At 35.3% G+C, this 59,280-nt stretch overlaps 5 protein-coding genes across 5 annotated transcripts; 2 read left to right on the forward strand and 3 right to left on the reverse strand.

Moving 5' to 3' along the window:
- Nucleotides 1-1,375: 1,375 nt before the first annotated feature.
- Nucleotides 1,376-5,964, reverse strand: LOC149383699 (Glycosyl hydrolase family 47 protein). The gene is made up of 15 exons (XM_089629489.1): nucleotides 5,816-5,964; nucleotides 5,218-5,260; nucleotides 5,067-5,132; nucleotides 4,919-4,980; nucleotides 4,677-4,776; nucleotides 4,307-4,489; nucleotides 4,043-4,091; nucleotides 3,779-3,958; nucleotides 3,525-3,645; nucleotides 3,343-3,424; nucleotides 3,171-3,256; nucleotides 2,954-3,054; nucleotides 2,623-2,764; nucleotides 2,387-2,537; nucleotides 1,376-2,241 (listed from the first exon to the last, which is right to left on the reverse strand). Exons 1-15 carry the CDS (start codon nucleotides 5,935-5,937, stop codon nucleotides 2,011-2,013), a joined length of 1,719 nt encoding a protein of 572 aa, XP_089485615.1. The 5' UTR covers nucleotides 5,938-5,964; the 3' UTR covers nucleotides 1,376-2,010.
- A 4,538-nt stretch (nucleotides 5,965-10,502) lies between these two features.
- Nucleotides 10,503-12,969, forward strand: LOC149383700 (peroxidase 41-like). Its single transcript, XM_089627883.1, has 2 exons — nucleotides 10,503-10,937; nucleotides 12,409-12,969. The coding sequence occupies exons 1-2, from the start codon at nucleotides 10,503-10,505 to the stop codon at nucleotides 12,967-12,969; spliced, it is 996 nt and encodes a 331-aa protein (XP_089484009.1).
- Nucleotides 12,970-13,915: 946 nt separating this feature from the next.
- LOC149383701 (DNA glycosylase superfamily protein) lies at nucleotides 13,916-15,395 on the reverse strand. The gene is made up of 4 exons (XM_089629221.1): nucleotides 14,935-15,395; nucleotides 14,507-14,707; nucleotides 14,358-14,414; nucleotides 13,916-14,260 (listed from the first exon to the last, which is right to left on the reverse strand). Exons 1-4 carry the CDS (start codon nucleotides 15,337-15,339, stop codon nucleotides 14,027-14,029), a joined length of 897 nt encoding a protein of 298 aa, XP_089485347.1. The 5' UTR covers nucleotides 15,340-15,395; the 3' UTR covers nucleotides 13,916-14,026.
- A 15,491-nt stretch (nucleotides 15,396-30,886) lies between these two features.
- Nucleotides 30,887-31,294, forward strand: LOC149383702 (uncharacterized). Its single transcript, XM_089627884.1, has 2 exons — nucleotides 30,887-31,171; nucleotides 31,241-31,294. Exons 1-2 carry the CDS (start codon nucleotides 30,887-30,889, stop codon nucleotides 31,292-31,294), a joined length of 339 nt encoding a protein of 112 aa, XP_089484010.1.
- A 2,346-nt stretch (nucleotides 31,295-33,640) lies between these two features.
- Nucleotides 33,641-36,186, reverse strand: LOC149383703 (U-box domain-containing protein 38-like). Its single transcript, XM_089629167.1, has one exon. It carries the CDS (start codon nucleotides 35,960-35,962, stop codon nucleotides 34,247-34,249), a length of 1,716 nt encoding a protein of 571 aa, XP_089485293.1. The 5' UTR covers nucleotides 35,963-36,186; the 3' UTR covers nucleotides 33,641-34,246.
- Nucleotides 36,187-59,280: the final 23,094 nt, after the last annotated feature.

Genomic DNA, 59,280 nt, shown 5'->3' on the forward strand with positions numbered 1-59,280 from the left:
AGATGCCAATTATTTAGGTGTGATGTTGTTGAAGAATATGATGTCTAGGTATTTTACATGTTATTGTTTCTTTGTAAAAACGTGTATTTTTTACTACATAAAATGTCAATAAAAAAGTTGTTAATACGATATTTTCATGTGTTTCCTGCAAAATATATCAAGTCATGGATTTGTTCTATCTAGTGGACGATATACATTTCAATTTATAACATACAGACGCTCTCATCGTCCAACAACATCCAACATTCATTCAAACAATACTATATCGAGTTTTGCTAGATCTTTGAACCCTAAATTCAAAATTACCGCGAAGTGCAATCATGCTCATAGCCGACACAAGAACATCCTTTCGCATAAAAACATTGTTGACATTAACATCAAAATTCATGAGAAAGTTTTTCAAATCAAGATCGTCGAAAATAACAGTTTGTAAATCATTTTGATTACATTCTGTATTTACACAATTAAACATTTAAATATTTCATTCTAGTATCATATAATAACACAATTAAACATTTAATTGAATTACAAACTGTTATTTCCAGCCATTGGCATTCAAAAAGCTTAACTGCAACATAACAGCGACAATAAATGTACATAAATACAATAGTAATTTTATGTAAACCTGTGCGAAAACAGCTTAAACTTTCAAAAAAAAAAATACACCACCTGATTCATTCAGAGAAAACCCAGACATCTTATGGATCGGTGATATTTTCAGACATTTGAATAACATATGAGCGCTTGGAAAAATAACGACTATTAAGGAAGATAAAACTAAAAAGTAGAGAAATAATCGGAACAGTAAATAAGGAATAAAAATCAAATATATAAGGAAACAAAATAACAATGCACAGTCACGTAAATTCTATTGCTACATATAAGGAAATAATTAAACACCAAAATTATGTTCACACTTAAATTAGAAAATTCAAATTTAAATTTCTGGGTAGCACAAATAATTCAAACTTCAAATAATTTCAAAATTCAAAACTCTAAAAGAACAAATTTCGGAAATGAAAAAAAAAAATCTAATTGGACCACGTCATCCGAGTGGTTATTTACTTAATATTTACAAAACCTTGACTATTTAGCAAATCCCAACGTTTGAGTCGACTATTTTGCTAATTTATTTTTAAATATTTCATTCTAGTATCATATAATAACACAATTAAACATTTAATTGAATTACAATGGACAAATAAACACAAATTACAAAGAATAATATCCCCATCCCTTTCAAAGGAGGTCATCTCACAACTCACCAAGGAAGGATGTAGCCATATTACCAGGCTTGAACGCAATATGTTCTCACAGTGACGAGTAAAAGAAATAAGACTATGTTTTTTTACTTTTTATAAAAAAAAAAAAAAAAAAAAAAAAAAAAAAAAAAAAAAAAAACTCATTTATTTAGTGCACAAGTTGAGTTGGTGCTTCAATAAATTTCAGCACTATCGACTATCCAACCCAATCCATAATTCTGCACTTATAAATCTGAATTGTCGCGATTCATATAGCCTATACAGATGAACATGCTGATATTTATTTAAAATGTCTATTTGGCCCCTAAACTAAACGTAGAAAAATGAAAAAAAAAAAAAAAATGTAAATGATGGTAAACACAATGATAACTAAGTTAGGAGTTTTCTTTTTGGCTAGGAAAGCTCAAGTGCATAGCTAAACGTTATTGTAAAAAAAAAAAAAAAAAAAAAATCATAAAGCATTAGGAGTCACAACAGTTGATACAAAATTTGATGCAACCTGTTTTAATTATATTTATTATTATAAGAAACTGCTTTTTTATTTTTCAAGAAGACTAGCAAAAGAAAAATCTTTGTAATGTAACCCTGATGAGTTTCTGATACAAAAGTATATTCCTATGTATCCTCTATGCAGCAAAGTCATTAAATTAAACAAGATGTGAAGGTGTTTTATATTTGATCCCAAAAGATAATATATATATATATATATATATATATATATATATAAGTATATATTCTCTTGATTGTGTTATATAAGTAACCATAGTCCACAATACCCGGCCATGCTACACGATCTCCGGCGACAAGTGGTCGAGTCAACCCCACAGTCTTCGTCGTCGATACATCTGTGGTCATTTTGGGAGTCGGTGATGTGGCAAGCGCTTTGAGCTTGTCGGACTCCGTGGTCCCCGCTGTTCAGCGACGTGGCGGGACACACTTGCAAAGACATTGCACTGGCCCGCCGTACCTGCTCTTCCTCCTGCAAATAAATAATAAGAAAAAAATAAACGTGGGTCATTATTGAAAATTTCGCAAAAGCTTACAACTTTTAAATCAATTTTTATTATATATATATATATATATATATATATATATATATATATATATATATAAAGCAATGATACATTTCCGAAGGTCCAGTTGGTGGGGATGTAGACATCGGGAAGCCTCTCGTGCCACGCACTTAGCACCGGCAGAGGGTGACCCTCAGTTGTGAAAACGTAATTCTGATCATCGAGAAATGAATCGTCGAACAAAAGAAAAAGGTATTTGCACCTACAGAGAAAAGAAAAAAATTATTCTCCGTAGATACTGGTAACAGTGATTTTTATTTATTTATAAAATTTATGAGCATGCTTACGTTTCAGCGAGGAAGAAACTATGTTGATGATCTTCCAGCTCCATGGTTGTCACGTCTCTAATGCTAGCAAAACCTCCTTTGACTTTGGTGTATAAATTTAGAGAGTTCACGATTGATTCGCCCACCTCAAAGTACCATGGATCTGATATGTGAAACAGAGCATGAGTTTTCTGAGCACAATGTATGATATTTAAACCACAAAAGTGATATATAAAAAACTTGGGATTCTGATAAATTGATTGTAAAATAAAAAAAATCGATGTTTAGCTATAGCACACCGCTTATATGTTCATAATTCCAAGAATAAAATTTTGAGATTAAGAAATCAGACCTTTGGTTGCTTGGTACAAGTAGAATGTTGACTCCGCAAATTCAGGCCGCAAGGGATAATATTTTTCTGTAGGGTGCAAAATTTGATAGTCTAGCAAATACCTGTATGGTAATACAGTTTCTCTCATGTCCTTAAAAAAGAGATCTCTATTTTATCTCACTGAAGAAGAAGAAAAAAAATACAAAAGGCAATCAAGGAGCTTTGAACGCAAAACTACCTCTCTGGTAGTACTCCGAATTTCTTCCAGACATGGAAAAACTCACGATGAGATGAATTTGCTGCTGCAATATCTCCAACAAGAACCTGATGACAATATACTAGATTTAGCGTTCATTCTGAGTCTCTTATAATCACATTTTTTTCTTCTTCTACGTATAGCAGTTCATTGCCTGCAGGCCAGGCCAAAAGGCTTGGAGGCTTGTAAGCTGCCAATAAGTTGCTTTTCCTGTTCTCATATCCGCTTCATGGTACCTAATTGATTGCCATAATCTTTGTATTAATTTTTTATTTATTTATTTGTCTACCTTGGATCTAAGGAATAAGTTTGCAAAAAGCCACAGAAGTACAGTACCATGAATCATGCCTAAAGTATCTCTGTACAGCAACGTAAGCAGAATGAAACATTCCCCAAAGTTCTTCCTTTCCAAAGACAATGTGGGCCTTGAATAGATACTCATAAAATGAGTCAACCCCTATAAGAAAAATCATTTCAAAATCAGGAATTTCACCTTAAATTACCTCCAGCAATATTTCACAATTAAACATATCGAATGTGATACAGATTTAATAATAATAAAAAAAAAAAAAACAAAAAAAAAAACATACCAGCACCGATACCAGAAGAGTGTTCTATCCATTCACCAGTTACCACATCAAGTGTCGTTCCAAATAAATTCAGGGCACTCCTCATACTCCATAACTTACGAAGAGCACGCAGAGCAGCAGATTCGTATCTGGGGTCGCCGGTCAGCCGCGACAATGCTCCCATTTCAAGAATCAGAGAACCTAAACCGAGACGAAAACCAGAACATCTCAGGAAAACTTATCTAGCGATGGCCTCGTCTTAATATCGAAAGATATGCTTCTCACCACACCCTGAAGTACTTGTCTCGGTAGTCTCACCCTCCATCACTCCATTCTGTCCACAGAATTTCGCATTGATGCAGAGAGTCATATATCCTTCTTACAAACAAAAACCACAAAAAGACTTCATACGTTGGGAAATCGAAAAGACGATTTGTTTGATACGAGGCACATGGGATACAAATAGCATATAAATACTCATCATTTGATCTGCAAAATTCAACAGTTGTGGCATCCATACTGGAAATGCATGGATTATTATGGCTGTACCTTTAAGTTGACCCACGCATAAGGCAATCCCGTTGGAGTGTTGAAAGCTGGTAAGAAGCGTTTCCCTAGATCTTCAGCCAAGTTAAGCAGCTGATTCTTATAAGATCCTTGAACCAACCTGTTTTTTGAATCAGTTGCAAGTATGTGAGCAGATACAAGGCCTCCGAGAACTCTTATGTTGCACTACAGATAGAAATCAAGTGGACAAGAGCTCCATCAAACACTTTCTAATTGATCCTTGTAAAGCGGTGTGAAATTTAAGGCCATGTTGAGGATTATTAAAAAAAAAAAAAAAAAAAAAAAAAAAAAAAACCAAGGTTTTGGATCAACAAGATCCTAGCGCCTTTCACGGAGCCCTTTTATTGGATACCTCGAAAAGATTTATCCTTGCATCCACGTCGAAGCTCAGATTATTCGACAGCCAAAGCACCGCCCTTTCAAATTCTGTGTTATTTCCCATAACAACAAGGCTGTCACAGAAAATGAAATTGATGATTCAAAATGAAGCTAAGTCGCCTCGAGTACCGACGAACAATGTAGCATCAATTTGTAATATCTTAAGAAAAAGCAAATCTGGAACTCAATCAACACGTTCAGAATTCGATCTCGTACCTGGAGAGAGATTCAATAAGTGAAAGTGCAGATCCGTTATAGTCACGAGGTAGATGTTCAAGCTGGAATTAAGAGAAAGTAATATCATTATCTCCAAATACATAATCACTTGTCAAGACAAAAGATCACCTGGCAAATAATGAATTACCTTCAGATTTCCAAGCTCGCCAAGAGAATCGGTGAAACTTTTAGTAAGCGGTTTTAGCTCATCGTGCTGGAATTTTTTTTACAAAATCAGCAATATCAGCTCAAACAACAGAATAGCGATCGATACAGAAAAAAGATGAACGATAACTTACTGGAAAGGCATGGATCATGTAGTTGTCATACGCGTGGTAAAACCTGAAAAGCAAAGCGAAATACGATTCAGTCATAACGATATCATAAGATGATGGGTTTGATTGAGCTCCAACATGTTCGTTTTGCTGGTTTTGATTTGTTTCTTTCTTAGAATCAATAGCTCAATGCCAGTAGCTAAACAAACTCTAGATTTGCAAAAAAAATGACCGAATTTTCTTAATAGGATCTAAGGGGTCAAATTCATAAAAATTCTCAATCTTTTCTCTCACAATACCAAACTTCCAATCAATTATTACAAATTGTTCGTCTAAATAGTCATCGTGGCTCTCAAACACCAACACGAGCAAAAGAAACGGACAAGTTTTCCCACATAATCTAAAGCAGATAATATTATGAAAACAATTGTGAAATCCTTCTTGAAGAACCAAAATCGAATCATTAGTTACCATTTCCAAGATTTTGCGTTCAAGTCGGAAAAATTATATAGCATTGAAGAAATAAGCATACGAAATTTCCAGAATTCAAGCTAAAAAACTAGGACGATCAGCGAATTACAGTTATCAAATAACACGGTGTTTGGAATGAATTAAGATTTACATTCTCCGAACTTTCTCTCTCATGCGAATCTTCTTCTCCGCCAAGAGAGTATTGGCTTCGACTGAGATTGAGACCATCACCAGAATAAGTAGAAGCCATTTCAGAGGCTCGAGAGAGGACATGTTTCAGAGTCAAATTTCTTGAGAGAGAGAGATTTTGGGCGTCGTTAAAATACGAGCTTCAACGTCAACTACCAAAAGTGGGCTTGGCCCAGTTAAATCTATCCTATTAGAACAGGAAAAATTCCAAACATAGTGTTTTTCTTTTTCTTCTTGATATTAGAGTGCAACATTTTCTTTTAAATCTTTCATATATGTCAATTTTTTTTTCAAATGATGAATCGTTGTTTTCTTTGTAAATAAAATTATAAACAATAAATAAAATTAAAAAAGAAAAAAAGTAAAAAAAAAAAAAAGTTATGAACAAAAATTGGGTCAGAAAAATGAATGTTTATAATTTAAAGAACATTATTTTTACAGTAAAAAATTTAAGTACGCTGTTTTTATAATAAAATAAAAAAAACGACTACCAAAATCACTTATCAATAGCATTTTAAAATCAATAATCAGACGGACTAGTCAAATTCAAACGTTGAGATTGCATATTAGCTAACGTTTACATTTATTTTGAGAAATAGCCAATTACGGTGACGTGACGTTTCAGCCAATTTTTTATTTTCCAGTTTTGCCCTTTTTTAATATTTATTTTTTAAATAAAAATATAATTAAAGAAAATCAAAATTAATTGCCAAGATATTCTAATTTAATTGCCCAATAGAAGTAGAACCGATGAAAATATTAATTTCAAAATATTTGCTCACTCTCTCTCTCTCTCTCCAGAAGATTGCAGATCTCCTCGAGGGCGACGAAGGTGTGAGGGGAGTGCGGTTATGGAGGCATAGACGAGCTTCTCGCGGCGATTGGCTACAAAGTAAGGTCGTCGGACATGTGGATGTTGCTTAGAGGCTTGAGCAGCTCGAGGAAGCCATATCTGGCGCCGCCAACGTGAGGCTCTACTTCTGTCCGCCCCTCGGCGTTGTCTCCATCATCCATGGCTTCACCGGAGAATTCTCCTGGCTGATCTAGCTCACCGTCGTCTTCCTCGCCGAGTCAGGCTTCACCATCTGTGCCATTGACCAACAGGGACACGGCTTCTCCGACGACCTCGTCACGCACATCCCCGACGTCAAACCCGCGTCGACAATTGTATAGCCTTCTTCACCGAATTCCGGTCCCGATTCTCCTCACTCCCGACCTTCCTCTACGCCGAAACTCGTAAAGAAATTAGTCTGTTAATTTCTGTTGTTAGTTGTTAGTGGTGATTGTTGTTGTTTGAAATTAGTCGTAATTTGGGTTGAAATTAGTATTTATTTCCGTTGATTTGAAAATTAGTGTTGACTTGTGAAATTAATGTTGGTTTGTGTTAATTTGTGTTATTTTGAAATTAGTGTTGAATGTCTTTGGAATCTGTTAATTTGTGTTGATACGTGTTGATTTGTTGTTAAATCATGTTGACTTGTGTTGATTTCTATTGATTTGAAAATTAGTGTTGTGTTAATTTGTGTTGATTTGTGAGTTAGTGTTGAAATATTGTTGGAATCTGATAATTTGTGTTACTATGTGTTTATTCGTATTTATTTCGATTTTTATTTGTAGGAGAATTGGCGACTCTGTGCCTCCGGTCAGAGAATTGACAGTTCGAGACGGATCGACTGTGAAGATCGGCTGAAAATTGCGCAAGTTGACTTGACGTTGAAGATCGACGGTGAAGATCTTGTAATATCTTTAAAGAATTTTATGTATTAATGAAACAATTATTTATTGTAATATTTTTTCATTAATTTATTTATTTTTATTCATTCATTTATATTTGGTAACCCTTCATTTCAAATGAAAATGAAGGGTATTATTGTCTCTTCAACTTGGTTTATATGGATTATTGGTTATTGTACAAAATAAACTTAATGTAGATTATTTTGACAATTTTATGTTTTAAATTGACTATTATACTCAAACTCCCTTTTAAAATAAAGAAGCATTTTCTCTTCAAAATATTAAGGAGACATTCCACCGCTCTTTTTTTTTTGAAAATGGGTAGACATTCCACCGCTGCTTCATCTTAAATATGGAGATTCTCTGAATAACTTACATTTGAAACCTTTCATAAATACCTATTTTTTGTTCTTGTTCTTTTGAAACCGTAGACAAAAAATGAAAAGTGAAATAAAACTGTAAAAAAGAAATAAATAAATAAATAAAAAGTGTAATAAAAATGTAAAGAACAAAAAAAAATGTAAAAAATGCTATATTTTCATAATAAAATAAGATATTCTAGGAGAAGCCAAGTGTTATCGATTTGTTTTTCTTAAAAGGCGGCTTAAGGAAATTTCACAAATATTAACAATAGTTATATGGGGGATAACTATTGTTTAAGAAATTGTTACATGGAGGATAACTATTGTTACCAAATGTTTCTGAAGCCACATTGAATAAGTATTGTTATCCTCCACATAAATGAAAAAAATACGAGTAGATTTGTGAGCGATATTGAATAAATAAATTGAAGAATTTTTATGAATGAATGTAGTGATAAATTACAATTTCAGTGATATTAATATCAACCGATCTCATAAAAGTCATACGTGACACATGAACTGCTTAATTTGGCGGAAGTAAAAAATATCTATCATCACAACACATAAATAACAATACGCGAGAGTGTATGAGAAACATTGGTAACAATTTGAAGTTTACTGTTTGCAAAATCTAAAAAATACAAAATTTAATCACAAGTTTGTCATTAATTCTGTAGGGTTTAGTTATGAGTGTGTCACTAATTTGACATGTTTTAGATTAAGTGACAAGTTTGTCACTAAATATTTCGAACATAATCTGAGCTAGGAGGAGAGAGAAAACATATTGAAAATGAGTGAGGAAGAGAGAGTAAAGTGTTAGAAGGAGAGAGAAAAATATTCTTTTTAAAGTGTTTTGATTGGTGAAAAGTAATGTGATTTGATTGAAATTGTGGAAAAATTAAATGAAAAGTTGTTGGGATAATAAATGATAAATAATTATTTATATTGAGTGAAGTTAAAATATGAAGAAAAAAAAATTATCCCTCTTTTGACTCGGGTTCCACTAACTTTGACCATGGTAAATTTTTTATTTTTATAGATTTGTGTAAGCTCTTTTTGAATCACTCATAAGTCCATCCCCTATAGATATTTTATCACGAAAAAATTCTTCTTAGTTATTTTTATTTATATTTATAGAATTTTTTTAAATTTGTTTGTTGCTTTAGGCTTTATTTAGAAACACTATTCATATATAAAAAAAATATTAAAAGACTCACTATTTGAACTTATTGTGACGCTGGAAATATTCGCGGTAAATTTGTTTGGATTTTTCAGCATTTGACAATATTCAGCTCTATTGTAGACACAAGCATTAAGATAGAAATATACATTTGTCATTCTCTTAGCAGAATTCATCAAAGATATGATTTAAAAAAAATGGTATGAAATAGCCAATTTAAACTATGACTTTTGCAAAATAGTCATAGATTAAGTATAGCAAAATAGCCAATTGAGAGTACTACGTCTTTTAATCCTGCCTCGATTAATTTTAATCCAGCATTCATAAAACTTACATTCTGTCTTAATAGTTCGTGGGATTAAATTTAATCCAACCTAGATTAATCTTATTTTGGCTAATTTGCTTATAGTTGACAAACTATGACTATTTTGTAAAAGCTTAAGTTTTATTTGGGTATATAGCCGCTCGTTTAAAAAACGGAAATCCTTTTTGACACGTTTAACGACTTTTGACGATCCACTCGGAGATTGACACGTGGCATTAAACTGCCACGTGTCAACCTCTGAGTGGATCGTCGGAGGTCGTTAATCGTGCCAAATAGCATCTCTCTTTAAAAAATCATCTATCAGCTTAACAAAATATTGCTTCTAAAAATAGATTCACAATAATGTTATCATTTCATTTATTACGAACAATCATTTCTCGTGCACAGTCACTCATGTCAATTAGGCAAATATGACTATCAAGTATATCAACACGTACGTTAGTTATCCTTCGAAAAATAAAAGCAATACGTTCTTATATAAACAACAAAGATTTTTTCTTTTTTTAACGCTCAACAATTTAATTTAATTTAATTTTTCCCTTTTTCCTTCTGTTACAGCAAAACACAGACCCAAAAATAGTCAGGTCTTGGACAAAAATAAGTAAAAAAAAATACACGCGCGTTGACCCTAAAAGACACACGAACACAAGACAACCATGCAAAAATATAGCAAATTAACCTCATTTTTTTTATCACAAAATATGTCATCACGAGACCTTTTTTTTGCTCTTTTTCTTTAAAGACAACCAATTAATTACCACAATACATGTTAATTTACTTGTAATAATTTCATTTTATCTCCGCCCTATAATCTCTCACATCCACATACAAAACTCCCCCCAAATTTCCCTCCCCACCACTCTTCCTTTCTCTCCTCCTTTCCCTTGATCACAATCCCACATTCTCTCTCCATTCCCCGAGAGAGATCAATTAACCAAAGAAAAAAAAAAAAAAAAAAAAGAAGGGAAAAACCCTTTCCATAACTCTATATCATACGCAGTCTCTGTCTCTCTCCGCTTCAATTAATTAACTAAGCTTTAAATAAACGATGAATAACAACCTTTGCTTCCTCGCGACGGTCCTCGTCATCATCTTCGCAGCAGCGTCGTCGTCGGAGGCTAAGCTGACGGAGGGGTATTATCGTAAATCGTGCCCGGCGTTCGAGAAGATCATTCGGGACACGGTGCTCCAGAAGCAGCTGACGAGCCCGACGACGGCGGCGGGGACTCTTCGGCTGTTCTTCCACGACTGCATGGTCTCGGGCTGCGACGCCTCGGTTCTGGTCACGTCGAACCATGCGAACCCGGGCGGCTCCGAGAGAGACGCGGACGAGAATCTCTCGCTGCCCGGGGACGCCTTCGACGTCGTGGTCCGGGCCAAGACCGAGCTCGAGCTCACATGCCCGGCCATTGTCTCATGCGCCGATATTCTCTCTCAGGCCACTAGGGACCTCATCACCATGGTCGGTGGACCCTTTTACAAGGTACGTTATGTGTGTGCCCTAATTTGTTAAATAGTAAATTAGTAATGATAGAGGTGTAAGAGTGAATTGATCATATGTTATTTCTCATGAAAAGAAGGAAGGAAAAAAAAAGAAGAAGAGAATTTTAGGTTTATTATACCCATTTTCTTTAGAATGATTTCAAAAAATTTACCCATTTTCTTATTATATTAAATAAAATTGAATTGATTGATATATAAGAGTGAATTTATATGTTATTTCTCATGAAAAGAACGAAGGAAAAAAAAAAAGAGAGAATTTTAGATTTATTATACCCATTTTCTTTAGAATGATTTCAAAAAATTTACCCATTTTCTTATTATATTAAAAAATCCTCTTAAGTAAAATAATAATATTTATAATTAAAATGTTTTCGTCGACTACATTGACGATAAAATCTACGTGATTTATATTGAAGTTGCAGGAGTTTATTAAGAAAAATTAGCCGTACCTTAAAACACTAAGACTATGGGTGAAAGATCAAATAAAAGTCTTAAAAATGATAATACAGATTCACAAAAAAAGGCATACGTTAGAATCTACGTTGAATGCTATCGGTCATGAATTTTATCCATTAATGCATACAGTATTTGGGAAAAAAAAAAAATATTTGCCAAAAATTTACAATGTAATGTAAAGATAATTAAAAAAAAACAAGAAGAAAAAAAACCCAACTGTGTATAGGAAGTTTAGACTTATTCTAGTAAGGTTAAAATCTTATCAATTTTTTTGCTTAATTAAAAAAAAATGCACCTCTCTATAAGAAAATGACAATATTTTATATTATATAGTGCGCATAAAAGTAAAAGGCGTGCATGTAGAACTTTAGACGACCTACTTATAAAAATTAGAGATGTTTTAACTGAAATAATCAAAACTAACACCAAGTACTTAAGACTATTTCATTATATATGTATAATCAAGAACATGATATCGAATCAAACTAAAAGTATATAACATACGAATATGAATTCTGTTAATGTAACCAAATGTATATAAACCTATATACGTAAGAATATTTTATACATAAAGTCAAATTTTATATTTTGTACCCAAAAAGGAAAACCCTTAATTTTATTTAGTATTTTCTTAAAAATCTAAAATATTAGACTTTTTATTTACTAATCAACTATAGTTCAGTTTGAAAGGACTATGATATCTTAATTTTTCACTATTTAATTTATCAATTAATTGAGTAATTAAATCACTAAAATTTGAAAATTTGTTAAATAGACATTTTTTTTGTTGTTGTAAATTTTAAGTAAATAATGCGTCATTGTTTGGACTTTTTTATCATTGTATTTATGCCCTTAAAATCTGATGATTATTTATAATTATTAAAAAATATTTACAACTATTAATATTTTTTTGATTTTGTTGGTAAAATTTCGTGTTTATTTTAAGAGCTTAGTTACTTAATATTTTGTTAATTTATACATATATATATGTAAAGGTACGGCTGGGACGAAAGGACAGCTTCACATCCCACGCGAAAACCGTGAAAGGAAACCTCCCACTAACGAACCACAGCATGGACAGCATGATCGGAATCTTCTCCCGGAAGGGCTTCACCGTGAAAGAAATGGTGGCTCTCTCCGGCGGCCACACCATCGGATTCTCCCACTGCAAGGAGTTCGCGGACCGCCTCTTCCGCTTCAGCCCCACCGTCCCCACCGACCCCGACATCCACCCGAAATTCGCCGCAGCCTTGAAACGCACGTGCGCCAACTACTCGAGAGACCCGTCCATGTCGGCCTTCAACGACGTCATGACTCCCGGGAAGTTCGACAACGTGTACTATCAGAATCTCCGGCGAGGCTTAGGGCTTCTGCGATCGGATAGCGCGATGGCCAAGGATCCGAGGACGAGGCCCGCGGTGGAGTTTTACGCAGAGAATCAGAAGGAGTTTTTCGCCGACTTCGCGCACGCCATGGAGAAGCTCAGCGTGCTCGGGGTCAAGACGGGGAAGAAAGGAGAGGTTCGGCGCCGATGTGATTCTTTCAATTCTATTTAGAGAGAGTGTTTTTTTTTTTTTGTTATTGTTATTGTTGTGGTGATGATCGTTCTTGCTGTTGGTTCTGTTGTTGTTGTTGCTGGTTAGTTTTGAGGTGTTTCATGAGAGTGATTTGTTTGGTTGGAAATGTTTGTCGTGGATGATGAAATATGCTGGTTTATTGCATGAGGGAGAAATATATATATAGTTACGTGACAAATACTAGTTTTTTTTTTCTTCTTCTTGAGCAATGGAGGATAAATGAGTATAGACAGAGAGACTTGAATGCTGAATCGTCTTTGATTGTCTAGTTTAGCAAAGATAATCACTATACACGAAGATCAATAACTAGGTCGGAGTCCCCCTGGGATATGACCGTACACAGAGAAAATGGTTGTTAGGCTCTGTTCGGAGCACGAAAAATGTGAGGGAAAGTGAAAATATGATGGAAAAAAGAAAACGGACATGAAAATTTGATGGGGAATCTATGTAGTGTTTAGAAGTCAGTAGAAAATATTAGGGAAAGAGAGAACGGGATAGTGAGAAAAGAGACAAACTTGGGCTCTATATATATTTGGATGGATTTTATTTTGCACCCAATTTATCACTTTAGTTATACACTTTTCCGCAATCCAAACAATACGGGACATTACATTTTTCTTTCCCTCCTATTTTCCAGGTCCTAAATACGCCCTTAAGGTTAGATTTCAGTCCCTAATCTGACCTAACCGAAATGATTAATAAAGCAAAGAAGTTTGTTAGGTCAATCTGTGTGAAGTCTCGTGTATTAGGTCTCCAGAGCGAGCAGAGGCCGTGCGCGAGGATTGAGCATCGAGTGTGCCGGTAAGAGACATATAAGCATGGGAATCATTTTCGAGCTGGGTATCGTCATCGGTTGAATTCACGGGAATTGGGTCAATGAAATTTTTTTGTTGGGTATAGAAAGAAATGGAATAGAACAAAATGGTAACACTAACAATACTCCTCTATTAATAGAAAGACAGGTCTAGAACAGAACATAATAGAGAGAAAGAAAGAAATTTTTTTTAACAAATCGCCAAGAGCATTTTAGTAGATTTCAAGAGCTTTTACAGTGATGTTGCAAAGGACACAGTTCCTGATCCGAGGCCTTCTGAGTCCGATTCTTCTCTACTTTCTTTATGCATTTTCGGCAGATTTTTCCATGAGTGTAAATCAGACAGTTGAGATCAAATTTGAGCTCGTCCGGTATTCGCTTATTGAGATGAAGATACGCCTTGTTCCGGTCAGCCACACTTGGAAGCCAACCTAGAGATTTCGAAATCTCGAACACCTGAACGAACGACCAAAAAAAAAAAAACAGCTTTCTTGAGTACCAAGGAACAGAACAAAAAGGAAAAATCGGGTCAATGTAGAGAGTACTGCATTACATGTGTGTCCACCGGAAAATCGTCTCGCTGGAGTTGAAACATCAAAACACAAGCCACCTATAAACTCATTCGGAAAACATAGATTTTAGTGATTTTTTTCTTTCCATCAAAGGCGGATTTAAAAAATGGAAATCTGTAAGAAAAATTACAGTTTTGGGGCCGATTCCTTTGAAGTGGGAGAGTTCGGCCTTGACTTGATCGATCGAAAAACCTCGCAAGTATTCCAAACATAGCTTTCCTTTCCTCTCAAGCAAACAGGCTAACGTGTTCTTGATACATCTGGCTTTTGTTGGGGCTAAACCTCCACATCTAATGGCATCCTCTAAACACTTTGAATCACAATCCAAAACCTTCTCACCAAAATAAACAACCGAGTTAGAAGAGAAGCCATTGAGGATCAATATCAAAGCAAAACAAGACTAGAATTTCCAAATGGAGTCATCTTCAGTCAGAATTCCGAACACAATTAAAAAAAAAAAAAAAAACCCCCATCTCAATAATCCATCTTAAAGCTACACCCATGAACCCAATATAATAAATACATAAATAAATAAATAAAAGAAGCAGAAGTACATACATTTTGCCAAGAGGGAAAAGCGGACTTGAGAGAATCAAAAGCCCTAAGGGAATTAACCTCCGTTGTGTTCTGAGACAGAACAGTCCTGACCAAACCGTCCAAAACACTCTCCTTTTGGTTCGGCTCATCGAAAGACTCGGACTTTACATCGTCGCTGGTATTGGGTCTAGTTCGGCGATACTTTGCGAATTCTTCGGGAAAGCCGTGGTGAGCTAGGAGGTCGTCTCGTACGGCTCGGCATTGTTCAAGGCTCGGCCATGGGTGGTCTGGGTATGGATCGTCGGAGGAGAGACCCGAGGTAAGTTTGGGTTTAGGTTTTGATTTTTGAGCTGTGGGTTTCTTGTCGTCGGATTGTTGTTGATGGTCGAATTGGTTTTTCCTTTTACGAGGTTTTTGCATTGACATTGTCACTATTTGTGAAATTGCTGTTCGTGATTCCTTTTTCCTATTTGGGACTTCGATAGTTCGATTCTAATTGTTGACGACGACGAGGGGAAAAATATTTGGACGCGCACAAACGACATGTCGTAATACGCAGAAATGAAAAATGGAAATTGTTGTTAATTTTTTATTTTTTATTTTTGCTAAGCTTTTATACCCATTTTAAGTTTTGTTCCGCATCATACCCTAAAATTATTATTTAAGTACTATCATTAAATCTCGTTCAATAATTTTTTAACCTCATTCTCATCGGCATGTTCGTCGCAGACTTTGGTGTATTACCGTGTGATCAACTTTGTCATCAAACTCGACAAATCTTTTTCTTCACGACGAATGTCTTGTTGCACTTCCATTACTTTATCTCTTGTCATCACTATTGCTATTGAACTCGGGTTGGAATCAGTATCGCAACGTCATCTTTATGTTGGATTTTTGTGTATGGTGTCGCTTGATTTGGTATGACGTCTAATTTGGTGGATCTTAGTATCTTTCTTTCTTCGATGTTCATGCCCTTTTACTTCCAAGTTCATGCCCTTTTTCAGCCTCGTGGAGTATATTTTTTAACAGCAAGTTTTTGTTATGTTTTTGTTTAGTGTGCTCTAGCAAACTAGTTATTTTGAAACATTATAATTTTAATATGGTTAAGTTTTAAAAGTTTTAATTAGCTAGTTATGACATGTTAGTCTTTTACCCAAATACCCTTAATTATTTATTTTAAAAAAATTAATTAGAATCCCACAAACTAAATAACTGCTTTCCTAGTTAATTATTTTTCAAAATTCAAGAATTTTTTTTTTGTTGCACTTCATTTCTCTTTCGTCGAAAAAAGTTAAATTTGTTATTGTCCCAAAATTTGAAAAACGCATAATTTATTGACAAAAATTAACGAAAATTTACTGATGATTAAGAAATAAGAAACATGAACCCATACAGAAAATCAGCGCCTATTAACATTAATTAACGAAAATTTACTAACGATTCAAAAGTAAAAAACCTGAAATCATACAAAACCACTACATTTTAATGATAATTAACGAAAAATTATTGACGATTTATAAATAATTAAAAATTATCGGAACTAAGCTAATAGTCAGTCAGATTTTATACGAATTCGTGAATTTAAAAAAATAACAAGTTTCAATGATGAAATTTATAAACTCTTTTTTGACATCCAAATTCCAGAAGAATAAAGTCGTTTGTATACAATCAGACTTGAGTGCATAAAACTTAAAATACCCAATGATCCATGATATATAATCATACTCTATGAAAGTGCATAAAACTTAAAATATGCAATTGTCACTTACACTGTTACAACCATAAGAAATGAAGTTAGCTATGCACATTTCAAAATAGCTATCGATTCTTGAGAGAGAGAGAGAGAGAGAGAGAGAGAGAGAGAGAGAGAGAGAGAGAATATTGGCGTGAAAAAAAAGAGAGAGGGAGAAGAGATAATATGAGATCCTAATAATTAGGAAAATTGAATAATACATTAAATTATTTTATTAAAAATTAAATTATAATTGTTAATTTATAAGGATAGCTGCATAAATTATTTGCCACATCAGCCTGTTGGTTATTTATTTAATGTTTTTTAAACATTGGCTATATTAAAATCTCAACGTTTAAAGTGGGTTAATTGGTGATAGAATTCATGATATATTCGTCAAAAAAAGTATTCTCTAAATTTAAATACACTACGTAATCTAATCTATGAAATTTCTCACATAAAATTGTAGTCAAAGTTGAGTATTAAAATTGTATTCTTTAGTTTTCTAAATTGTGGAAGATTATATGTCTTGTTAAATGGAACAAAAGATAGGATTACTTTTTTCTTAATGGAAATTATATGATAGTGATTTTTGAAACTACTAAAAAAAACAGCGTTTTAAAGTTTTTATCGCGAAAATAGCGTTGTTAAAGTTGACAGCAATCAACTTTTATTTTTATTTTTATTTTATGTTTACAGATTTTTTAAAAAAAATTGTTTACTATTTACGATTTACAGATTCATTATATACTATAACTAAAAGGAGGTGCAAATTTACTGTAGCAACTCCTCTCCAATCCATCTGTGCCACGTGTGTGAAGTGTTTTTCCTTTTTGCTCTTTTAATGTTGTATGTATTTGTGCTTCGTATGAAATATCTTCCTTGAAAAAAATAAAGGTAAAAACTAATGTGTCTAAATTTTATGCCAACTTATTACAATGTGTGTGCATATAACTGGTCTTTCTAGACTTTACACATGTTTACATCACATGGACTTAGGCAGCCACACAAAATTTGGTCTGGTCTGGCCATGTATCACTTCATAATTGAGCACGCAATATTTTAGATATATCTGATGGTTATATATACAAGGCTGAGTGAATACTTTGGTGCCTTTCACATATCACTTTTCCAGAAAATACACCAACTTTCGAACGTCTCACCATCGTCGTTACCTACTTTGACTTATCCTAACCAAGACTTTGTGTTGTTCTGTCTTCTTCTTCTTCAATATTTATTTCGTGTGTTTACGTGTATGTGTATGTCCACACACTTAAATAATAATTTTTCAGGTAGCTTACATGAAATATATTATACTGTTTTGGAAGTTTTTCAAATTGAAAACGATATGTATACTAAAATATTTTTGTTTAATTTTGCAGATAAGAAAAAGTCCCACAAAAATTAAAAATTATGTGAAATCCCAAATTTTAAGCTTAATTAAAAAGCTAAAATTTTAGTGTTCGAGTGACTGTTAGTTTTTTTTTAATAAAGTAGTAGTGAATGATTTTTTTTTACGTGGTAGTTTTTGAAGTTTTATGTGTGTTTTGGTTTAATTTTAAAAAGTTTTTGAAGTTTTTTAATTTTATGTGTGTTTTGGTGTGTTTTTTTTATTTTAATATATTCTTTAAAATACAAATTATAGATATATATATATATATATATATATATATTATATAAGTTATATATTATAACTAAGTTATATATATTATATGATTATATATATATATATATATATATATATATTTAAGATTAATTTGTTAAGACATGCATTATGTACGTATATATAATTATGTTATATATTATATTATATAATATAATATAATATTATACGATACATAGTAATCACGTACTACTAAGGGATATATATATATATATATATAATTATATATAATAAAAATAATTCTTAATAATTTATGATTAGAAGTAGGATTAGGGTTTAATTAAGCCATATATAAATATCTAATCCTTTTTTTTCACGCTTCTTCTCTGCTCTCACTCCCCCACTCCTCTCTTTGTTTGGAAATTCGTAACTCTAAATAGTTATGCTTTCTTTTCTATCTGGTTCGGATTTCTTGAAAATGGTTTCTTAAAATGCTTGCCCTGATTTCAAAAAGTATGGTTCTGCATTGATTCTTTATGGAAAAGTCAGGTTTAAGTGTCTTCTATCTAAATCTTTAATCGAAAAATATTTTTGTGAAATACAGAATATTTTCCGATTATTTCCAAATCAGTGCGCAGACCTGAGACCTATTTCCGATTTTCATACTTTAAACGGTTTACTCTGGATTCAAAAATTTTGGTTTTGCGTTGATTCTTTATGGAAAAGTTAGGTTTAAATGTCTTCTATCTAAAACTTTAATCGCAAAATATTTTTATGAAATACAGAATATTTTATGATTATTTTAAAAACGGTGCGCAGACAGTTTTTGGCAAAAATTTTAAAGTTAGATTTTAGCACTTCTTTTATTTTTAATAAATAGTTAAAAAATTATTTTGGCTGTGGTGCATTTACAAAAAGTGAACTTATGTTTTATACGTACTTAAATGTTTACAGAAGTTTTCTCAGAGTTTTAGTTTTTCACCGAAACCCTAATAGCCAAGGGTATTTTAGTAATTTCACATTGAATGTCGTTTCTGAAAACTTTCAGAATCTAAAGTATGTCTTGAATCCTTTCCTTAGCTGACCCCCGATAGTCTTTCACCCCGATTAGGTTTCGAGTCAAGTAGAGGTTCCAATCTGTCTTCGACCCAAAGGGCTTTATTCCTGTTTTGTCAAGGTGAGAATAATCTCACTGCAACACAGATTAGTTCAAAATAAAATACGATAAGTATATGATCTGAATGAGTTAATGATATATTTTTTTAAATTGTTATAGTGTGATTGTTTGACATATGTGTTATGGTATGATATGGTATGGTATGATAAATTATGTGTGATATGTTATGATATGCTAAGTTTATGATATGGTATGGTATGTTATGTTATGTGATGATATGATATGATGTGGTATGTTATATGATGATATCTTATAATTAGAATACTTATATCATGTTCTTATTTCTAGTCATGTTATCATGTATATTTTATGTCATACGTCATTCATGCATGTCACGAAAATAAAAAAGTGAAAAGATAAAGATAAGCAAGGGAGTCGTACCACCTCGAGCTACGGAGGTCTTAAGGAGAATTTCTCGAGCCGACTTACGGTGCCAAATGGGAAAATTTCTCGGGCCGAGGCCCTAATATGTTTATTATATAGAGCGAAGTGTGGGACTTTGCAACCCCATATTTTCGTCTCTTAAGTGTGCACTGAAATAGGTACGACTACCCTAGGGGCACCCCGAACTAAAAGTTGATAGAATCAAGAAAAGAAAGATCAAGTCATCAATTAGTTTTAAAATACTAATAACCGGTTCATGCATTGCATTACTCTTTTTATTTTGTGAGCTTTATATTATTCTCGCTGAGCGTAAGCTCATTTCTTCAAAAAAAAATATACGTCGGTGTTGTAGGTAAACAACTTGCAAGGAACTGAGCAGGGCGGACTAGCGGCGTCGATAGCGAGATGGTTGAGTTATGATTTTCATTTACAGAATAAGTCTTCCGCTACAAGTCTTTAAGAAATAAATTTTAAAGTTTTTATTTTCAATTATTTCAAAGTTATGAAGTTTCAAAGAGCTTCTAATTTGGTTGAGATTTAGATTATGGAATATATTTTAGTATTTTTGCCGCTATGTTTAATTTTAAATTCGTATTTTCAATTTTGGTTAAGTACTTTTCATGAAATGTTCGATATGCAATCTTCATATTTTTCTTAAATGCTTTTGTTTCTTTTTAAGATCTTAAAATTTTGGTTCGCCTTAATTCGATGTGTTTTAAAAAAAATAAAAATCCTTCCAAGTTTTCTAAAGAATTTTATAAAGTTTAAAAAGTAAGATAAGTAAGACGGTCCGAAAAGTCGAGTCGTCACAAATTAATACCTACCTTTAGGGTTCTTCACAAATATGAGAATGCCCAAAAAAAAAATATGATGTCTCTTTTTTAAACAGCGTATGTGTGACCTGGCCATATATTCTTATTATCATCTTCGTATTTGTGTTGTTATTATTAAAATTTAAACCGGCTATATTTTCATGTAATAACATGTTTTCATCTTTTTTTATTTTTTTCAAGGTCAAACATCTCTATAGTGTAATCGTCGACCGTATATTGTTATTTGCTCCAGTGTATGATTTAGCTACTGCATATATATAAAGTAAGTCTTCTCAATTATTCGAGTCAATAATTTATTATATCGCTTTCACTTCGCGTTGAAATAACATGTGTTCCTTTTTGTTATTTTTTTCAAGGTCAAATAGTTGTATAGTTTGGTGTTTAATATATTATTGTTGCTCGCTCCACCATACCGCCTACTGTATAAAGTAAGTACACGTTAACTATATTGCTAAGTACTCTCAATTATTCGACAGTCAACAGTTTATTATATTGCTTTCACTTCGCATTGAAATAACATGTGTTCATGTTTCTGATTTTTTCCAAGGTAAAATAGTTGTATAGTTTGGTGTTTAATATATTGCTGCTCGCTCCATTGTATCGCCTACTGTATAAAGTAAGTATACGTTAACTATATTTTTTTTATTTTAGATTGAAATACCATTTGCGTGACCACGTATTCTTATTATCGTTGTTATATATATGATGCGATTATTAATATCAAAACTTGCTATCCTTTCATGTATTAATATGTGCTCATGTTTCTTTATTCCTTTTCAGCTAAAATAGTTTGTCTGGTCGTTTATCTTATCACCTACCATCTATTGTATAAAGTAAGTCCTTTCAATTCTAAATAGTCAACACTTGATTGCACGCAAAATATAACTTCTTTTAATGGACTAGATGTTGTATTGCTCCGATTTTAAATTGTGTATCCAAATTGGTCATTCTTTTTTGTTACTACTAAAAATTTAAATTTTTTTAATATATTTTCTTGATGTACCTGAGAGTAGTTTCGGTAATTTGAATTACGTATTGGAAAGAAAATACACCAGAAGAAGAAGCTAACCATATTTATACTATTATTAATTTGCACTTTTCTCTCTAATTTCATACAACTTACATAAGCTATGTACGAACTTATATCGGTATTACGAGTTTTAGACTTGAGTTATTCTTAGAAATATCAGGAATCCTGATCTTTTCAAGTAATCACATATGTTTGTATCGCTGATTTGTATTTAGGTCAAATAGCTGTGATTTGGTTGTCCATCGATCGTATATTGCTACTTGCTTCAGACCTTCTACAAGTAAGTTGCTACAATTTCTTTTGTCAACGGCTTTAAAAAAGTTTCTACTTTACCCTAATGTCTCCTAATATGTCATCTTTCATTATGACTACTAGCATTACAAAAAAGAGTACTCACATTATACAAAATTACCTAAATTACCTAGACAGTTACTTCATACTACAACTTAGGTTTCTACAAGTATTGTTGTACGACTTATTCATTCAATTGCACATATATTCATAGCTATTTTCTGTGACAGGCTTTACAAATTTCAGTAGAATCCAACTACTTAGTTTCCATATAAAGTTTCCATTTTTATTATATTTAATTACTGTTTTTTTTTCCTTTACCTCTTCTTAGTCTTCATTATTCATGAGTAGAAAGCGTAGTAATCTATCTATAAATCCACGTCGTTGCCCAAAGAATAAACATAGAAGACGTAATAATATTAATAGTAACATGGCAACAAATACCAACTACTTGGATGATGAAATCATTGATCCTGCTCCCGAAACATCAACTGTATCCCGTAAAACTCAAAAAAGATTATCGTTAATTTCCAATATGCAAATAAAATCTCCCAAAGTAGTAGCGACACAGTATACCTGATATCTAGATTTGGGTGACTGTAAATATTGTTGCGAGTATTGTGGGGCATTATTCTGGTTTGATGAACGTTCAAATGAAAGTGGTCCACCTACATATAATTTATGTTGTCAAAAGAATAAAGTGAAACTACCCTTACTAAAGGAGAGTCCGCCGATATTATATCATATCTTAAGCTGTAATAGTGAACCAGAGACCATTTACTACAAAATATATATATATATATATATATATATATATATATATATATATATATATATTCGTACACTAAATTCGATGTTAGCTCTAACATCTTTTGGAGCTAATATAGATACAAATATTAATAATTATTAAGGTCCATATATATTTAAAATAAGTGGACAAGTACATCATTTATTAGGTTCTCTATTACCAACTAATAATAAACCTCCCAGATTTGCCCAATTATATATATATATATATATATATATATAATTATATATCACACTAATAATGAAATACAAAATAGAATGTCTACATTAGAATTTAAAGATGACTCAAAATTTATTACTGAACCAATTCTTAAAAAATTAATTGATATGTTAGATGAAACAAATATATTAGTAAAAACTTTTAGAACTATAAGAGATAGATATGAACAGACAAATATTCCAAATATCAGACTAAGACTTTTAGGTAGAAGAAATAGAGATTCTGATCAATATGATCTACCAACATCGAATGACATCGGTGGATTAATTGTTGGTGACATTGGAGAATATGAACAAGGAAAACACATTATTGTAGAAAACAAACCTAATAATCTACAACGAATCACAAAATTACATCCTTCCTACATGTCGCTACAATATCCACTACTCTTTCCGTACGGAGAAGATGGGTATAGACCAGACTTAAAATTGAATACTGATCATTTGGATAAGCAACATTCACGTAAAAGAATTCCAATGAGAGCGGTTTATTGCTATCAATTACAACAACGCTCTAATTCAAAGAGCACTCTACTGCGAAGTGGTAGATTATTGCAACAATATTTAGTTGATGCATATTCTTCTGTAGAAGAAGATCGATTAGATTTTGTTAGAAAAAACCAAAAAACTCTAAGATCCAAAATCTATCAAGGTATTCAAGATGTCGTTAAAAGAGGAGATACCGACGCCAATACAATAGGGAAAAAATAATTCTTCCATCGAGTCATACATGAAGTCCGAGATATATGTTACAAAATTATCAAGACGCGATGGCAATTTGTAGAGAATATGGAAATCCTGATTTGTTTGTAACTTTCACATGTAATCCAAAATGGCCTGAAGTTACAAGAGCACTATCATTAATCTCCGGCCAAAAATCAGAAGATCGACCTGATATAGTAACAAGAGTATTCAAAATGAAATTGAATCAAATACTTCTAACTATAAAATCAGGAACTATTTTTAGACCAGTAATTGCTGATTTATTCGTTGTCGAATTCCAAAAAAGAGGATTACCACACTGTCATCTCTTATTTTGGTTACATTCTGAACATAAAATAAACGACCCATCACAAATTGACAAAATAATTTCAACAGAGATACCAAACCCTAGCACCGACTTGATAGGATATAATATATTTACTGAATTCATGATGCATGGGCCGTGTGGTCTTGCAAAGACAAATGCCCCTTGCATGATTCATTGTACCTTACAATAGAGAATTGTGTCTCAAATTTAATGCTCATATAAATAGTGATATTTGTTCTCAATCAATGCTTATCAAATATTTATTTAAATACTTGACAAAAGGACCGGACCGTATAAGAGCAGTTTTTGAAGATAATATATGCTCTGAAAATTCAGTACAAACAAATACGAATATTGATGAAATAAAAAATTATATCAATTGTCGCTATATTACACCATATGAAGCTACATGGAGATTATTTGAATATCCTATGCATCATAGAAGACCACCTATTCAACGATTATCAATTCACTTACCATATACACAAAATATTACATATCATTCGAATAAAAAACTTGAAAACATTTTGAGACAACCAGAAATTCAGAAAACAACTTTAACGGAGTGGATGACTATAAACAAATCCAACGAGGAAGCTAGAAAATTAACCTATATACAATTCCCCAAAAAATGGGTTTGGAACAATCGAGATAAAATTTGGACTCCAAGAAAATTTGGTTACACAATCGGACGTACATATTATGTTCACCCGAATTCGGGAGAGCTATATTATTTAAGATTACTCCTCAATTATAAAAACAAAAATTAAGCGATATAAGCCATGTACACATAAGTGTTTGTGTTTTAGCCAACGTTTTGTAAATTTTTTGTAAATAGCCAAAAACTATTGTAAATATTTTATAAATAGTCGTATTTATTAGAAATTTACTCTACGGTTTTTATTATTTTGATAGCGTAAATAGATTTACGTGGCTATTTACAAAAAAATAACGAAACGTTGGTTATTTCGAAATTTCTAACGTTTCATATGGCTAGATAGCCACTGAACCCTTATAAAAAAGGAGCTACTAGCTTTGAATCTTTACGAACAATCGATGATGTAAAATACCCAACATTCCAATCAACATGTAATGCTTTAGGATTATTAGGAGATGATAAAGAATGGAACGATTCAATTTTGGAAGCCACGTTTATTTCAACAACAACACAACTAAGACAACTATTTGTTCTACTTTTTTTATTTTGTAATATAAATGATCCAATTCAGTTATTTGACAAACATTGGAAACACATGACTGACGACATTGTATATAGAATTCATAAATTATTTAATAGTGATCAGTTTAAGAAACCTGAATATGAACTACATGATTACGTCCTTTACGAATTAGAGAAAATATTAAATATGAATTCATCAAGTTTGAAAAATTACCACCTCCCTTTACCAAAAGAATCACTACTCGATGATTTAAATAATAAACTTTTAAGAGACGAATTAAATTATGATACAAATCAATTGAAAGAAGAAAATTTGAATTTAGTTTCACATTTAATATATACAACAAAATTACGATCCGTAAACTATATACAACAAAATTATAAACTCAGCTCAAAATCACGATCCGTAAACTATACTTTATTTACGGATACGGAGGAACGGGAAGACATATTTATGGAACACTATTATTAGTAAATTAAGATCAAATAATGAAATTGTTCTAGCTGTTGCATCATCAGGAATTGCCTCTTTATTACTACCCAAAGGCAGAACTGCACATTCTAGATTTAAAATACCATTATTGGTAGATAAATTCTCAACATGTCACATTAAAAAACAAACACAATTAGCAAAATTGATCGACAAGACGTCCCTCATATTATGGGATGAAGCACCAATGAATAATAGATATTGTTTTGAAGCCTTAGATAAATCACTACAAGATCTGAAAAATAATTGCGATCTACCATTTGGAGGAATGTCTATGGTCTTGGGGGGTGATTTTCGACAAATCTTACCGATTATCACATCTGGATGTAAAGCACAAATAATTGACGCCACTCTAACTAATTCTTACTTGTGGCCACATTTTAATATCCTACATCTAACACATAATATGCGACTTGCTCGACAAAATATATCAGCTGACGAAAAAGAAAATATTACAAAATTTTCTACATGGATTTCGAGCATTGGTGAAGGTATTGCAGAAGGAATCAAAGATGTAGAAAATGAAGATGCTACATGTATTAAAATACCTGAAATTTTTTTATTACATTATGATTCTAACCCAATACAAAAAATTACACATTCAATATATAATGAATTCATTTCTAATTTTAATAATATTGAATATTTAACCATAGTAGCCCTTAAAAATAAAACCGTTGATGAAATAAACAAGTATATCTTATCATTAGTTCCGGCTGAATCTAAAATATATTACAGCTATGATACAATTTTACCGTCTTATGGAAATATTGACGAATTAAATCTATTATATCCACAAGAATATTTAAACACATTGAATTTTAATGGATTACCACCACATGAATTAAATTTGAAAATCGGCGCCCCCATCATGTTATTACGAAATTTGAATCAATCTTTAGGACTATGTAATGGAACAAGATTAATAATAACACAACTAACAAATAGAATAATTGAAGGTCAAATAATCAATTCAGAAAATACAAATGATATAGTGTATATCCCTAGAATAGAAATGACTTTTCATGAATCAAAATGGTCGTTCATTTTGCAAAGAAAACAATTTCCTGTAAAACTTTCATATGCCATGACAATAAATAAAAGCCCAGGACAGTCTTTAGATAAAATCGGTTTATACATAGAAAATGGAATTTTTACTCATGGTCAATTGTATGTAGCTTTGTCAAGAGTCAAATCACCGGCTGGGTTTATATTAATACATAAATCGATGGATAAATATCCAAATTACATAATATATATATATATATATATATATATATATATATATATATATATATATATAGTCTACAAAGAAATTCTTCATAGCGTTACATAAGGAAAGGACCAACATATGTCATATTAAATTCTATATTATCATCACATGTATTATTGTTGTGAATTAACAGATAATGACCACACCAATCAAATCCATACGACCGAACCAGCAATATAATGTGATAGTCGGTAGGTTTGAGGACTATATTTTGGTTGATGAAGAGGTACGTATTTACATGTATTTAAATTATATATATGCTCAAAAAAAATTGTTAAATATGTTTAAACATTGTGTTCATTACGTTGTGCTAATGACTTCCATATTCTTTCTCAATTAATAACAGCATGAAACAATACATGCAACAATCAGGGCTCGGGACATCGATATTGTCTCACCAAAAATCCAGACAGGCAATATATATGAAATCATAAACTTCTTCGTTGACCATAACAAGGCCAAATACAGAGTCGTCCCTCATAGCGCAATAATACAATTAACAAAGTGTCAAGCTTCACACTGGTTTCTACAGAAGCTCCAAAGATATCCCCGCACAAGTTTTACTTTGTTGAGTACAACCACCTTTCAGAGAGAATCAACAACAACAATATTCTTATCGGTAATATGCTTATTCAATTTAATTATCTTTGTACGAATACAATTCTCAAATATAATTTAATTCTCAATATCAATATTGATACGCAGATGTAATAGGAGTTCTAAAAGGCATCCAACCAATACAAGAATCCGGCGTCAACAACAGAGTTACGTTAAGGAAAACGATCAATATTCAAAACATCACGTAATTAATTTCTATAATTTATAGTCACCGTAGAAAAGTATTTTATCTTCTGAATTTTAAGTATTTTCTTCTTTTTGCAGAAGTGACAATTTACACGTTACATTGTGGGGAGAACTAGCACAAAAGTTTGATGAAGAACTTGGTAAATTAACCAAAGAAACGAGGGTCACAGTCTTCGCAGCAATGCTGGTCAAACAATACTCAGGTATTATATAAATTCATTTTAGTTTTTAAAATATATAAAAATTAGTAACATGTTATCTAATAATTATTATTCATGAAAACCATATGTTGCAAGCACATCTTCGTCAATGTAGTTTTTTGATCCACCTTTGGCAGACACCGAAACTTTAAAAACAAGGTAAACTCAAAAAGTGTTATTGAAAAAAAAAATGGACTGCATACTGCTTAAGATATAACTAATAGCTATTTAGATACTCAATAACAACTGTATTTTTTCCTATTCATCTACAGATTCCTCAACCAAGCAACAAAAATTGAGGTACTTCCACCAGCAAAATCAGTTAAGCCCATAGAAGAGCAAAAAATAAAAAACATGAAGAAAATTAGTGAGCTTAAAATATCTGATCCGGTATGTCATTTCATATTATTCAATTAGGTTCGCTTATTTTTATGTTGATGTTTCAAACCTAAATCTTCTACGTATTTTGATGCTTTATTATAGAATGCTAAATACACAATCAATGCAACAATCACAAACTTCGATACAACACAAGGCTGGTATTACAACTCTTGTCCCACTTGCAATAAAATGATCAAACCCTCGGGGACATCATGGTGGTGAGGTGATTACGAGTTTATACAAGGCCTTCCAGTACCATGGTACTATTTAGTCATAATAAAATTGTTTTTAATAACATAAATAACATAACATACTCAGCTTCTATGTATTCACTATGATACAGGTACAGGTTAAACACACAATTAGAAGATGACAGTGGAAAAACGATTGTAACTCTATTAGGGAAAACTACGCAAATTCTTATACAAAAATCATGTCATGTACTGACTTTTGTTGAAGGTTACACTGATCAAGCACTAATTCCCCCAGAAATCGAACGGCTCAAAGGTTTGCACAAAATTTTCCAAGTTTACTTAAAACCACATAGAGCATCCACAGGTATCATTGTTTCTAAAATATTTGAAGATCAGCTTCAAGAAAAAAAAAAAACCCAATTTCAACTACTCCAAGCTTAGATCAGCTTCAAGGAAAAAATGAAATCCCAGTTTCAAGTGCTCCAAGCTTGATCCCAAAAACTCCAAATCCAAAACCATTAAGTTTCAGGTAATAAAATATATAGAATTTCTTTATAGGATTAACATTCTCATTTACCTAAGTACTCCACTCTTTACTGTAGTGTTGAAGAAGAAACGCCATCAACATCTCTCAAACGAAAGCTTTTCAGGTAAATATCTATCATTTTAGGATAGTAACTAATCTCTCATATATTAAGTTCAGTAAATGTTTTCTTTGACCTATAGTGAAAACAAGGAAGACACAAATCTTGTGCCATCATCCCCTACCATTTCAACATTTGCTGGTGGTGTTTCTCTCGCAACTCCTATTGGAGCACTAAGATCTTGTTTATCTTCAATTATCATGTTATGCATAATTATGCATGCAGTCATTATATCTTGTAAGACGTCTTTTCTCCAAAATCGTGTCGGTCCCGCAACAATTTCAAATCGTTGTTGGAGAACCCCGAATGCATGTTCTACGTCTTTTCTGCACGCTTCTTGCTTCATTGCAGAATACTTTTTTTTTGCCACGCAGCTCTTGGATAGTTTGCATGCCAAATAGTAACCCATATTATACTCTATTCCTTGTATGACATAATAGGCAGGAGGAGCGATACCTTGAGTGAGATTGGAAAATAAATGGGAGGAATCTAGCACATTGATATCATTGTTGCTCCCTGGCATACCAAAATAAGCATGCCATATCCAAATATCATAATCTGCTACAGCTTCAAGTATAATAGTAGGCTTTCCACTGCGACCCGTGTATTGGCCGGCGCATCCAGTGGGACAATTTTTCCACTTCTAATGCATACAATCTAAACTTCCTAACATTGCTGGAAAACCACGTTGTTGACCAACATGCAGAAGTCTAGCAATATCATTAGTTGTTGGTGATCTTAAATATTGCTCATAAAATACCTCAACGATTGCCCGACAAAACTTCTTCATGCTTTCAATTGCCATTGACGTACTCGTCTGTGGCATCTGTCGGAACACCGTATGCCAGCATCCGAAATGCAGCTGTTATCTTTTGAAGGGGTGACAAACTAAGTTTGCCAGCGCGATCCACCTGTTGCTCGAAGTAGTTGTCATGACCTTGAACAACATCCTTTATGCGGAGGAATAGTGAGCGAGACATCCGATATCTCCGACGAAACATGGCTTCATCATACATCAGGGTTTCTGAAAAGTAATCATTGAATAGTCGACGGTCTGCACTCACTCGATCACGGTTGATGAAAGCACGTCCTGGCACTGAGCCTCCCGCTCTCATGTCTACTTGGTTGGAATGTTGACGGATAAGCTCTGTAATCAGGATATTGTTATTGATGATAGCACGAGTTATGGCCTCCTCCTCTTCATCCAAACTAGTAATGAAATCGTCATCCGAGCTTGAAAACGACGAGGATGAATTAGTATTCATTTTGGGAGATAAAATGAGAGGATGTGTATTATATTCAGAATAGAATGAGTGTGTGTATTAAAACTCATGATAGAATTGGTATTTTATAGAGAAAAAGTTAATGATAGAGGGAATCTTGTAAGTGAGTAGTCAAATCGCATCAAAACGAGTTGAGAAACGTGAGAATCTTGTAAGTGAGTAATCAAATCGCGTCAGAACGAGTTGAGAAACGTGAGAATCTGGTAAGTGACTAGTCAAATTGCGTCAGAACGAGTTGAGAAACGTGAGAATCTTGTAAGTGACTAGTCAAATCGCGTCAGAACGAGTTGAGAAACGTGAAAATCTTGTAAGTGAGTAGTCAAATCGCGTCAGAACGAGTTGAGAAACGATAGAATCTTGCTATAAATATTGCCTTCATAAGTTGTAATTTCACCACATCACTCACCTTACTAAAAAAATGTCTAGAGCTTCTAATTACTCTCGAGATGAAGACAAACTCCTTTCTAGGGTTTACATGGAGATTTCGCAATACCCAATCATCGGTATATACCAATCATCCGATCAGTTTTGGACTCGTGTTGCGGAAGCTTACAACAACGAAAAAAGTCCGGATTCAGAGATGCGTTCGACGCGATCAATCCAGTGTCGTATTCAAGTGATTGAGAAAGCTACAAGGAAGATGCATGCATGCATTCGACAAATTGAGAATAGACACCCAAGTGGTGCTTCAACTGAAGATATTGTGAGTATTATAGTTTATTGTTTTCTCACGATTAGATTTTTACTTAACCATTGTTTTATCAACTTTCAGATGGATCAAGCTAAAGTATTGCTTTCACAAGATGAAAAATTCAAGAAAGGTTGAAAGTTTGATCATGTGTGGAACATTATTAAGAATTTTGAAAAATTCTAAGATGGAGCCTCAAGTGCAAGACAAACATCTCGAGGTTCATCTTGCCCACAAGAGTCAGAAAATCCAACTCCTAAATCTGCTAGACATCCATCGCGGCCGATTGGGGTGAAGAAAGCCAAATTAAAAAAATATTGGATGATGGAATAATGTCTAGAATTAGTGGTATTGAGGAAGGAAATAAAGAACTTCTTGAGCAATTGAAGAAGACAAGTGTTATCAAGCAACGCCACTTGGAATTGAAAGAAATCAAGGAAGAAAATAAAATATTGTTCCGGGATTTAAGTTCAATACCAGATCCACAGTTTCGTGCATATGTTCAAGCCGAACAAGCGAAAATTATGCAAAAGAGGCTTGAACAACAACAATCCCATGCACCACCTCCGACTTCTGATTCATATTCTCAATATTTTACCGGTCTCGGGGGATCCGGCACCAATCTTCCAGAATATTAGTTTATCTATTGTAATTTTATTTTGTTTTGTGTTTTTTTAATGTCTTTTGAGTTTTCTTGTTGATTTTCTTCCAAATTGCTAATGTAATTGTGTTTGGTATTAGTTTATTATGACCGTTTTAATATTATAATTTTCTTGCAATGTGCAAATATCATTGTTGTATTTTGAAATATTGTTGTCTTTCAAATTATGCAGAATAATAAATTTTATATAAATTAAATAATTTTAGGGATAAATATTAAATAATTATATGAAATTTGGGTATTTGTGCAAATTTTAAAACTTAAAAAAAAAAGCACTTAACAGTGTAATGCTACAAATAACGCTGCATTGTTGTCAAAATACATCCCACGCTATTATAGTGTGGGGAATGCAGGTCAAGTGGAGCGCTAGCGCCAAAATAGGCAGCGCATATAGTGAAAATGAGGAAGAACCGGAAAGGAAGGAGTGGTAACCTTTTGTCATGTATATTACTCTTTTTTTGGAAAACAAAGGGTATATGTATATATTTTTGCTGTCATAGAAGAAGTCAACCCCTTGCACCTGTAGGAAGCATGAGATAGCAAACACTTTGTACCATACTTTTTCATATAATTCATTTTCTTACCTCAGTATTACATAGTTATTATATAATAAATCCATAGAAATTCATGTCACATAATAGCATCTTAGTTTTTAAACTAGGATAAAAGGTAGTTGACACCACCACGTTCTTATGCTGCATATCGATCTTCCAAGAAAAAATTCCAAAACTAAAATATAACCCGCAACAACGCGCGGGTCATCTACCTCGTTTATAACTAAAATAATTTCAAATAACTGTTCTTAATTTGAAGAAAAAAAATACTATTATTGAAAAGATTTAAAATAGCCACTATTCTAAAAATATTAAACTTTAAAAATGTTATTCATTTAATGATATATTGGTTATATCTTATAAAACACAAGTATTTTGAGTGCATTGGCTTCTGTTTTCCTTCTTAATCTCCTCTTTTCCTTTTGTAAGCATCATGGCATTTGGCTCACTTTGATGCTGTTCCATAACCCTTTTTGGTTGAAGTTATGTAAATTACAAGTTATTGTATTGCAGCTTTTTAGAAATTAAAGTATTTCACTCTTTTTCTTTTACGCTATAATTATTCAAAGCAATCAAGTGCGAAAAATTAACAAAAGGAAGTACTTGAAAAGCTCTAGAATTTCACCTCAAGTGAAACCATTAATTTATAAGAACTTTTATCAGCAAAAAGAAGGTATTAAGAAATTAAGCAAGAGAAGCAATCTGATACTCCAATAAAAGGTTACACTCCAAAGCCAAGAGGTTTATCTTATTATCCTTTTGTCATATCTACATAAACTAGATTATAAGTTTATAACCAAAGCCACCAAAAGAAAAGCCGTGTGCCAAAAACTAATTTTCCTAAAAACTTTTGCAAAAAGAAAAGAAAAGGGACAAAAACAAAAAGGCAAAAGCATACTTGTGGCTTGTGCACGGCTTGTCCAAAAGTTCAAACAATATACTTTCAACTCAAGCCATAAAGAAAAATCTCCAGCCATAAAGTTTATTATGATATATTATTATCTAATACCACACAACACAAGGCAAGGCAATCCTCCAACACAGGGTGTTACTTAATAATTGATCAGCCAATTAGCCAATGTAAAGCACTAAGCAAAATTATCCATATCCACAAACACAATGAAGAGCACTATTCAATGTTATAATTCTCATTGTTCAGTGTGAAAATATTTGACACTATGAAACAAGAGTAAGATATTTATTATTGTGAACACCACAGCGCACAGCAGATTGAATTAGTAGAACAGAAACCAGAATACTCAAAAGAACTATACTAGAACCTGTACATATTATTGTGGCTCGGTTTATAAGCAGTCGAATATTACAAAAGAAGAAAGGAAAAGAGAAAAACAAGGTAATTAGATAGAGAAAGTGAAAGCGTGTTTTGTCCAAAGTAAATTACTCACGGTTACACCAAGTCAACAATAATATCTACCCAAAAAATTACAGCCTCACTGCACTCCAGTGATCTCAGAGGAACCTTAATCGAGCCTCTGAAGGGACCTCCCAAAAACACCACTTATGACGGAAACAAGTAAAGTTTACACCTTTGAACAGAAACAATAATTTACAGCGCACAGATCTAATAAACACACACACACAAAAAAAACAAAAACCCATCTAGATTTCTAGAAAACGAGGGACTCAAAATTGACAAAAAAATTAAAAAAAAATCCACCCCAACCCTCCCAAATAAAAAAAAATAACACTTTTTTTTTGTGTTCTGTTTTTTTGCCCCATTCAAACAATCCAGCCGAAACAATTTACAACCTAAAACAACAGTCCTAAACAAGAGATCAATAACCCCCCCCCCAAAAAAAAAGCAATAAATACACGGACCCAAAATATAAAATAAATTAACATGAGAATTTCATTTCAAAAGGTAGTCGAATTAGCACCGTGTAAATTCCTCCCGATCCCGGCCGCCCGGTACCGGCTGGCGTTCATATCTCCTCCGCCGCCGCCGCCGGCCATGGCCGTCAGAGACCGCCACCCTCCTCCTCCGTCCTCGTCAGCGTCCCCGTCATCATCCTCGTCATCGTCCCCGTCACCGCGGCCCCGCATCATCTGCAACATCCGGCGAGCCTTCTCGCGGGCCCGGTCGCTCCCTTTCTCCTCCACGACCCGCAGAGCCTCGACCGCCCCCGCGTCCCTCGCCAAGCCCCGGAACCTCATGTTCCCGTGGCTGAGCGCGAAAAGCGCCGCCACGGCGTTCTCTCGGGTCGACTCCGATCCCGCGGCTCTCCTCCCGAGCATCCCGACGAGGATCGAGACCGCGCTGGCGTCGAGCATCGCGGACCGCCCCTCGGGGCAGGCCGCGAGGTTGCATAGTATGAGGAGGACCCGGCTCGCGGACGATCCCTCCTGCGAGAGCCCGAGGAGCGTCGGGACCGAGCCGAGCCGGACGAGCTTTGCCCGGTTGCTCTGGACCAGTGTGAGGTGGTATAGCGCGAGCGCCGAGTCCTGTCGGGTTCGGTCGGACTCGGACCGGACCAAGGAGTGCATCAATGGCGGGAGAGCTCCGAGGACTCCGATGGCCATCTTGTTGTCGTCTTCGAGGGCGAGGCTGAAGAGCGCTCCGGCGGCGTGTTCCTGCGCTTCGCTGGACCCGGACTTGAGGGTGTCGATGAGGTAAGGGACGAACCCTGACCGGACGATCGAGACTTTGTTGGGCTTCTCGAGCGAGAGGTTGACCAGAGCCGCGATGGCGTTGGTCTGGACGACGGAGTATCGGGAGGCGATCAAGGGTTTCAGGGTCTGGAGGAGCCTCGGCGTGCAGAGCGAGGATCGGAGCTCTTCTCGGGTCCGAGTGAGTTTTCTGAGCGAGATCGCGGCTTCTTCCTGGTCAACCACGTCGTGGCTCTTCATCTTCCGAGTCAGCTCTTCCTCTTCCTCGGAAGTCGCCGGAGCTAGGGATTCGAGGTCCGCGGCGTTGTCGGAGGAGGAAGAGGACGAGTAGTTGTTGTACGAGAGAGGACGGGTTGTGAAAGGCAATGGAGTGCTGGGATTCTCTGCGGAGATCACCACGGACTCCTCCGACGAGGTCGAGTAGAATCTCCGGTGGTTGTGGTGATTGTTCGCCCTCCGTCCGAGCTCCGTCTCGGCGTGGGAGAACATCACCGGAGGGTTGTCCGCCACGTGCTCGATCAGCTCCCTCTCGGAGACCCTGAGCTCGGAGTCCGCGCCGCCGTGGAGGAGACGCTCCACGGCGGCGCGTGTAGGCGCGTGGGGAGGCGGGACGCCGGACTCCTCGCACCAGGCGAGGATAGCGGAGGCGATTGCCTTGTTGGTGATGATCGCCGAGAAGTCCGGTTCGGAACCGTCGTCTATGGCGGGAGAGATTCCGAGGTCGCGGCAGAGCTCGGCGGTGACGCGTTCGAAGGTGTGGCCGGAGGCGACGACGACGGGGTCGGCCATTAGAGAGCCGTGGACTGGGCAGAGGTAGTCCTTGGGCGGTTCTCTGGCGGAATTGGGGTTGGAATCGGAGCTAGGGTTAGGGTTTACCTCTGTTTTGGAGGTTGAGGTTGAAGGAGAGGCAGGGGAGCGATGGTAGAATGAGATCTTCCATTTGTGCCTGCCATTACCGCCCATAATAAGCTCAGCAGCGCCGAGAGGTGATTAAAAAAAAACAGAGATTTCCGGCGTGGAATTGTAGACGGAATTGTTAAATTAAATCATTGAGTCAATAATTGGGGGTTTTGCGATCTAAAAATGGAAGGAAAACTTTGGGTTATTGAGAGGGAGAGAGAGAAAAAATAAGAGACGAGTTAGATTTTGACTGAAAGATGTGGTTTTCTTGAGAACCAGGAAGGAGAGAGAGTAGGAGAGAGAGTCAAATACTCAAAACAGCTATCTTGGTATTATTGTGTAGGCTTTAGATTTTGATTAATAGTCTCGTAATTATAATTTGCCCCTTAAAGTTTACCGTTTCTTATCGTTTTTGCCCCTCGATTTTTAATTTTCTAAAAATTCAGGTAAAACATATTCTTGTATGGGATTTTTGTAGATTTAAACCGAGGCGGCTGTACTACCCCTTATTTTTTAAGGTATCTTATCTCGTAGTATGATATTCTCCGGTATTTGATGAACATTCGGGATATCTCGTATAACGGGGTAAATCGCATTCTGCAGAGTATACCGCAAAAAAAGCATTATGTGGGGGTATTTGAACAACAAATATATATAAATAAACAACTTCTCGATTGGAATACTCAAATATAAATTTAAAATAGAGTTTTGAACATTTCACACATGGAATTTTCATCTCACATAGAACAATCCACACTAAATATAATACAAATCAAGACACATATAATAGAGAGCTCTCACACAAAGCTACACTAAATAGAGTATGTACTACAAGCCAAAGCATAGTAAAAAGAGTTCAGACACACGACTCGTAGCTAGAGTGTCGGGTTCGCTGAAATGTATGAGGTTGTCCGTCTTGCGTTAGACAATACTCGTATCAAGTCATCATCCTTTGAGCATATGAAGTCATATAAGTCTCCACGTGACGGTCGTAGTTATACTAATCTAAACCAACATAAATGGAGTATTTCTCAAAATCTGGTTAGTAACAAATACCAGGGTCGTTCTTAGCTCGTCGGGGCCGGTGAAGTAATCCGTTAAGATGAGGGAGAGACGGAGATGGCGGGGACATGCACGGCCATGGGGACTTTCATCGGATACTCAGGATAAGTATAAGACCCACAATACGGCATAGCTGGATATAAGGATTCTGAGTCCTCCGGTTTAATCGAGAACCCGCCGAAAAATTGCGACAACCGATCAACGTCATTACTAGTAGAAGATACTGACATTGCATCAGAAAAACCTCTGTAGGTGTTGGCTCCATATCCTACCTAAAAAAAAGCTGGATGCATACGGTTGTATTCAAAGTGCTCCAATTCCTTTCGCATGTCGATGATGACGCAATTTAGGAAAGGATTCGCATAGCTAATTTCTGCAATGTTGGAGTTTCATTTCCATAAAGCTTCCACCAATTTGCTATAGACACACTCTCATCTCCTCCCTTACTTCAGAAGGAGACTTTATCACGTACTTATTTTGTACTTCTTCGATTATCTGCAGCAGCAAGGTGATTCTTCACCCTAGTGACACTGCCGCCTTGCATCTCATGGCTACAAAAGTTGCACATAAAACCGTTCGTCTTTTCTTCAAAGGGCGTACAATATTTTTGGGCCGGATCCGAACTCATTCTTTAACTATTAAATATAAATCAACAAAATATATCAACATTAACAATAATGAATAACGTTGTTAATGTTACTAATATTGCATAGTTCAAATCAACAATTGTTAGGCAAATATTGCATAATTTACAATCATTCAACAACGTTGCATATTTAACAATAATGAATAACATCAACCAAGCAATCAATAATAAAGAGATTAATTAAATTTAGATCAAATCAATTACAAATTGAATCTAAATCAATAAAATAAATCAACATTTAACAACAACATGCAATTACTGAAATAATATTAAAATTTGGATTAAAAAACCCATTTCATATCAACAAAAACTACAAAATCAAGTGAATAAATACTCAAAATCTAATGTGTTATTCTTCGTTATATATATATATATATACATTCGGATAAAAAAAAACTCATTTCATATCAATAAAAATTACAAAATCAAGTGAACAAATACTCCAAATCTAATGTCTTATTCTTCGTAATATATATGAAATTCATAATTTCATTACCAAATCAACTTATCAAACTCCAAATCCATTAAAAAAACAACTAAAAAAAAATTAAAAACCCAGATCTGAAAACTTACCGAGCGGGATCGTCGAAATTCAACACCAACTAAAAAAAATGCAAGTGAACATGTTGTTTAAGGCTAGCCACTTTCTTCATTTGGATCTTAATGTGGTAGATGGGATACAAACACACCTTATGTACAATGGAGTCTTATGTAGAGCCAAAATGTCAACGAGGTGGGATGAGCGCGGTGGCGTATTAGGAACATGTAGCAAACAAGTATATCTTCGTGATTGGTGGTCCAACATCGTATTCTCCCTCTTCGATGAGGTGGAGGTTAGCTCTCCAAAAATTGCACTTAGTTATTTGATCATTTGAAGCCGAAGACATTGCTTTTATCAGCAACAAATCGTTCACATCCCACTTTTTTATGAAAGATGGCAAGTACTTGAAATGAGGTGGATATCGAGCACGATTGGAAGCACATGGAAGCTTAAAATCTCGCCAAAATAAAGTTTTTTGTTTGAAGGTTATCATATGGTAGCTGCCTGTGTGAGCTGCTATTTTATAGAGTCGTGTCGTGTAAAACTCAACTTGCACAAGTTGAATCTTTCGAGAATCCAATCTTGAGTTTCATCAATCAAATGATGAACATCTCTGAGATAACTTACTTTAGGATAACCTTACACGATATGTGAGAAGACAATGTGGAGGTAATTTTATCCAAGCAGTGACTGTGACTCGTGTTTAGGATTTGAGCCTCAAATCTGACATAATCACGAAACAATTGAAATCGTAAAAAAAAAGATACACATATTTATAGTGTGTCACTCTCAACGCGAGAGCCACGTACACTTTGCCGCATCAAATTTTACTAATAATCCAAATCGAGAGCTGTGTCACTACAACAAATAGGGCCATTACCGACGATTTTATTCGTCGGTAATAACACCTTAGTCGTTGCTAAATCTATTTAGCGACGATTATTATCGTTGCTAAATGTCCGTGCCTAAATATATTTAGCGACGAAATAGTCATTGCTACATATTTACCGACGACATTAGCGACGATAATGTCGTCTCGAAAAGTATAAACGAAGACATTTTTTAATTTTGTGAAATATAATTAGCGACGATTTAGTCGTCGCTACTTCGCGCGTGATATAGCGACGGAATAGTCGTCGCTAATAACTTCACTCATTACAAGAATTAGCGACGACTTTGTCGTCGCTAATTATTAAGTTTTTATTTTTTTTTCGTTTATGAAATTCTAAAATGAAAAATCAAATAAAAACCAAATTATATTATCAAAATCAACTTATATATAAAATCCAGTTACGATTTCGATAAACGAGAAATATGTTAAACTACATGTAAATAATAATCTACTATACACAAAATATCTAATAAAAGACTAGCCGCGACCTTTGGGTCGTCGTCCTTTTTTTCCTCCGCCTCGACGTGAAATGCTCTGCTGGCGCTGATACTCTGCAAGGCTCAGTGGCATAATGTGCTCATCAGTTGACTGACTCGGACCGCCACGGTGGGAGGTCTGGCTACCGTCAGGTGTCGTCTGCTGGCCGCCCATCGGAGTGTGGACATCGGGCGTCGGAGTGTGGACGCCGGGCGTCGGAGTCCTGGCTGTGGGTCGAAGGAGCCTGCTGCGAACTCTGCGGAAATTTGGGCATAAACGAGCTCAGGTTGAGGCCGAGCACCTGACTCTGTATTGCCTCGGCGAACGAGGCGAGGGTCGACGTGAACACGTCCTGCGAGATATATCCTGGATGCGAAGTCCCAGCCTCCGAACAATAGACTTCGGCGATTTCAGCCGCCATCCGCGCTCCCTGTGGCACCAAGCGTCCGACGCCGGTCAAGTGATCACTCCGCGAACGCATAATATCGCGGATCGCCTGTTGCTCTAGGACATAAATATCAACGGTCGCTCCTTGTTGCTCAGCCTCCGCTCGCAACGTGTTGAACCTATCGACTAATCGATCCTGATATAATTAACTAGTTAGTATATATTAATCGAAAAATAAGACAAAATAAATGTAAACTTACGTAACGTGCGGAGGCTTCAGGAGTCGGCCATTCGGACTTGTCGGACTGATGTTGGCGATTGTAGTTCGCAAACAAGCTCTTGAAAGCGCATGTCTCGCCGCTTTTCTGCATGTAAACAAAATTTCAAGTGTTAGATAGTTTTAACGATTTGATGTATCATATAAACATAAAAATTACGTTCTTCATGCGGTTGGTCAAGAATCCAATCGTCCCCTGTCGACTCTTCATCTTCTTCTTCACGCGATTCGCCTTGTTCTTCGCTTGTATGGCATGTAATATAAGTAAACGTACACGTAAATAACAAATCATATAATAAAAGAGTAAACACATATTTAACGTAAATAATTTGATTATCTTAAACTCATTGCTCGTATATCGTTGTATAAGCGTCTCCCATTCGGTGTCGAGCTTAACGGTCCTCGGTTTCATCGACCGCGCCACCTGTACACTGCTCTTGCAGTCGATGTCGAACCATGACCGCAAGGTATGCCTCCAATCGCGAAGACGGGTCTTCGCGTCTCGAATGATTGCCGCATCGACAATCGCCTTCTTCTTCCTTGTTGTGTCACTATCGACTCGAATGTCGTACTTGTCTCGAATCACTTCTCGGATCTCAGCCTCCTTCGCCGGCCCCACGTTCGCATGCGTCCACCTTGGGACCGTAGGCGAGGTCTTGTCTTGGACGACCAATCCGAGCGTGTTTGCGAACGTCGCGAGATCCGGATCCATCTCTCGCTCTGGCTGTAAGAAAGACTGAAACTCCTCGTTATAAATAACGACTTCCTTCACCCCGAGGCGCCATGCACGCTCAGATCGAATCTCGAGCGTTGGCCCACACACGGCCGGCTCGATCTCCTCGTCTTCTTCTTCGCCGCCATCGCGTACGGGCGGCGACTCGCAATAATTCGGGAGACGCGCTAAGTAGTCATCCACACCTCTGCTGCCTCCAGCTCCTGTAGCCGTAGCCATCTGAAATTCAAAACAAACTTTATTTAGTTATGCATTCGTAATAATTTAAATATGTTAATTTAGTAGTTAAATGAAAAACGTTATATACTATCAATCATCACCGTCTGACAAATCATCTTCTTCCATCAAATCATTGTCGTCAGCTTCTTCGTCATCGATGGACTCTTCTTCTTCAATATTTTCCAAGTTCAGTCCTTCGTTGCTCACGGGCTCTGGTATCGCAGACTGATGACGCGTCGACAGTTAATCCAATTCTGACGGTTCCACCGATAACTGAACTGATGACGAAGATTGACCAAGAATGAGGTCAATATCAGGAAGATCCCATACATTTCGATGATTACACTCTTCGACGATTCGCCAATCAAGACCATTCAAGTTATCTTCCAAGTAGAAAACTTGTTTTGCCTGAGTTGCCAAAATAAATGGCTCATCTTTGTACCATTCTTTTGCCACATACACGCTTGTCAAGTTGTTGTCGTTGCGTGTCCTTTTCCTCGGATCTTGGTCACCGAACCAACAACATTGAAATAAGACGACACGACAATCGTTCTGATAATTCAAGACAATGACGTTTTCTACTTGACCGTAGAAGTCGTGACCTCCTTCACTTGGTACACATACCCCGCTATTCTGAGTCGTTCTTCTGCTACCATGTTGATGATAGATAAATTTAACTCCATTCACTACACAACACGGATACGTCTGTGGTACGAAATGTGGTCCCAATGCCAATGCGTATAATTCGGAGGATACGGGTAATTAATCCGTCTTGGCTCATGCGAAACACCTACATATAACCATTAACGAATCGGTTAGTGTCGAATACCTACATACGGAGTTTAATCATATTCTTTAAGTCAGTCAATACCTTTTCCCAAAACCATTTTGGGAACTCAAGTCGATGCGCTTCTTCAACATCCGGTCGACCTTCTAATTCCATGAGATCTATGTGTTCACTGAAATAAAATTCATCTTCATTTAATACATCATTTAGTGTAAATAATTGAAGTTCATTTATTTCACTCATTTACCTCATGAAATCGTCAATTTCGGGACAATTTCTTAAAATGTACCACTCAGCGAGCAATCGTAAATTCTCATCTAAGCGTATCGTGGTCATCTTCCTGTAAGGCCGACAACTTGATGACTGAAACACCGATAACTCTCGTTCGACATCTTCGAAGTTAGAGGCAACGTCTATTCGTTGGGGCATGTTGAAACGATTCTCAACGCCTTCTAGATACCTTGAGCAGAATGTCAATGCTTCGTCTACAACATAAGCTTCGGCAATTGAACCCTCTGGTCTAGCTCGATTACGCACAAAGTTCTTGAGCGTTCCAAGGTATCTCTCAAATGGATACATCCACCGCATATGAACCGGACCTCCATTCATTGCCTCCTCCGGTAGATGCATTACCAAATGAACCATGATTGTGAAGAAATCAGGCGGGAAAATTTGTTCCAACTTACACAATATCAGCTTCACATCCTCCTGCGCCTTTTCGATGTCTGAAATTACCAGCGTTCTTGAGAAAATAAGTCTGAAGAAGTTGCAAAGCTCTATTATGGCATCTCGAATGGTTCGATCCATAAAAGGACGAATAGCAGGATCCAATAGTCGCTGCATAATCACGTGACAATCGTGAGACTTCAAACCCGTCAACCTCCCGTCCGCGGTAATATTCTTCTTCAAATTCCCCGCAAAACCATCGGAAAATTTGACAGATCTCAAGAACTCAGTAAACCGCTTCCGTTCTGAAGGTGAGTGTATGAAGAAGGCGGTTTCATCCATCTATCTCCCTCTTGGTACAAATGAAGCTCGTGCCTTATGTTCCAGTCCGCCAGAGTCAACCGTGCCTTATCTGTGTCTTTCGTCTTCCCCTCGATGTTCAGCAACGCACCCAGAAGATTGTCGCATACATTCTTTTCTATATGCATTACATCGAGGTTATGCTTTAACGTGAGACTTGACCAATACGGTAACTCAAAGAAAATACTTTTCTTTGTCCAATTCAGCTCACTCACATCGCGCTTTCGTTTCTTCCCGCCGAAGTCAGGGTGCTTCCCTGGCGTTGCATCTCCCACTAATCGCAATTCTCGAAGTATGTCCTTCCCCGGCGTTGCATCTCCCACTAATTGCATTCTCCGTCCATAGCAGTACGGAAAACAACCTGAATAGCTCACCAGTCGAACCATCTCTCAACACAACACCGGTTTTCCACAATTCCTTCAGCTCATCAATAAGTGGTTGTAAAAAAACTTCCATGTCTTTTCCTGGCGCACTACGACCTGGTACAAGCAATGTTAACATCAAGTACGATGTTTTGATGCACAACCACGACGGTAAGTTGTACGCAGTCAAGACTACCGGCCACATACTGTACGATAAACTCATGTCACCAAATGGGTTGAAACCATCGGCGGCAAGTCCAAGCCGGCGTCCCTCGGTTCTGCCGCAAACATGGGATATTTTCGGTCGATCTCATTCCACGTTGCTCCGTCAGCAGGATGTCGCAGTACATCATCCTCCTTAATGCGTTCATTCTCGTGCCACTGTATCTCTAGAGCTGTGTGCCGACTCGCGTACAATCGCTTAAGCCGATCTTTCAGTGGAAAGTAACGCAACACCTTATGCGCTACGTTTTTTTCACCGTCTTTCTTCAGCCACCGGCTCTCATTACAAACTGGACACTCGTCTAGATTGACGTTGTCCTTCCAAAACAACGCGCAATCGTGTTTGCAGACGTGAATCGACTCGTAACCCATACCAAATCGACGCAATTTCGCCTTTGCTTCATAGTGTGACTCTGGAATCGTGTTGCCGATCGGATGAGACTTTTTCAGTATTTTTAGAAGCTGATCAAACGACTTATTCGTCCACTTGTTCATCACTTTCAAATGGATCAACGTGACAACAAAGGAGAGTGACGAATACTCCGTACAACCCGGCCATAATTCTGTGTTCAGGTCGATGAAAATGTCATCGAACTGTCCACTCTGGTATTCTGCATTCGGGTTAATACTGTCATCGTCACCGTCTACGTCGTTGCGATCGAAGATATCGTGTACAGCATCAAACATCCCACCTCCTATTCCGTAATCCGTTTGATACTGCATTACGTCATCTTCTTCCTCCCCGTGAAAGATCCACCTCGTGTAATTCCTCTTAAATCCTCTGATAAAGAGATGATTCTCTATATCAGAAATTTTTTACATCAACACGTTGTTACACCTCTTGCATGGACACTTAACTCGTCCTTCGATGTTTACGTGTTGTCGGGCCAATGCCATGAACTCTGTCATGCCGGCCGCAAACTCAACGCTTAGACGTTGGTCATCGATTATCCAATTCCTATTTGGATAACTCATTTCACCTAAAGATTCAACATTTAAAAATTTAGTAGTTTTCAGATTTTATTTTATAATTTCACGATTCTACCGAAATTTCGGCAGAACCTCCCCTATAAACTTAACAACCCGGCATCAAGCCTTTAACTTTAAAACCTGCATAGAAACATCCTAAAACTAACAATAAATCAAACCTCAGTGGTTCGATTACTAAAATACATAATCCATAACCAACTTTAACAAAATTAATTACAATTTCAATTTTTATTCATTTTTACATAATTTTACCTAATCAATTTTAATTACGAATCCTAACAAAATTCTATTTCATCATTAATCTCTAATCCTAATTTACATATATTTACATATATTTATATTTATACATGTAAATATTTATATCTCTAATATTTATATATCTAATCCTAAATTATATTTATATATATATAAATAATTATATATCTAATTTACATAAATTATATAACTAATTTAAATATTTATACCTAATAATATATATATACATATATATATATATACATATATATATATATATATATATATATATATACATACCGTACGTAGGAACGGCGGGCGGGGAACGGCGGAACGGTGTCGGCGGGCGGGGAACGGCGTCGGCGGCGGAACGGCGTCGATCGGCGGGCGGGGAATCTGTGGATCGGAGGAGAGAGAGAAAAGTGAGGAGAGAGAGAAGTGATGAGAGAGAGAGACTAACCGGAGGAGGGAGGAGGACGACGACACACGGCAGAGCACGGCGACACAGGAGGGAGGGAGATTCGGATCGGAGAAAAAAAATTAGGGCAGCTCGAGTGAAATGAAATGGGGGAACTGCGATATGGTATTTAAAGACATTTAGCGACGATTATATCATCACTAAATGTTTAACTATATATCGTCGCTAAATGAACTTACCTTTTACCAGGCATTTAGCGACGATATTCTCATCGCTAATTGGTTTCATAAATAATTAGCGATGATATTATCGTCGCTAATTCTTCTCGAGTTAATATAATTTGAGGGATTTTTCCCTCTTTAACTTTCGTCAAAATTCGAAAATAATTAGCGACGATATTTTTGTCGCTAATTGGTTACATAAATCTGTAGCGACGAAAATATCGTCGCTAATACTTTTTTATTTAATATTATTGGAGGGATTTTTCCCTCTTCAAAATTGGTCAAAATTCGAAAATCATTAGCGACGATATTACCGTCGCTAAATGAAATGATAACAATATAGCGACGATACTATCGTCGCTAAATAGTTTCCCGCGAACTTAGCGACGACAAAAAAATAATTAGCGACGATATAACCGTCGCTAAATGTCTTTGCCACCAAACTTTGGAATTTTTACCACCAAATTTTCATACTGTTTTAGCGACGACCTAATCGTCGCTAAAAGTATGATTAGCGACGACATATTAGCGACGACTTAATCGTCATTGATAGTTTCGTAACTAAATGTTATATTTCTTGTAGTGTGTCGAAATAATACCCAAATCAGGAGATTCAATTGAACGAGATTCAAAAGTTGAAATTTCACCTGGACCATCAGACTTCAAGAGAACCATGGTGGCAATTTTATCCAAGCACTGAATGTGACCCGTATTTAGGATTTGAGCCTCAAATCCGACATAATCATAAAACAACTGAAATCATAAAGAAAAAAATCACATATATTTTTAGTGGGTCACTCTCAATGCAAGAGTCACGTCCACTTTGCTTTAACAAATTTTGCTAATAATCCAAATCGAGAGCTGTGTCAAAATAAACCCAAATCAGGAGATTTAGTTGAATGAGATTCAAAAGTTGAAATTTCACCTCAACCGTCGATAGTTTTAGTCATGACATTTATAAAAGGGAATTAATTTTTGTCCCGAATCGTAAACCGTGACGATCCACTCACGTGCTGACACGTGGCAACGAACTGCCACGTGTCAGACCGTGAGTGGATCATCACGGTTTACGATTCGGGACAAATAGCATTGCTCTTTATAAAACGACCCAAAAAAGCTTATTAGAAAAAGAATAGGGCTAACATCGGCATATATAGTATAAATAAAAAAGAAATAAGACTAACATATATTAGTCTAAAATTGACAAAAAGTCTTTATAATCTTACTAATAAATTAAACTCTACGCCTCGATAACTCGGTATCGAGAGCCTAAATGGTATGTCACCCTGACTTTTTTTTTTTTTTTTTTTGAGTTCATATGTCATCCTGACTTGAAATTTTAGAATAATCGGAATAAACGGTCAATGTTTTGTAATACGGGTTTATATGTACTTCATTGAAGTTTGCGTGGTGCTAAATTAAAATTTATGATAAGTGGAAGGGTCAAATTAAGAAATAGCAAGCAGCTTAGGGACCCATTTTTAAATTTAATAGTATTTTCTTTCCATTTGACCAGTCGCAGCTCACCAACTCGATTGGGTCTTTGTCCCTGTTAACCAGTGTTTTGGAGCTAAAATTTATTTATTTTCATATATTTGTCTCAACAAAAATTACTTCCTTTACTTTCTGGAAGAGGTCCCAAATATATATATATATATATATATATATATATATATATATATATATATATATATATATATATATTAGGTAGAAAACCAAATATTGTTTCTCTGGAAAACTTTCCCAGAAGCTGTACTATTCGGATAATTATAAGAAAAAAAAATCATGCATAAATTTAGGATCATGGGAAAAGTTAATTGACTTTTGCATATTTGTCAAAGCTATTTTTATAAATTTCATGAAATTACTAAGTGTATAATTTTTTTCTCAACACATTTCAAGCTTAATTTTACGTGTTTCTTGTATAATAAATGTCAATAAAGTTATTGAATATGACTAAAAGGAAGATTATGTCTCACATTTATGTGCTCCTTTATTTAAGTAATGAGAAAATATCATGAATTGAGTTCTGCAGAGATGTTGAAATATCTATAATAAAAATGTATACACTAAACTCTCTTACATTTTTCAAGATCAATTTTGGATGTTTCTTACATAACCAATTTCTACAAGTCATTGAATTGACACAATATGATTAATTAATTTTTTTGTTTGTATCTTGTTTTGTGTCCCTTATTAAAAATATTAATAAAGATTCCCAAGTATACCCTATAATATTCTATGTGCATTTTTGACAGCCATTTAAGATTTTTTTGATCCTCTGAAAATGAACACGTACGGTGACCACTCGCTTTGTTTGACTATTCCTTAATGAGATTATAATATTAGAAACAAAAATCATTGACTAGCAAAAATTGTCGTGGTACTTCGACGTGTAAATATGGCAAACAAGTTTCTAATATTTCATATAACGCGGCTGCCTAGGAACAACATATGACAACATAGTTTTAGGGTATCAATGAGAAGCTTTTTAAGGGATACTAAGTATGCCTTTCAACGTCTTATTAATCTACAGGCTAATTGCTAAAAAAAGGGCATATAAAAGACATCTTATTAACCATATTAAGCGTCCATTAAAAATAATTGGTTGAAACTTGATTATCAATTTATTTGTGTTGGTGCGTGAATATTCGAAAACCCGCCCCGTGATCAGAATCCATCTCTGACAAGTATTTAATGCCCCATCCGAAGGAGATATTGAGTTTAAAACTCAATTGAGACCTTCGTCTTTGAAATCCGACGAGTGATCCAAGAGGTTTGTCTGGACCTTCTGACCCAAGTGGCGCTTCAGTGAATCTCACATGTCTTAACTCTCACGACAATTTGTTGTATGATATTTTGGCTCTTCGAGTGTAAGTGAATAAGTGACATATAAGTTTTTCATGATGACATTTATCGACAAGGATGGACCATTCAGTTGTATCACGACCCAAATCAATGTGAGTTATGAAGGTTGAATCCCCTACACCAAATTTCGTAGACTCATTGTTCTATTTCGAATGCTTAAGTGAGAAAAAGAATTTCGATTTAGGCAAAGCTCCTCAGCTAATCCGTATGATTTTAGCAAATTATAAGTTGGGGCTTACTAGAGCTCATACAATTTATTTGTTTTCAAATTTCAAGGACAACAATTTGGATTATTTAATAGTAACAATAATAAAATAAAAATATTGATTCTTTCTCGACACTAGAAAAAAAAAGTGTAAGAAGTGACAAATGTCGCTTCTAAAAGTAAAAAAAATGTCGCTTTTAATTTACCTTTAGAAGCGACATGTCGCTTACAAGAAGTGTGTTTTATGAGTTAGATGACCTAAATTTTATAAAAGCGAATTGTTGCTTCTTATGTGGCTTCTAAGAGTTAGATCGAATTAAAAGGAGGCAAAACGCACCCCTTAAATTTTCATCAAATTTAGAAGATATATGTCGTTTTTTAAAAGTGCAACAAACTTTTAGAAGCGATAGATCTCGCTCTCAATCCCAAAATTTTCAATTTTAAAGGACCACATTTTTTATTCGACGGGATTAAAAGCGACATGTTATTTCAAAAAAAGAATTGTCGCTTTTAATTAAAGCAACATGTCTTTTCTAAAATGAGTTGCTTATAGAAGTTTTTATTTTATTTTATTTTTTAGCCGCGACTTATGAATCCTAAGTTACTCAGTAGGGACTATGGTTTAAAACCGTTTGGCTAGGTAATAATAAAAGTTGAATTTACTAGAATCTAAATAATAACAAATAAAGAAACAAAAATCTGATCAATATTTTATTTAGTGATAAAATTATTTTATAAATACCAATTTTTTTTTATTGGAAGGAAAGCTATAGATACTTAACATCATTTCTCTTTTTTCTCACGTTGTTTTCAGTCACGGATTCACTGGCTACGCATTATTTTAGAGGGGGCTTTTTGAAAGCAAAGTACTAAGATATGATAACATGGCTTATTGGAAATTTCGGCCTTCCAATAAGCCGATAAAGACGGCTTAATGGCTTAACGGAAATTTTCCTTCCGTTAAGCCATTAAGCCGTTTCCGTTTCTTATTGGAAGCCATTATTCCGTTAAGCCAATAAGCCGTTTTGATTTCAATTAAAATGTAAAATCAAAAGGACTAAAATGTTACGTTTTTAATAAAAAAGGGTTAATATGCAAACTAAATTTTATCTTTACATACAAACTATATAATGAAAATATTTTCGAGACGTTTTTATTTTAAGTAAGAAACGTGGACGGAACCATGAAAATTTTATTAATGAACCATCACTTGTGGCGGAGGAAAACCGTGGTTACAATAAATATCATAAAACGAAATGATTACAAAAATAAACCGTGGTACATAAACTATATTTTAGAAACTATATTATATTAAACTATATAGAAAATTTAATTTAGAAACTATATTATATAAATTACATAGAGCTTGATGAGATTGTAGAGAGAATTTGATGGATGATGTTGTGAAAAATTGGATTGAAATGAGTTATATTTATAGAGAAAATGATGAAAGTGTAAAAAAATTAATAAATCCGTGTATAAACAGTAAAATAACGGAAACCGCGGAAGCCGAATTTCCGTGTAAACGGTTCCGCGGAAGTCTTCTTTCCGTATAGACGGAAGCCGCTAAACCGTTAAGCCGAGCCACGCGCGGAAGAAAGGAAGGCTTCCGCATTTCCGTCTCCAACAAGCAAGGAAATGTATATATTGTTGTGATATGTTAAATTTGTATATAGTATTCGTGTGATAAGTACGTGCGTGACGTATGAAGCCGGGTAGGCATGAAAATAAGATTGTGACGTGCATGAAATTGTTGAATGATTCAGTCTACTCTACAGCTTTATGTTGAGATTGAATTGAATTGAAGTTGGTAGTAGTAGTATAGTACTAACAAACATGTCTAATAAGCTCTGCACATGCCAACTGTTATATTCTCTCAGATACATATTAATTAATTTCAAACGTTGCAAGACAAGACAAGGACGAGTATTATAAATATTACCAATTAATTGCAAGAATGGAGATATCGCTGGAAAAAAGTCGAAACTTCATCCACTGCCATCAAAGCATGAAGCATGGCAATTCTCAAGAGGGATTTTTTTTTTTTTTTTCACTTAATAGTACTATTTATTTATCACTCTATGTAGTCAATCTGACCATTTGGACGAAAATTATTGGACGGAAGTTGTCAAAAAAAAAAATCTTAAAATTTGGATCGTTCAAATTTCAAAATAATTAATATGAAAAAATTGGATAGACTCCATATTAAATTAGAAAAATTGGATGGACTTCATATTAATTTGGATATCGGACAACTTTTCATATTAAAATTTTGTTTTGATTTATTTATTTTTAATTTTGTTTGCCATCAGATTTATATATGTTGGAGATTCAATGGCCAATATTATTTGTTCATTTTATTAAATTTGGACCTCTAAAATATTAAAAAAAAAATTCAATTTTAACCAATTTTTTTTTTTATTATAAATACATCTCATTAACACTTATTTATTAACCATCTCTCATTTCTCTCTCAAATTTACTCATTTCCCTCTCAAATTACAACTACAAATTTTCTTTTAAAAACTATGCCATCTTCTCCTTTATTTGAAAATATTAAATTTGAATTTGAAACTTTGTATTTTCTTTTGTGACACTTTGTATTTCTCATTTATTTGAAATTTTTATTTTTATTCTTGTTTAATAATTTATGTTGTTATCACCCAAAGTCTATATTTTCATTCAAATTTATATTTTTCTAATCACTCATTTATATTTAAGTTTTCAGAAAAAAAATTATTTTTTAATTTTTGTCATTTATTTTCAAATTTTCCCATAACTATAAAAACCTTTTCAAACAAATCCCTTAATATAACATTAGAAATAGTTATTTAAAAAAAATGGAAATATGGAATTTCATAATCCTTATAAATTTTTTTTTTGGAAAATAAATTTTGAAATCCATAAAAAGTTTGAACGGAATCATCTAAAAACTTTTATTTATTTATTTTTTATTTATGGAATTTGGATAATATGAATGTCCAAATGCGCAGGATTGTATATAATATATGAGTTAATGTTTTATTCAACTTTAGATCACTGTTGTTATGCAAGTGATTTTTTAAATGTTAATATTATTGGTCAATGTTACACCTGTAACTAAAATAATAAATTTAAGGGCAGTGTAGCAAAATAACCAAAATGAAACTATGAAATTTGGATCTAGCCTATGTTTGACAATTTTTAGGGATATAGCCAAATGGCTTATGTGACAATAATTAAGGTCTGATTTGCCCTTATTTATTAACAAATTCGTCACTTTATCTTTCTTATTTTTTTTCAAATAATTTTTTTTACATCAAAACTTAAAAAAATCATATCTTTCTCATACGAACTCGAAATTGAGTGATTCCAAATCCTACGGATTCGTGACGCCAAGATCTTCAAAAATAGATCCATTGTGTTTGATGAAAAATCATTTTTAATACCATGGATGTAGAAAAATTATGTTACTATCTTAAATATGGAAATAATTGAAATTTATAAAAAAAAATGGAAATGTAAATATAATACATTAAACATAATTGGGTCTATTTTTGAAGATCTCGACGCCACGAATTTGTAGGATCTGAAATCACTCAATTTCGAGTTCGTATGAGAAAAATACGAATTTTTGAAGTTTTGATGCAAAAAAAATTATTTGAAAAAAAATAGGAGAGATAAAGTGACGAATTTGTTAATAAATAAGGGTAAATCAGACCTTAATTATTGCCACATAAACCATTTGGCTATATCCCTAAAAATTGTCAAACATAAGCTAGATCCAAAATCACATGTTTAAAGTGGCCTAGTTAATTACAAATCTCTAAATTTAATAGGGTTTTGTAGCTAATAAAGCGTATACAAACTTAAATTTTAATAAATAGTCAACGCTATGTTAATTTTGCAAAGTAATCATTAATAAAAATTAACAGTATATAAATATCTAAAATAAAATAGATATTAATTTTGCCATGTCAAATTTAGTTGATATATTTAAACCATATTTGAAATGTTGACTAAATAACAATGTTAACGTTTTAAGTGGCTTAGTAATTCGTAATATTTTTACAATTTAAAATCGGCATTTGTCACTTTATAGGATTATGGCTAAACCAAACTAATAACCACAATTTTTATATTTTCTGATGGTTATGAACAAAGGGGGATACAAGATGTATATGAACAGGGGCATACATAGCCCCCTCTTCAACTTTTGTAAAAAAAAAATGAAATTGTCATTTGAAATAATTTTCTTTATATATTATTTTAAAATTAAGAATTATTACTCTTTAAATAATTTACTTACTTTCTTACTAAAAAAATAATTTACTTACTTGCGTTGATATAATATTCTTACTATTTATTGACGCTTTTGCATTAAAGATTAAACTAATCTTCTCCACTTATGTAAGGAAAAAACATATGGAGGCAGTGAAAAAAGTATACTAAGTCTAGTCGCACGAAAAATTAAATATTGGCCACTAGCACAGTTGATGCCTTTTACAAGAATTCAAATGTGAGAGTATTGTTTACACTATAAACGCTGTATGATTTGGACGTGTTTTATGACTTTTTGCACTGTATTAGTTTTCATAAATAATCATAGAATTTTTTTAATTAAGCTGACAACTAGATTGTTGATTAGGTCTGTACGTAATATCTATCTGTTAATTAAAACAAATGTATATTAGTTTCACTCTTACGTCTTCATACCTGAAATTGAATAAAACCAGGGGAAAATGAAAAAAAAAAACCTATAATTAAATATAGAGGGTTTACCAACGAAGCAGAAAAACAAGGCAAATCTGCTTATAATTAAGAACGCCCCATGTTATTTATGTGTATATATGTAGTATAGGGAGTAGTATATGTACTTTCACAACTGCTTTTGATTTTTTTTATTTTTATTTTATTTTATATAAAAAGTAGTAATTAATTTGTATGCTTTGTTCCAATCGACCAAGCAAGAGCTGAGTTGCGTGAGGTGAGTTTGTGAGGCCAAGCATACTAATTGGCGAGGAAGGCTGGTGACCTATTAATGAAAATATCGACAAATTAATGTTTTCTAAATTTGTTTAACGATGAATGTAGTTCAATAAAAGATGAATAAATAATAAATTGTTAAGATTCTAGAGAGAGATTGAGAGCTCGAGAGAGAGTAACTGTATTGTATTGACTGAAGTATGTGTGCAGTACAAAACAGAGATATTTATACTAAGCCAATGAAACAGTAAAAGAGTAAAGGTGTGCCACATAGGACAAGAGCAAGACTAAATAGAAAGATAGTAATGTCACGTCACACTGATGCCTTAACAGCTCCCCTCAAACTCAAGTCATCCAGACTGGTGACATGGAGTTTGGAACGCAGAACAGGAAAAGCTGAGCTAGAGATAGCCTTGGTAAGCACGTCTGCAACTTGATCACACGCTGGGACATGTTTGACGCGAAGACTACCCTGAGCAACTTTGTCACGAACAAAATACAGATCCATCTCAACATGCTTCATCCTGGCATGGAGAACAGGATTAGTAGAAAGCATAACAGCACTGATATTGTCACACCAGATATCAGGCACTCGAGAGCGTGGCAGTTGCAACTCGTCCAGTAATGAAGAAATCCATGTGACTTCAGAAACCACACCAGCTAGACTCCTGAACTCTGCTTCTGCTGAAGAACATGCCACAGTGTGCTGTTTTCTTGAACTCCAAGCAACCAAGTTGCCTCCTAGAAACACACAATGACCTGAGGTTGAGCGCCGGTCATCTGAGTTCGCACCCCAGTTTGCATCGCTGAAGGCAGTGATATTGAAGTGAGAGACACTGGAAAGATGCAGACCATAGTCTAGCGTGCCCGCCAAGTAACGAAGTATGCGCTTCACAGCACACCAGTGACTTTGAAGCGGAGAGTGCACAAACTGACACACTTTATTCACCGAGAATGCAAGCTCAGGTCTCGTGATCGTGACATATGGAAGCCCCCTACAATGCTTCTATAAAGTTGAGCATCATAAGCCGCATCACTGCCATAGGCTGTCAATTTGAGACCGCTGGTCATAAGAGTGTTACATGATCGTGCAAACTGCATCTTGGCTTTGCTCAACAGGTCTTTGATATACTTGGTCTGACACAAAAGGATTCCAGACTCAGTTTTGAGCACCTGAATACCCAAGAAGAAATTCAGTAGACCTAAATCCTTCATTGAGAACATCAACCTAAGCTGAGTGATAAGTTTCTCAACAGCCTTAGCGTCACTGCCTGTGACCAAGATATCATCCACATAGACCACAATGTAGACCTGAACATCTGAATCAGACCTGATGAACAGGGAATGATCAGTCTTAGAAGCATGAAACCCCAGAGAGATGAGAGCTTGAGACAGCTTCCCAAACCAAGCCCGGGGTGCTTGCTTCAAGCCATACAGAGCTTTCTTCAAACGATACACATGAGTATGGTAGTTGGGGTCTCCAAATCCCTGAGGCTGAGCCATGTACACTTCTTCCTCTAAATCACCATTTAAAAAGGCATTATTCACGTCTAGCTGCCTCACAGTCCAGCCACGAGAGAGAGAGCAACAGTCAGAATAATCCTAATGGTGACTGGCTTGGCAACTGGTGAAAAGGTTTCAGTGTAGTCAAAACCAGCTGTCTGACCATACCCTTGAGCTACAAGCCGAGCTTTGTGTCTATGCAAAGTACCATCTGCATTGTGCTTGAGCTTGAAGATCCATTTGCAACCAATGGCTTTCCTATCAGCAGGTAGCTCTGTGAGATACCAGGTCTCATTCCTCATCAGTGCTAAGTACTCATCAGTCATAGCAGTATGCCAATCAGGAGAAGATAATGCATCTGAAACAGATGTTGGTTCCACAGAGGCACTGAACACCTTTGGTTTATATACACCATTCTTGGCCCGAGTGACCATATGATGAGTGTTTTCAGCAGGGATGGAAGTACCAGGAAGAGTAATCACAATATTTCATGGACCATGCTGAATTGTAGGCACAGCTGCAACAGGTGACTCAGCTGCAAGAGGAGCTGAAGAGTCAGAACCTGCTGCCAATGGTGAGGGCATAGGAGAGGAACCAAAACCTGAATGTAATGGTGAGTGCATAGGAGAGGAACCAGATTGAGCATATTGATCAGTCACAGAGGCTGACACAGGACTGACATGGACAAGAGGAATAAACATGGATGGTAGAGGGCAAGGCTGAGAGACTGAGGAGAGGAGGGTGAGGACTGGAAAAGAGAAGTATAGGGAAACAAGGATTCATTGAAAATAACATCCCTGGAGACATAGATTTTTCCAGACTTGTCAAGACATTTGTACCCTTTATGATCAGGACTCAACCCAAGAAAAACACACAATGTGGATCTAAAAGCCAATTTATTAGTGTTGTAAGGACGAGTATTTGGATAACAGGCACAACAAAAAACTCTAAGGTGATCATACTTGGGTTGTTGGTTGAAAAGAGCTTGAAAGGGTGTACTGCCATGAAGAATGTTTGTAGGCAATCTATTAAGTAAGAACACAGCAGTACGAAAAGCCTCATCCCAGAATTTGAAAGGTAGCTGAGCTTGAGCTAAAAGAGTCAAACCATTCTCAACAATGTGTCTATGCCTTCGTTCAACCAAACCATTTTGTTCATGTGTGTGAGGGCAAGGTTTTCTGTGTATGACTCCTAGACTCTCTAAGAACTTGGTGAAAGGTCTAAACTCCCCTCCCCAATCAGATTGCACACATTTGATTTTGTGAGGAAATTGAAGTTCCACAAAAGACTTAAAGTTTTGAAAAACAGGAAAGGCTTCAGACTTGGCTTTTAGCATGTAAATCCATGTGTACCTAGTAAAGGCATCTACAAAGGTGATGTAATTTTGAAGCCATTCCTAGACTGAACAGGTGAAGGACCCCACAAATCAGTGACAATAAGCTCAAGAGGTTTTCGATATACAGTTTCTGAGGCAAAATAGGGAAATTTGTGTATTTTTCCATAACAGCAAGCAGAACACACATCTTTGGCAACATTATTCAGAGATTGAGAAATGTTTAGTTTTGTCATGACATTCTGAACAACTTTACAAGCAGGATGGCCAAGTCTGTTATGCCAAAGTTGAAAAAGATCAAGTTTAGGTACACTAGCTGAAATGAAAGCTTTACAGTTTGTGATGTTCCTAGTACATGAATTAGGCTGAGAGACTCTAGACTTAGGTAGGGAACTGAGAGATACTTGAGCCTTGTCAAACACGTACAGTCCATCTCTAAGCACTCCCTCCAAAAGAATAGTCCTGGTACTCTGGTCTTTGACAAAACACAGAGTAGAATGGAATTCAAAAATGACATTATTATCAGTGCAAAATTTTGACACAGTAAGCAGATTTTTGGTAATTTCTGGGACATGCAAGAGATTTTTTAGATCAAGTTTGTGACTAGTAAAAGGATACTCAAAGGATGTGTGACCAATATGCTTAATCAAGAGTCCCTTACCATCACCAATATGCAGTTGTTCACCACCATGGTACTCTGACTGCAACTCCAGGTTCTGCAGCTCAGACGTCACATGATTGGTTGCTCCGGAGTCTGGATACCAGTCTGAGTCAGGTGTGTACCATGACTGATCTTGAGAGTACCAGTGCTGACTCTGAACATCTTGAGGAGTGACTGATGTTTGAGCCAGATGACTTTGCACAGCACCTGTGGATTTAGCTTGCACTCCACTATTTTGAAGCTGAGAAGGACCTTTGAACGACTCATCAAATCTGTAGAAACAAGCCAGTGCCAGGTGACCTAGCTTGCCACAAACTTGACACTGAGGTCGATTTGACTAGAATCCACGTCCTCCAAAACCACGGCCTCGTCCTCGCTGAGCACCACGAATTCCCTGTGATCCTCTGAAGTAGCTATTGTAGCCATGGCTTTGTGGTCCTCCTGAGAAATTGTATCCACCGCCATTGAAACTCTGCTTCTGGCCTTGATAACCAGATCCTCCTCCTCTACGATCATAGTGAGAGTTCATCGACGAATAATTGGCACTGAATGACTTAGAGCTCTTGGACTGAGGCAAATCCAGCTCAAAGCTCTTCTTCCCAATTCTAACTTCTTGAGCAAGAAGTAAAGCTTCAATTTCATCAACTGAAAACTTATCATTGCGAGTAGATGTTGCCAATATAAACGTTTCATACTCATCAGGCAATCCTTCACAAATTGCTTCCACATGATCTCTCTCAGTATATGACTCTCCGACTAGAACTAGCAGATCAACTAAATTTCTAATCTTTAGCAGGTACCTCAAGCGTCATTGTAATATCAATATTCTTAGTTCGAGAGAGTTGAGTTTTGAATTGAGACACCTTAGCTCGAATCTGTTGCGCAAAGTAAACCTCAAGCGTCTTCCAGATCTGAGCAGCAGTATCACAGTTCACCATTCGAGTAAGAACTCCTTCAGTCATTGATGAGAGAAGCCACGAGACCAACAACTGATCTTGCCTCTCCCAAATTCGATACACTGGAGTAACAACCTCCAGTTCTTCGTCTCTGAGCTCAGTGAACTTCACCGGTGCTCCGCCAGTGCTTGACAGAAGAAAATCTTGTAGATCATGTCCTCTCACTGTTGAGATAACTTGTTTTCGCCAAACAAGAAAGTTATTGAGATCGAGTTTCATTCCAATCGGATTGTTGAACACAATTGGATTCACTCTCGCAGAATTGTTTCCTGCTGTATCATCCACCACATTCGTCGACTCCGTCGCCATGATTGGATCTCCCTTTCCGAAATCAGAGTTAGGGCTCTGATACCATGCTAAGATTCTAGAGAGAGATTGAGAGCTCGAGAGAGAGTAACTGTATTGTATTGACTGAAGTATGTGTGCAGTACAAAACAGAGATATTTATACTAAGCCAATGCAACAGTAAAAGAGTAAAGGTGTGCCACATAGGACAAGAGCAAGACTAAATAGAAAGATAGTAATGCCACGTCACACTGATGCCTTAACATAAATTTTATAACTAAATCATCGTCTTTTAAAAATCTACTAAAAAATGATATAGTTTCTCACATACTATTGAAAATTATGTCAAAATTATACATGCGCAAAAATAGATTTTATTCTAACACATTACCGAGTCTCGTAATTAAAACTTTTCAAACCACTACTCACGAAGTAAAGATGTCCTAGTTGCAAATCATGTTCTAAAAAATCACAGAAAATGTTAATTTTTTGTAGGAAATTTTGATAGTCGACTTAGACTGATCGCCGACCAAAAAATTCCCAAGAAATTGAAATTTTATCACAAATAATTATTAGAGACTGAGTTTCAAAAAAATTACAAACATTCCAAGCATTTAAGAACTTCCAAAGAAGAAAATTAACCAACCCGAGTCCCGTTCGAATTTCATTCTAGCTAGTGTTTCAAGATTTTTATTAAATAGTCCAATCGACGACGTGACAATTAATCAATATTTTAGTTTTCAGATGTTATTCCTATTAAAACAATAGAATCAGCTGTTTTAAATATGTAATTGATGTTGTGATCTTTCGTTTTATTTCCTTAAATGATAGTTCTATCTCTCTCTACGACCAACAGTAATTTTTTCCTAGGATAGTTGAAGAGCTCTCTCTATCTCTCGCTCTCTCAACGGAAGAAATGAGTATGCACAATGGTCTGAGGTATCACTCCATGGCACCAAATTCGTGTTCAAAAAGCACCATGGAAGAACCTGATCTTGGATCACCCTCGAGATCTGCTGTGGTGGTCATAGGTGAGCTAAACTTTCTAAGTCTCCAATCGGCATGGGAAAATCTAAATGAGGTTTGATGAAAATTACTGGTGTTAGGATTT

Source organism: Urtica dioica, chromosome 10, assembly GCF_054948205.1.
Source record: "Urtica dioica subsp. dioica isolate 48M chromosome 10, U.dioica_male_clone48M_v1_H2, whole genome shotgun sequence".
Lineage (NCBI taxonomy): Eukaryota > Viridiplantae > Streptophyta > Magnoliopsida > Rosales > Urticaceae > Urtica > Urtica dioica.

What these genes read in the sequence shown, in the direction of transcription:
- LOC149383702 (XM_089627884.1), top strand. Translation starts at nt 30,887, where the DNA reads ATGTCTAGAGCTTCTAATTACTCTCGAGATGAAGACAAACTCCTTTCT. An exon ending in GTGCTTCAACTGAAGATATT is followed by an intron (nt 31,172 to 31,240) that starts GTGAGTATTATA and finishes ATCAACTTTCAG; the next exon opens with ATGGATCAAGCTAAAGTATT.
- LOC149383700 (XM_089627883.1), top strand. Translation starts at nt 10,503, where the DNA reads ATGAATAACAACCTTTGCTTCCTCGCGACGGTCCTCGTCATCATCTTC. An exon ending in TCGGTGGACCCTTTTACAAG is followed by an intron (nt 10,938 to 12,408) that starts GTACGTTATGTG and finishes ATATATGTAAAG; the next exon opens with GTACGGCTGGGACGAAAGGA.
- LOC149383699 (XM_089629489.1), bottom strand. Translation starts at nt 5,937, where the DNA reads ATGTCCTCTCTCGAGCCTCTGAAATGGCTTCTACTTATTCTGGTGATG. An exon ending in GCGAGCTTGGAAATCTGAAG is followed by an intron (nt 4,981 to 5,066) that starts GTAATTCATTAT and finishes TCTTAATTCCAG; the next exon opens with CTTGAACATCTACCTCGTGA. An exon ending in AGTTTCTTCCTCGCTGAAAC is followed by an intron (nt 2,538 to 2,622) that starts GTAAGCATGCTC and finishes TTTTCTCTGTAG; the next exon opens with GTGCAAATACCTTTTTCTTT.
- LOC149383701 (XM_089629221.1), bottom strand. Translation starts at nt 15,339, where the DNA reads ATGTCAATGCAAAAACCTCGTAAAAGGAAAAACCAATTCGACCATCAA. An exon ending in AAGGAATCGGCCCCAAAACT is followed by an intron (nt 14,415 to 14,506) that starts GTAATTTTTCTT and finishes ATGAGTTTATAG; the next exon opens with GTGGCTTGTGTTTTGATGTT. An exon ending in ATTTTCCGGTGGACACACAT is followed by an intron (nt 14,261 to 14,357) that starts GTAATGCAGTAC and finishes TCGTTCGTTCAG; the next exon opens with GTGTTCGAGATTTCGAAATC.
- LOC149383703 (XM_089629167.1), bottom strand. Translation starts at nt 35,962, where the DNA reads ATGGGCGGTAATGGCAGGCACAAATGGAAGATCTCATTCTACCATCGC.